Below are 72,089 nucleotides of genomic sequence, written 5' to 3'. Positions count from 1 at the left end.
TTTTGTTTTTTGCCTTGTGAGAACATCCAAGTATAGTAATGATTTTTAAAAATACAGTGCCAACACCTGTGATCGCAGCACTTCGGGAGGCTGAGGCAGTCAGATCACATGAGACCAGGAGTTCTAGACCAGTCTGGCCAACATGGTGAAACCCTGTCTCTAATGAAAATACAAAAATTAGTTTAGAGTGACGGTGCGTGCCTATAGTCCCAGTTACTCAAGAGGCTGAGGTGAGAAATCGCTTGAACTTGGGGGATGGAGGTTGCAGTGAGCCAAGATCGTGCCACTGCACTCCAGCCTAGGCAACAAAGCAAGACTCCTTCTCTAAATAAATAAATAAATATGAAAATAATAGAGCACAGTGGTTATTTTATATCAGAGATGGTAGATTTCAGAATAAAAAATGTTACTGGGAATAAAAAGGCTCATTTCAAAATGACAAAGGGATTGATTCTCTAAGAACCAATAACAATCTTAAACATTTATATACCTAATAACAAAGCTTTTCACCTTCAGTGCGAAATAATTTGATCCCAGTCCTCCTTATCTAATCTGATGACAGCTCTCATCTTCCAAGTAGTTAGGTCAAATTCTTTGACGTTATTTTGGATTGTTTATTTAACATCTCCTATTAATTCATCAACAATATATTGTTGTTTCTACCACCAAAATACATTTAGAGATCCAACACTTCTCATTGCCACCACTGCCTTTACCCTGATTTGTGTGCCATTTTCTCTTGCCAGGATTACTGTTGTAGTCTTCCAGTTTGCCAAATTGCTTCCATATTGGCCCCTCCTTTCCCAGTGTCTACTTTGATTTTGCTTATTGTTTGTCTATTCCTACTTGTATATGAATTTCAGGAAAGCTTGGATTTTTTTGTTTATTGGAATTTTGTTTTGTACCTAACTAATCCCTAGAAAATAACAAATATTCAATAAATTAATGTTTAATGTTTTTGTTTAAAAAAAAAAAATACAGTGCCAAGTGAAGCCAAGTGAAGGTTTGGGAAGTCAGTGCTCAACTTCTGCTGCGATAATCTTGAGGTCTAGGGCACTTTGAGGCCCTGGGTCAGGCGCAGTGGCTCACGCCTGTAATCCCAACACTTTGGGAAGCCAAGGCAGATGGATCGCTTGAGCCCAGGAGTTTAAGAGCAGCCTGTGATACGTCATTTCTACAAAAAAAAAAAAAAAAAAAAAAATTAGCCAAGGGTTGTGGTGTGTGCCTGTGGTCCCTGCTACTTGGGAGGCTGAGAGGGGAGGATCACTTGAGCTGGGGAAGTAGAGGCTGCAGTGAGCCATGATCACGCCACTGCACACCAGCCTGGGCAACAGAACGATATTCTGTCTTGAAAAAGAAGAAAAGCCTCTGTTAACTCGCCAATTTTCTGTCTTTCAAAAACAGTTGAAAGTTTGGGGGTTCAAAAACAACGTCATGAGTGAGATGTTCAATGACTCTGTCTTCAGGGAGTCCTACCATGCTGAAGATGCTGGAAGAGAGGCAATGTTTTGTTCGTTTCTACCAGGCATGGCCACATGAGTAATAGAGGGTGCAAGAAGATGCTGTGAATGTTCTGCTTTTTAAAAATTTATTATCACTTCTCGGCCTTTTGGCTAAGATCAAGTGTAGTATCTGTCTTATCACTTTAAAATTTTATTTAAAAAATTTTTTATTCCTTTTTTTTATTATTATACTTTAGGTTTTAGGGTACATGTGCACAGTGTGCAGGTTTGTTACATATGTATCCATGTGCCATTTTGTTTTGCTGCACCCAGTAACTCGTCATTTAGCATTAGGTATATCTCCTAATGCTGTCCCTCCCCCTCCCCCCACCCCACAACAGTCCCTGGAGTGTGATGTTCCCCTTCCTGTGTCCATGAGTTCTCATTGTTCGATTCCCACCTATGAGTGAGAACATGCGGTGTTTGGTTTTTTGTCCTTGTGATAGTTTACTAAGAATGATGTTTTCCAGTTTCATCCATGTCCCTACAAAGGACATGAACTCATCATTTTTTATGGCTGCATAGTATTCCATGGTGTATATGTGCCACATTTTCTTAATCCAGTCTATTGTTGTTGGACATTTGGGTTGGTTCCAATTCTTTGCTGTTGTGAATAGTGCCGCAGTAAACATACATGTGCATGTGTCTTTATAGCAGCATGATTTATAGTCCTTTGGGTATATACCCAGTAATGGGATGGCTGGGTCAAATGGTATTTCTAGTTCTAGATCCCTGAGGAATCGCCACACTGACTTCCACAATGGTTGAACTAGTTTACAGTCCCACCAACAGTGTAAAAGTGTTCCTATTTCTCCACATCCTCCCCAGCACCTGTTGCTTCCTGACTTTTGAATGATGGCCATTCTAACTGGTGTGAGATGGTATCTCACTGTGGTTTTGATTTGCATTTCTCTGATGGCCAGTGATGATGAGCATTTCTTCATGTGTTTTTTGGCTGCATAAATGTCTTCTTTTGAGAAGTGTCTGTTCATGTCCTTCGCCCACTTTTTGATGGGGTTGTTTTTTTCTTGTAAATTTGTTTGAGTTCATTGTAGATTCTGTATATTAGCCCTTTGTCAGATGAGTAGGTTGTGAAAATGTTCTCCCATTCTGTAGGTTGCCTGTTCACTCTGCTGGTAGTTTCTTTTGCTGTGCAGAAGCTCTTTAGTTTAATTAGATCCCATTTGTCAATTTTGGCTTTTGTTGCCATTGCTTTTGGTGTTTTAGACATGAAGTCCTTGCCCACGCCTATGTCCTGAATGGTATTGCCTAGGTTTTCTTGAAGGATTTTAATGGTTTTGGGTCTAACATTTAAGTCTTTAATCCATCTTGAATTAATTTTTGTATAAGGTATAAGGAAGGGATCCAGTTTCAGCTTTCTACATATGGCTAGCCAGTTTTCCCAGCACCATTTATTAAATAGGGAATCCTTTCCCCATTTCTTGTTTTTATCAGGTTTGTCAAAGATCAGATAGTTGTAAATATGCGGCATTATTTCTGAGGTCTCTGTTCTGTTCCATTGATCTATGTCTCTGTTGTGGTACCAGTACCATGCTGTTTTGGTTACTGTAGCCTTGTAGTATAGTTTGAAGTCAGGTAGCGTGATGCCTCCAGCTTTGTTCTTTTGGCTTAGGATTGACTTGGCGATGCGGGCTCTTTTTTGGTTCCATATGAACTTTAAAGTAGTTCTTTCCAATTCTGTGAAGAAAGTCATTGGTAGCTTGATGGGGATGGCATTGAATCTATAAATTACCTTGGGCAGTATGGCCATTTTCACGATATTGATTCTTCCAACCCATGAGCATGGAATGTTCTTCCATTTGTTTGTATCCTCTTTTATTTCATTGAGCAGTGGTTTGTAGTTCTCCTTGAAGAGGTCCTTCACATCCCTCATAAGTTGGATTCCTAGGTATTGTATTCTCTTTGAAGCAATTGTGAATGGGAGTTCACTCACGATTTGGCTCTCTGTTTGTCTGTGATTGGTGTACAAGAATGCTTGTGATTTTTGTACATTGATTTTGTATCCTGAGACTTTGCTGAAGTTGCTAATCAGCTTAAGGAGATTTTGGGCTGAGACAATGGGGTTTTCTAGATATACAATCATGTCATCTGCAAACAGGGACAATTTGACTTCCTCTTTTCCTAATTGAATACCCTTTATTTCCTTCTCCTGCCTGATTGCTTGATTGCTCTGGCCAGAACTTCCAGCACTATGTTGAATAGGAGTGGTGAGAGAGGGCATCCCTGTCTTGTGCCAGTTTTCAAAGGGAATGCTTCCAGTTTTTGCCCATTCAGTATGATATTGGCTGTGGGTTTGTCATAGATAGCTCTTATTATTTTGAGATACGTCCCATCAATACCTAATTTATTGAGAGTTTTTAGCATGAAGGGTTGTTGAATTTTGTCAAAGGTCTTTTCTGCATCTATTGAGATAATCATGTGGTTTTTGTCTTTGGTTCTGTTTATATGCTGGATTACATTTATTGATTTGCATATGTTGAACCAGACTTGCATCCCAGGGATGAAGCCCACTTGATCATGGTGGATAAGCTTTTTGATGTGCTGCTGGATTCGGTTTGCCAGTATTTTATTGAGGATTTTTGCATCAATGTTCATCAAGGATATTGGTCTGAAATTCTCTTTTTCGGTTATGTCTCTGCCAGGCTTTGGTATCAGGATGATGCTGGCTTCATAAAATGTGTTAGGGAGGATTCCCTCTTTTTCTATCGATGGAATAGTTTCAGAAGGAATGGTACCAGTTCCTCCTTGTACCTCTGGTAGAATTCGGCTATGAATCCATCAGGTCCTGGACTCTTTTTGGTTGGTAAGCTATTGATTATTGCCACAATTTCAGAACCTGTTATTGGTCTATTCAGAGATTCAACTTCTTCCTGGTTTAGTCTTGGGAGGGTGTATTTGTCGAGGAATGTATCCACTTCTTCTAGATTTTCTAGTTTATTTGCATGGAGGTGTTTGTAGTATTCTCTGATGGTAGATTGTATTTCTGTGGGATCAGTGGTGATATCCCCTTTTTCATTTTTTATTGCATCTATTTGATTCTTCTCTCTTTTCTTCTTTATTAGTCTTGCTAGCGGTCTATCAATTTTGTTGATCTTTTCAAAAAACCAGCTCCTGGATTCATTAATTTTTTGGAGGGTTTTTTGTCTCTAATTACTTCAGTTCTGCTCTGATTTTAGTTATTTCTAGCCTTCTGCTAGCTTTTGAATGTGTTTGCTCTTGCTTTTTTAGTTCTTTTAATTGTGATGTTAGAGTGTCAATTTTGGATCTTTCCTGCTTTCTCTTGTGGGCATTTAGTGCTATAAATTTCCCTCTACACACTGCTTTGAATGTGTCCCAGAGATTCTTGTATGTTGTATCTTTGTTCTCGTTGGTTTCAAAGAACATCTTTATTTCTGCCTTCATTTCATTATGTACCCAATAGTCATTCAGGAGCAGGTTGTTCAGTTTCCATGTAGTTGAGCGATTTTGAGTGAATTTCTTAATCCTGAGTTCTAGTTTGATTGCACTGTGGTCTGAGAGACAGTTTGTTATAATTTCTGTTCTTTTACATTTGCTGAGGAGAGCTTTACTTCCAACTATGTGGTCAATTTTGGAATAGGTGTGGTGTGGTGCTGAAAAAAATGTATATTCTGTTGATTTGGGGTGGAGAGTTCTGTAGATGTCTATTAGGTCCACTTTGTGCAGAGCTGAGTTCAAATCCTGGATATCCTTGTTAACTTTCTGTCTCGTTGATCTGTCTAATGCTGACAGTGGGGTGTTAAAATCTCCTATTATTATTGTGTGGGAGTTTAAGTCCCTTTGTAGGTCACTCAGGACTTGCTTTATGAATCTGGGTGCTCCTGTGTTGGGTGCATATATATTTAGTATAGTTAGCTCTTCTTGTTGAATTGATCCCTTTACCATTATGTAATGGCCTTCTTTGTCTCTTTTGATCTTTGTTGGTTTAAAGTCTATTTTATCAGAGACTAGGATTGCAACCCCTGCCTTTTTTTGTTTTCCATTTGCTTGATAGATCTTCCTCCATCCCTTTATTTTGAGTCTATGTGTGTCTCTGCACATGAGATGGGTTTCCTGAATACAGCACACTGATGGGTCCTGACTCCTTATCCAGTTTGCCACTCTGTGTCTTTTAATTGGAGCATTTAGCCCATTTACATTTAAAGTTAATATTGTTATGTGTGAATCTGATCCTGTCATTATGATGTTAGTTGGTTATTTTGCTCGTTGGTTGATGCAGTTTCTTCCTAGCTTCGATGGTCTTTACAATTTGGCATGTTTTTGCAGTGGCTGGTACCGGTTGTTCCTTTCCATGTTTAGTGCTTCCTTCAGGAGCTCTTTTAGGGCAGGCCTGGTGGTGACAAAATCACTCAGCATTTGCTTGTCTGTAAGGGATTTTATTTCTCCTTCACTTATGAAGCTTAGTTTGGCTGGATATGAAATTCTGGGTTGAAAATTCTTTTCTTTAAGAATGTTGAATATCGGCCCCCACTCTCTTCTGGCTTGTAGAGTTTCTGCCAAGAGATCAGCTGTTAGTCTGATGGGCTTCCCTTTGTGGGTAACCCGACCTTTTTCTCTGGCTGCCCTTAACATTTTTTCCTTCATTTCCACTTTGGTGAATCTGACAATTATGTGTCTTGGAGTTGCTCTTCTCGAGGAGTATCTTTGTGGCGTTCTCTGTATTTCCTGAATCTGAATGCTGGCCTGCCTTGCTAGATTGGGGAAGTTCTCTTGGATAATATCTTGCAGAGTGTTTTCCATCTTGGTTCCATTCTCCCCGTCATTTTCAGGTACACCAATCAGACGTAGGTTTGGTCTTTTCACATAGTCCCAAATTTCTTGGAGGCTTTGTTCATTTCTTTTTATTCTTTTTTCTCTAAACTTCCCTTCTCACTTCATTTCATTCATGTCATCTTCCATCAGCGATACCCTTTCTTCCAGTTGATCACATCTGCTACCAAGGCTTCTGCAATCTTCGCGTAGTTCTCGATACTTGGCTTTCAGCTCCATCAGCTCCTTTAAGCCCTTCTCTCCATTGGTTATTCTAGTTATCCATTCTTCTAATTTTTTTTCAAAGTTTTTAACTTCTTTGCTATTGTTTTGAATTTCCTCCCGTAGCTCGGAGTAGTTTGATCGTCTGAAGCCTTCTTCTCTCAACTTGTCAAAGTCATCCTCCATCCAGCTTTGTTCCGTTGCTGGTGAGGAACTGCGTTCCTTTGGAGGAGGAGAGGTGCTCTGCTTTTTAGAGTTTCCAGTTTTTCTGCTCTGTTTTTTCCCCATCTTTGTGGTTTTATCTACTTTTGGCCTTTAATGATGGTGATGTACAGATGGGTTTTTGGTGTGGATGTCCTTTCTGTTTGTTAGTTTTCCTTCTACCAGACAGGACCCTCAGCTGCAGGTCTGTTGGAGTTTACTAGAGGTCCACTCCAGACCCTGTTTGGCTGGATGTCAGCAGCGGTGGCTGCAGAACAGCGGATTTTCGTGAGACCACAAATTCAGCTGTCTGATAATTCCTCTGGAAGTTTTGTCTCAGAGGAGTACCCGGCCGAGTGAGGTGTCAGTCTGTCCCTACTGGGGGGTGCCTCCCAGTTAGGCTGCTCAGGGGTGAGGGACCCACTTTAGGAGGCAGTCTGTCCGTTCTCAGATCTCCAGCTGCGTGCTGGGAGAACCTCTACTCTCTTCAAAGCTGTCAGTCAGACAGGGACATTTAAGTCTGCAGAGATTCCTGCTGACTTTTTGTTTGTCTGTGCCCTGCCCCCAGAGGTGGAGCCTACAGAGGCAGGCAGGCCTCCTTGAGCTGTGGTGGGCTCCACCCAGTTCGAGCTTCCTGGCTGCTTTGTTTACCTAAGCAAGCCTGGGCAATGGTGGGCGCCCCTCCCCCAGCCTCGCTGCGGCCTTGCAGTTTGATCTCAGACTGCTGTGCTAGCAATCAGCCAGACTCCGTGGGCATAGGACCCTCTGAGCCAGGTGCGGGACACAATCTCCTAGTGTGCCGTTTTCCAGGCCCGTTGGAAAAGCGCAGTTTTAGGGTGGGACTGACCCGATTTTCCAGGTGCCGTCTGTTACCCCTTTCTATGACTAGGAAAGGGAACTCCCTGACCCCTTGCGCTTCCCGAGTAAGGCAATGCCTCGCCCTGCTTTGGCTCGTGCACAGTGCGCTTCACCGACTGTCCTGCACCCATTGTTTGGCACTCCCTACTGAGATGAAACCGGTACCTCAAACAGAAATGCAGAAATCACCCGTCTTCTGTGTCACTCAGGCTGGGAGCTGTAGACAGGAGCTGTTCCTATTTGGCCATCTTGGCTCCACCTATTTAAATTTTTTAAATTTAATTTTTAATTTTAAAGTTACTTATTTATTTTGATGCTAGGTTATGAGACTGGCTAATTTTTATATTTTTGGTAGAAATGGGGTTTTGCCATGTTGCCCAGACTGGTCTCAAACTCCTGGGCTCAAGCGATTGACCCGCCTTAGTCTCCCAAAGTGCTGGGATACAGGTTTGAAGCCACCACGGCTGGGCTGTTATTTGTTTTTTTAATAACAGCTTTATTTTTCACATGCTATATGATTTACCCATTTAAAGTATACCATTTGATGGCTTGCAGTCTGTTCACAAAGTTGTACAGCTATTACCACAATCAATTTTAGAACATTTTCATCACCCCTTAAGAAACCCTGTACTCTGTAGCCATCATGCCTAGTAGCGGGTTGAATTGTGGCCCCCTAAATCTTTGTCCACATGGAATCTTAGAATGTGACCTTATTTCAAATAAGGGTCTTTGTAGATGTAATTAAGGTAAGGAGCTTGAGATGAGATCATCCTGGATTAGGGTGGGCCCTAAATGCAATGCTGAGTGTCTTTATAAAAGACAGAAAAGAAAACACAGAGAATAGACAGAAGGCAACATGAAAACAGAAGCTGAGATGAGACTTATGAAACCCAAGGCATGCAGCATGAAGGGTTGTTAGCCATTTTACAGATATATAGCAGTCCCCGCTTATCTGCAGGAGGTATGTTCCAGTAACCTCACTGGATGCCTGGAACCATGAATAGTACTGAATCCTACATACACTATGTTTTTCTTATCCCTACATATCTGTGAAAAGGTTTACTTTATAAATTAGTCACAGAAAGGGATTGATGGCAATAAAAATAAAATACAACAATTGCCAGGCGCAGTGGCTCAAGCCTGTAATCCCAGCACTTTGGGAGGCTGAGGCGGGCGGATCACGAGGTCAGGAGATCGAGACCATCCTGGCTAACACGGTGAAACCCCGTCTCTACTAAAAATACAAAAAAATTAGCCGGGCGTGTTGGCGGGCGCCTGTAGTCCCAGCTACTCGGGAGGCAGAGGCAGGAGAATGGTGTGAACCTGGGAGCCGGAGCTTGCAGTGAGCCGAGATCACGCCACTGCACTCCAGCCTGGGCAACAGAGCGAGACTCCGTCTCAAAAAAAATAAAAAAAATAAAATAAAATAAAATAAAATAAAATACAACAATTACAACAATATACTGTAATAAACTTAGAGTGAGTGTGGTCTCTCGCCTCGCTCTCAGAATATGCTATTGTACTGTACTCACCTATTTTTGGACCGTGGTTGACCATACGTAACTGAAACTGCAGAAAGTGAAACTACAGATAAGGGGGTGCTACTCTGCCATGTTTTATTTGTCCTTTCATTGGTTGATGGACATTTGGGTTGCTTCCACTTTTTGGTTATTATAAATAACGCTGCTATGAACATTTATGGGTAAGTTTTTGTGTGGACATACATTTTCATTTCTTTTGGGTACACCTAGAAGTAGAATTGCAGTATCCTATGGTAACGCTATGCTTAACATTTTAAAAAACTTCTAGACTGTTTTCCAAAAGGGGTATACCATTTGACATTCCCATCAGCAGCATAAGAGCTGCCCGTTTCCCACATCCTTGCCAACACTTGTTATTATCTGTCTTTTTATTAGAACTGTGTCCAGGCCAGGTGTTGTGGCTCATGCCTGTAATATCAGCACTCCGGGAGGCTGAGGGTGGGAGGATGGCTCGAGCCTGGGAGGTCAAGGCTGCAGTGAGCCATGTTTGTGCCACTGCACTCCAGCCTGGGTGACAGAGTGAGGACCTGTTTCAAAAAAAAAAAAAAAAAAAAAACCAAAGAGCTGTGTCCATACCACAAGTTCCCTCATGGTTTTAACTTCCTCACTATATGTCCCTGTGGCAAACACAGCCTTTGGGTCTACACCACCAGTCCCTTGGGTTAACACAGCTCCCTGTGTCCACAGCACAAACACTCCGAGGTATACAGAATCTTCCACACCAACCCCACCAGGCACCTCAGGTACACAGGAGCTCTACCTCCCACTACAAGTTGTGTCCAATACACACAGCCTTCTCGTCTAACACAGATGGGGCCTCAGATGCATACAGCCTCCCTACCCAACCCACACACACCACAATTCCCCTGGACATGAAAAGTCCCCTCAGATGCACACAGTCTTTTCTTTTTTTTTTTTGTTTGGTCTGCACCACAAGTTTCCTCAGTGTCACAAAACTGCTATGTCCACACCACAAGCCTCTAAGGCATACACAGCCTTTTACCTACACAAGAAGTCTCCTCAGGTACACATAGCCTTTGTGCCACATCACACATGTCCTTGTGTATAACCTCCTCCTGTGTCTACACTACAAGTCTTGCTGGGAACAAACAGCTTTCCAATCCACTCCACAAGTTGTCTTGAGTCTACATACCTCGGTGTGCATGTCACAACCCCTCGTAGGTATATACCGCCTTCTTGGTCCACATCCAGGGTCCACACCAGAAGTCTCTTCAAGTTCACACAGCCTTGTTTTTTTAAACTCCCAAGTCCCTGGTACTCTTGAGTTATGCAGCCTTCTATGTCCTCTGTCCACATCACAAGTCCTCTCAGGAACACACGAGTTTTGGTGTCTGCACCACAAGTCACATCACATATGGATAGCTTTCTTTTTTTTTTTTTTTTTTTTTGATGGAGTCTCACTCTGTCGCCAAGCTGGAGTGCAGTGGCGCAATCTCGGCTCACTGCAACCTCTGCCTCCCGGGTTCAAGCGATTCTCCTGCCTTAGCCTCCCGAGTAGCTGGGATCACAGGTGGGTGCCACCACGCCTGGCTTATTTTTGTATTTTTAGTAGAGACGGGATTTCATGGTGTTGGCCAGGATGGTCTCGATCTCCTGACGTCGTGATCCGCCCACCTCGGCCTCCCGAAGTGCTGGGATTATAGGCATGAGCCACTGCGCCTGGCCGAGTCACATCACATATGGACAGCTTCCTACTTTCACAACCACAAGTCCTTTTAGGGACACACAGCCTCCTACCTCCACTCCAGAAGTTCCCTCAGGGATACAAGGGCACCTCTGCCTGCACCACAAGTCCTCTTGAAACACATGCTGTCTTCTGTGGCCACAGCACAAGTGTCCCCTCCGCACACTAACCATCAATGTCCACACCACCAGTCCCCTAGGTGTGCACAGCTTTCTATGTCCACACTGTCAGGTCTCTGGGTCACAGACAAACATCATGTCCACATCACAAGTCTCCTTGTGTCTAACAGCCTTCTGGAAACAAACCACATGTTCCCTCAGAAGCACACAGCCTTCCCTGTCCATACCGTTGGTCTCCAAGGTTCACACACCCATGCCACACGTCTTCTCAAGTACACAAAGCTTTTCATGTCCACGCAATAAGTCTTCTCAAGTACATACAGGCCTCCATGTCCACACCACAGGTTTCCTCTTGTACTCCCATCTTCTTGGTCTCAGGCTTCTGAAAGCACTGCCCTAGGCAATCGGGCATCTCATACTTACAAAAATCAGGATGATTCAAGTTCACTGTGTAAGTGCATCAGACAACATGGGCTGGTATTCTCATCAAGTATATTTTTATTTTTTTCTTTTATTTATTTTTTTGAGACAGAGTCTCACTCTGTCACCCAGGCTGGAGTAAGGAGTACTCTGGTGCAATCTTGGATCACTGTGGCTTACGCCCCCTGGGTTCAAGCAATTCTCGTGCCTCAGCCTCCACAGTAGCTGGGCCTACAGGTGCATGCTAATTTTTTGTATTTTTACTAGAGACAGGGTTTCACCATGTTGGCCAGGCTGGTCTCGAACTCCTGACCTCAAGTAACCCACCCGCCTTGGCCTCCTAAAGTGCTGGGATTATAGGTGTGAGCCACTGTGCCTGGCCTTTATTTTTTTCTTTCTGGACATTTTTTTTCTACATCCAAGCCACTGATTCTCATGGCTTTTTTTTAAAATATCTGGGGATAATTCAACTATTTGTGAAGTATAAGCTGGCTTATTCAAGCAAGCTTCATATGTGATTTCTAATCTTAGGTGGAATTATGAAATTCTTTCCCCAGCTTGCTTTCTTCTTTTTCTTTTCTTTTCCTTTTTCTTTTTTAGACAGGTTCTCACTCTGTCACCCAGGCTGGAGTGCAGTGCTGCGATCTAAGCTCACTGCAACCTCTGCCTATGCCTCCCTGGCTTAAGCAATCCTCCCACCTCAGCCTCCCAAGTAGCTGGGATCACAGGCACCTGCTACCATGCCAGGCTAATCTTTGTAATTTTTTATAGAGATGGGGTTTTGCCATGTTGGCCAGGCTGGTCTCAAACACCAGGGCTTGAATGATCCACCCACCTCGGCCTCCCAGAGTGCTGGGATTACAGGCATGAGCCACTACGCCCAGCCACCTCAGCTTTCTTGAGGTATAACTGACAAATTGTATATATTTATTTAAAGTGTACAACATGATGTTTTGATATTTGTATACATTGTGACCTGATTATCACGATGAACAGATCCGCCATGTTTGTGTTGGTATCACTTTTCCCCATCACCGCGAATCTGTCAGCGCTCTTCGTTAATAGACACTAAGTCCCACACACCCTCATGGAGAAGAGAAAAGAGAAGCTGGATTATGATAAACTGGTCTCCTAGACTGAATTTGGATCTGGGACTTTGTCAGTTAACAAAAAGTTACCAATTTTCTCTAGTCAAGCAATATTCTTCCAGCTTGGCAGTGAAAGGAGGAGAGATGGTCATGCTGTGTAGTCTTTGGGCAGAGTGAGGTCCGAGGGAGTCATGACAATGGTTAACAGTGAAGCCAGCAGGGCAGGACACATGAGGCTTCCACACCCATACGCTGGGGATTGGGCTGGCTCTAACCTCATCATTTGTGTTCAGGGTTGGACTTGAGAGACCACTGGTCTGGAAGCTTCTCCAGGGTTACAGGCCAGCCACAGAACAAACCCTCTCTCTAATCCTCAACTAAACCCAATCTAAACCTTAAAGCCAGCCTTAGAATAGACTGTTTTCTTAGAATACTCTAGAATAGTGATTCTGCCCAATACCCCTTTCCCATCCCCTCTCCTACTCCTTCTGAGATTGACTGGCTCCTTGAGGCACATTGCCTGGATGGGTCTCCTTAAAGTGTCTGACATTGGTAGGACAGAGCAAGGATAAGCAGGTTTCTTCACTGCAGGATTTTTCAGGACCTTTAATAGGCATTTTGACTCTCTAGGAGAAGAATAAAATTGCAGAGTTGCTCAAATTTACTTGGCCATTAAATTTACTTCTCATCAACATCTCAGAGGACTGGCGTTGGGCAGAACACTGTTATAGGTTGGGTTTTCTAGAAGCAAGAACTGAAATGGTGATTCTTGTGTACATGATTTTTGAGGGAGGGGTCTCTGGAGAAACTTATATAGGACAGGGAATGAGCCAAGCAAAGATGCAAGTTCAGGCTAAGTTTAGCCTTAGCCCGACCCCACAGGGAGCACTGGAGTATAATAAACTCTACTACAGAGGTTGCCCCTGTACCTCTGCTAAGATAAGGGGGCTGGGCTGTTACATATCCACCTCCATTAGCCATTGACCACAGGCTGCGCCCTGAAGATGGTGCATAGCCTTCAAGGCATCTCCAGGCAAGGCAGCTCTGTCCACCAAGAGCAAGAGAAAGAGGTAGGTGTGAGCAGAGGCAACACCCAGGAGCCAGAGGGCAAGGTGTACCAGCCCAGGAAAGAAAATATGGGCAGGGCACCAGATCAGCTACAGTCACACTTTGGGAAAGACAACATGGCACCTCAGTCCTGTCTATGGCTTCTCCCCAAGGCTGCATGAGAATCAGATTACTCTTTGGACAAATATTCATCTGGCTGTTCTCATGTCACATTTTCATTATCTCTAAGGTAGAGATAAATTATCTTGGAGATACCTTATCAAGATGAAGAGGATTCAGAGCAATTAGGCAAGAGAATGAAATAAAGGGCATCCAGATTGGAAAGGATGAAGTCAAACTGTCCCTGTTTGCAGACAACGTAATCTTACATATAGAAAAACTTAAAGACTCTACCAAAAGACACTTAGAACTGATAAATTCACTAAAGCTGCAGGATACAAAAATCAACACACAAAAACCAGTAGTGTTTCTATACACAAACAACAAACTACCTGAAAAATAAATCAGAAGACAATCCCATTTACAGTAGCTACAAAAATTAAAATATTTAGGAATAAATTTAACGAAGGGGATGAAAGACATCTACAACGGAAACTACAAAACACTGATGAAAGAAACTGAGGAGGATAAAAACAGGCAGAGAGACCTCTCATGCTCATAGATGGAAGAATCAATATTGTTAGAATGACCATACCACTCAAAGCAATCTACAGATTCAATGCCATTCTTATTAAAATACCAAAGACATTCTTCAATGAAATAGAAAAAAAAAAAAATCCTAAAATTTGTATGGAATCACAAAAGACCCCAAATAGCCAAAGCAATCCTGAGCAAAAGGAACAAAGCTGGAGGTATCACACTACCAGACTTCAAAACATACTACAAAGCTATAGTAACCAAAACAGCACAATAGACATAAACTAGCGGAACAGGGAATGCAGAAATTAATCCAACTTCTAAAGCATGGTTTTGAGCTGGAACCATGCTTACATCTTCCCTCTTCCTGCAGGTACCAAAAGCGGCAATGTTCCCCTTCATTTGGCTGTCCCCTCAAAGGTGGACTAAGTCCCACTACCTCCAACATCTCCCAGGCCCCCTGTGCCCCTGCAAAACAGCTCCCACTGCCCCACAACAGAACCCTGATCTCTCAGCCCCCCACCTTTTATGGAGACAGGGTATCACTTTATCACCCAGGCTGGAGTTGCAATGGCACAATCTCGGTTCACTGCAGCTTTGACCACCTGGGCTCAAGTGATCCTCCTGCCTCAGCCCCCCAAGTATCTGGAATCCCAGGTGCACACCACCATACCCAGCTATCTCAGCTCTTTCTACCACATCTTAACAATTCCTCTACAGAAACCACTTAGATGCTCAGGAGGAAACCAAACCTACTAGAGACACGTTTCTTAGACACATGGCTACAATAGGCCCTGGGTTGGCCCTGGCAGGTAAGCTGCTCCTACAGCCAGAGGACTGGGACTGTGTAAAGGGCATGACCCAGGGGACAAGACCCCTTACCCCTCCTCATCTGGACCCATGACTTGTCCAGTTAAGGTCTTTTTCACTGGCTTAATGCCCTTTAAACACCCATCACCACCACATACATACACCAACACACATTCCACGCAGCCACACCACATATCCAGTGGCGGCAACGGTTCTAGCACACTCTGGGCCGTGCTGTTCTTTGGCCAGGTATCAGTCCTAGCACTTACCTTTATGCCATAACCCCCACATTCTGCTAACAAAACCCTCAAAGTAAGGCCCAGTCACAGGAGCAAGACAAGGATTCCTAACACCAAAGGAACTGGGCCAAGACTCAACTGGAAAGAGTACAGAAAAATTAGGCAACATTTTCTCACAAAGTAGGCAGTGTGCTTCAGCTGTCACTCTTCAGGCTGGAAGTCTTCAACAGATGTGAAGTGAAATTTAGCTCAGAGGGTTCCTACTCCTAGAGAACGTTTTTATTGAAAACACACCCCCCGCCCCCACCTCACACACACATACACACACACCCAGCAGCCTTCATTATGGAATTAAGGAAACCATTCAAGTGTAAGACAGGTTTATTTTATTAGTTTTTCCTAAACTTGTCTCATGTTTACTGAATGATTTTCTTAGTGTTTAAGAACGTGACCTGGAGCTTTAACAAATCAGTTTGGATAACGCAACCTGGATAAATGCTTGTCTGTACACAAGCCATCAATTACCACTCTCTGTCCTGGCCTCCATGAAAATCCAATTGGTCTTAAAGCCTGTCTAAGCAGAGAGCAAACAGACCACAACATCTTGTTTCAACTTCAAATTCACCCCCATCCCAGCACCCACACCCTTCCCCACACACACACACACACACCAAAAAAAACAAAAAAACAAAAACCATTTTTTTTTTTAAAGAAGAAATGGCCATTAAGGACTGGGCCAGTTGTAAAGGGTTGGCTTAATCCTGCAGCCAGCACTTTTAAAATAGCTACTGGCTTCACAGCAGGCCAGCTGGAACTCTTGAAGCATGACAGAGAACAGAGGACGTGCTAAGAACGTGGCCTTGTTGTGGTGCCTCGAGGCCTCCATGCGTGCTTACACACCAACATAAGTATACTTTCCCCTTCCTCCTCCTAAGCAATTGTTCTCCATAGCACTTTAGAGCCTGTAACACTCTAAAACTTTTCAAAGTATCTAGAGATGGACAAACGCTTAATTCTAACTATGCAAGATAGCATCTTATTTCTAACAACATAGGCCAAAAGTAACAGAGAGGCACTCTGTTATACAGAATATCAATTTTTACAAAGATCCAAAACATTACCAACAAGCCTTGTAACAGTTTCTTAAAGCAGGTACCAACTCTGGCCTCAAACACAGGCTTCCCTTGGAGTTTCCAAAATGCCTCACTCCTGTCAACACTGCCCCAAAAAGCAGTCAGAGGAATGCTTTGGTATACCTGACACTGGCCACACAGTTAGTTAAGAATGAGGTGTTGTTATAACATCAGGCACCACACTTCTTTCACACTAATTTCAGGCTCATCCAGTACAATCCAGTGTATCTTAGTTTTTTTGCATCATCTGTCAGCTGCTTAACATGTACAAATTGGCAGGTTCATGACAGATATGAACACTTAACACACAAGTGATTGTGAATGAGCTAAAAACAACTTTTAACTCTTGTTCTAGGAGTTCAAGCTATACCTCAAAATTATACAGAACACCTCCCACCTGAATAAACAGGCCAGGATACAAATCTTTACACCAAAATTAACAAGGATTTAATTCCTCAGTTAAAATTACCATGGCTATATCCAACAGTGTATCTCCCAATTCTAATCTTCTGAAAATTATTTAGACCTTGATGCTTGGGGTATTCATGAACATACTTTCAGCAAGAGCCTCCAGGTTTAAAGCCCTCAGTTAACAACTTACTCTAGGCAAGGGGGTCTGTTTTCCCAAGAGAAGTACATGGCATTTATAATGGGAGCCCTTTTATTGGGAGAGAGGGACGAGAACACAGGTGAGGGTGAAGGTGAAACATGAAGAAGCTCAGAGCACACCTTTGTTCCTCTGCCGTGTTAATCCATGCTGTGCCATGTTCCAGCCCTCACAAAGAGGGGGACCCCACCCCCACACCAGGCAAGGGAGCCTTTAGAGCAATCTCCACAACAGATTTTTAAAGCATAATTAGAGCTCCTGCCATGTAGTCATAATGAAAAGTCTGCTGGATAGCTAGAGCTGTAGCTATAGCTCAACCTTCCAAAACAAACTTACTCTTGTAGACACATGGTTAAACATAAAGGAGTGAAGCATAAGCTCAGTAAGACTAACTGGGCTTCTAAATAGTACCATTATGAAAAAGATACAATGCACTTAATTTCTGTATCTAACTATTTAGAAGTCAAAATGCTCCATACATTACCTATTATTTCCCCTCCCCGAAAATCCCCTAAAAACTGACTAAGAAATCTTCAGTATTCACTTGCTCTAGTTGATATTTAGAACAAAGTTGACAACTTAAAGCTTTATAATAGTCTGTTTTAATAGAAACAAGTGTTGGAATCAATCAATGTCCATTTCAGGAAGCTTCTTGTCTGAATCCGAAGGCACAGCTGTGTCTGTACCCTGCTCAGCAGCCTGGGGGCCTGGGTTGTCTCCTTGTCCATCCACTGGTCCATTCTGCTCTGCATTTTTTTGTTCCTCTTTTGGAGGTTCCACTTTGGGTTTGGGCTTTGAAATTATAGGGCTACAAATACTTGTCAGCTCCTGGAATGAGTAAGAGAGAAAACTGTGGTTTCTTATAAAATTAACACATTTTACAAGCCATGCTAAACCCGAATCCACCCTCTCCCACCACCCAATCCTCAACCTAGAAGCTAAAACACTATAATAAAGTTCCCTCCTAAATGTCACTTGAGGACTATTAATAATAAGGCTGTCAAGAAAAGACTGTTTTAAAAAGTCTTAAATTACCTTAATTTTAGCTTCAATCTCTTTTGACTTGACAACTGGATCCATGGTCAAACTCTGCTTGTTCTGCAGATTTAGCTTGTTATTCATCCACTCCATTGCCTCATTTGTGCTTTTTTCTACCTTTGTCATGTCAGCAGCATCCAAATGATCATACTGGTCCTCCTGCAACCAGGAGACAGTCAGACAAGTGCTAAAAGGGTGACACCCTTCCTCCCCACAAATACTGTCTAGTTTCTGCCATTTTTCAAAAACTTATAATCTTTCAAAAAATAAAGCATATTTAACCGCACAATCTGAACAGAATTATTCAAAAAAAAAACTAACCACAATTTTTTAATACATTCAGGATAGATTTAAATTTTAAAGGCCAAGAAAATTCATAAGGTATCAATTAAAAGGCTTCAACAAGATAAACAGCAGCACCTGATTTATACAAAATCTTAGGAAGATCATTTCACAATGCAAAAAAATTACATTAGATATGAGAGCCGAAGTTTCAGCATGGTAGTTCAGAACCAAAACTATAATTTATACTATTTTTAAAAGAACGCCTTTCATGTGAACCCAGGAGGCGGTGCTTGCAGTGAGCCGAGATCACACCACTCCAGCCTGGGCAACAGAGCGAGACTACGTCTCAAAAAAAAGAAGAAGAAAAAGGAGGAGGCCTTTCAGGCTAGCCGTGGTGGCTCACACTTGTAATCTTAGCACTTTGGGAGGCTGAGGCAGGAGGATCGCTTAAGCCCATGACTTCAAGACCTGGACAACACAATAAGCCCATCTCTACAAAAAATACAAAAATTAGCCAGGCATGAGGGCCATGTGCCTATAGTCCCAGCTACTCAGGAGGCTGAGGCAGGATGGTCACGTGAGCCCAGGAGGTTGAGGATGCAGTGAACTACGATCACACCACTGCACTAGAGCATGGGCAACAGACTGAGACCCTGTCTCACAAAAAAAGAAGGAAAAAAAAAGGCGGGGCCTGATGGCTAACGCCTGTAATCCCAGCACTTTGGAAGGTCGAGGTGGGTGGATCATTTGAGCGCAGGAGTTCAAAACCAGCCTGGGTAACATGGTGAAATGCCATCTCAAAAAAAAAAAAAAAAAGACAACCCTAGTTGGGTGTGGTGGTGCGTGCCTGTAAGTCCCAGCTACTTAGAAAGTAGCTGAGGCAGGAGAACTGCTTCAGTCAGAGAGATTGAGGCTGCAGTGAGCCAAGATTTCACCACTGCACCCCATCCTGGGTGACAAAGTGAGAACTTGTCAAAAAACAAAAACAAACAAACAAAACCCCACAAAAGCTCAATTTATCATTCAAAGTTTCTTACACTAACAATATGTCAAGAACCTGGAGTATAATGGAGGAACTTTATACTCCAAAGTCTGAACTTTGGAGTCAGACTTCTGGCTAAATGACAGTTCTCCCAATTTAGTGACCCTGAATGTTGCTTAAGGAAAGTGAGGCTTAAATAAGTTGGAATTTATCTATAAATGTTGATACCACCCTCTACCTTATAAAGGTACTGTGTGGATAATTACTGGCCTCAGGTGTTCTTAGAAAGACCAGGATAGAGCATGTTAAGTCAAACATTAACGAAAAGGAAACTGAACACTGTTCAATTCCAGATTCCATCTATTAAAAAGATAAGATATAGCAAATCCTACGGTTCTTATTAAGACGCTATAAAACATTACACATTACATTAATATCCAAAATAAAAAGTGCTATTAAACAAGTTAATGAGAACAAGAGAAAAAAATGCTATGTAAATGCCTCAGAAGTTAACTTTATAGCCAGGAGCAATGGCTCACGCCTGTAAATACCAACCAGCACTTTGGGAGGCCAAGGCAGGTAGATCACTTGAGGTCAGGAGTTCGAGACCAGCCTGGCCAACATGACAAAACCCCATCTCTACTAAAAATACAAAAATAAGCTGGGCGTGGTGGTACACGCCTGTAATCCCAGCTACTCGGGAAGCTGAGGCAGGAGAATTGCTTAAACCCAGGAGGTGGAGGCTGCAGTGAGCCGAGATTTTGCCACTGTACTCCAGCCTGGGCAACAGAGCCAGACTCTGTCTCAAGAAAAAAAAAAAAAAAAAAAAAGTTAACTTTACTAAAATAAGAGTAAGAAAAAGAAAAAAGTTACCTTGTTTTTGAAAGAGCTGATTATTTTCATATACTGTTGGATCTGTTTCCCTAGTTCTTCAAATAATTTTGGTCGTTCTTCAGATTCCTGGAAACGTATCTTAATAGGTTGACCTAGATTCTTAACAGAAGAATACACAAAGTCTTCATGTGGCAGTTCGACGATCCAGAGTACTGATTCCATTAAGACTGGTGATAAAGTACATTTAATCTCCATGTGCTATATGTAAGAATTTAAATATATTTCTCCAGGCCTTTGGAAATATGAAGCTACTTCAGGAGGCGAATGAGACTATACCTCAACACTGTTCCATGTGGAATCGCTTCAATTTGTCACCTGAGCCCTAGTTCTCAAAACACAGCAGGGAGACCACCAAAAATTAGGTGCCTCCTAATAGAGATACACACTACTAAATATAAAGTATACTTGCCAAAAATAAAAAATGTTTTAATTTAAAATCTTAAACACCTGAATCTGATGGAGCCTCTAAATGTAACCATTAATTTAACAAATAATGTTAAATACCACCATGGAGGTGAAAATCAGCAAAATCCAACTAGAGGAAAATCCTACAGGACCAATGATCCCATTTCCTCATAAACTAAATAAGTAAAGGTTGGGGCGACACAGGAAATAACGGAAGAAGAACTACAGACACAGTTATAAGCGACCTCAATAAAATCTATGAGCCCTATATGGATACTGATTCAAACAAAAAAATCATTTATGAAATAACTGGAATTTGAAAACTTAATACAACAGTGATATTAAGAAATGCTTGGTCAGGTTTGGTGGCTCATGCCTGCAATCCCAACACTTTGGGAGACCAAGGCAGGAGAAGTGCTTGAGTCCATGCCAGTCTGGGCAACACAGGGAGACCCTCTCCCTACAAAAAAAATTAAAACAGCCAGATGTGATGGCGCACAGCTGCAGTCCTAGCTACTTGGGAGACTGAGGCAGAAGGACCGCTTGAGCATGGGAGGTCGAGGCTGCAGTGAGCCATGATAACACCACTGAACTCCAGCCCGACTGACAGTGAGACTCAAAATGGCCCAGTTCCACAAGAAACCAAGTAATCCAAAGCTAAATTTAAAGAGAAATGTAAAAAGTTCATTCTTGTGCATCTGCAACCTTTTCTGAACAAAAGGCCTCAATTTTATGTAATTCTTTGCATTTTTAATCCCAATGTTAAAAGATCAGATGCTTTAAATACAAAACCAGATGCTTTGACTAGGCATGGTGGCTCACACCTATAATTCCAGCACTTTGGGAGGCCAAGGCATGCAGATCACTTGGAAGTCAGGAGTTCGAGACCAGCCTGGCCAACATGGTGAAACCCTGGCTCTACTAAAAATACAAAAATTAGCTGGGCATGGTGGCACGCACCTGTAATCCCAGCTACTCTGGAGGCTGAAGCATGAGAATCCCCTGAACCCAGGAGGCAGAGGTTGCAGTGAGCCGAGACTGCGCCACTGCACTCCAGGCTGGGCAACAGAGCAAAATTGTGTCTTTATAAATAAATTAATTAATTAATTCATTAATTTTTTAAAAAAACCAGATGCTTTGCTTTTATCGCGAATCCAAACTACATAAACAGAAACAGCCCTGCCCCAACTGCATTCCTTGTGCCTTTAGGACAGGTACTAAGTCTTGCTAGTAATTTATCTCTTGACACCAAGAATGCACTAAACATCCAATTCAGTGAAGCATTACAAACCTCAACTCAATTTTCAGAAAAATCATTTTGTTATTACAAGGTTCTAAAAGTGAGAATGATAATGAGCCTAAGTCATAAAGGGTTTAGTTCATCAAACATCATTTTCAGTCTATCTTTACTTGAGAATTCCTCCCAAATTTGAGCTCCTCAGAGGAAGCTTCAACAAGGGTTCTGGATACCTCTGCTCTCAAGAGTCACTTACTTTTAATTCAGCCAACTTATCAACATAAACTTGCTTTGGCTGGTCTTCTCCATCCTCATACAACCAATTTTCAGTATCTTCTAGTTTCAGGGTAAAACTGTTACGATCCTAATGATAAAGAAAATATTATAATTAGGTCAATCAAAAATTACATCCCCAATACAGTCAGAGGCATAGAATATAATGATGTATCTGGGATTTGCTTTAAAATACAGAGGGCAGCCAGGCACGGTGGCTCACACTTGTAATCCCAGCACTTTGGGAGGCTGAGGCAGGTGGATCACCTGAGGTCAGGAGTTCAAGAACAGCCTGGCCAACATGGTGAAACTCTGTCTCCACTAAAAATACAAAAAAAATTACCCGGGTGTGATGGCAGACACCTGTAATCCCAGCTACTACAAAGGCTGAAGCAGGGGAACTGCTTGAACTCAGGAGGTGGAGGTTGCAGTGACCCAAGATGGGGCCACTGCACTCCAGCCTGGGCAACAGAGCAAGACTCCATTTCAAAAAAAAAATAAGATGAGATACAGGGGGAGTAAGGAGACGGGAGATACAGAAAATAAGGATGGCAAATGTTGGTCTACTTGATAGGTATGGGGAGTTTTATTATATTATTCTCCCTGCCGTGGAGGGCTTTGGATAAGTTAAAAAATTTCAGAATTAAAAACTGCATGTAAAAGCAAGTGCTGCCGGGAACGATGGCTCACGCCTGTAATCCCAGCACTTTGGGAGGCTGAGACGGGTGGATCACCTGAGGTAAGGACAGACTAGCCTGGCCAACATGGTGAAACCCCTTCTCTACTAAAAATACAAAAATTAGCCAGGCATGGTGGAGCATGCCTGTAGTCCCAGCTACTAGGTAGGCTGAGGCAGGAGAATTGCTTGAACCAGGGAGGCAGAGGTTGCAGTGAGCCAAGATCGTACCACTGTACTCCGGCCTGGGCAACAAGACCGAAACTCCATCTCAAAAAAATAAAAAAATAAAAACAACTAAGTACCCATCAACCAACGAGTAAATAAAGAAAATGTGGTAGGCTGGGCACGGTGGCTCACGCCTGTAATCCCAGCACTTTGGGAGGCCGAGGCAGGTGGATCACGAGGTCAGGAGATCGAGACCATCCTAGCTAACACGGTGAAACCCCATCTCTACTAAAAAAAAATACAAAAAAAAAAAAAAAATTAGCCAGGCGTGGTAGCAGGTGCCTGTAGTCCTGGCTACTCAGGAGGCTGAGGCAAGAGAATGGCGTGAACCTGAGAGGCAGAGCTTGCAGTGAGCCAAGATCGCATCACTGCACTCCAGCCTGGGCAACAGAGCGAGACTCCATCTCAAAAAATAAAAAATAAAAATAAAATAAAGAAAATGTGGTATGTACACACCATGGAATACTACTGAGTCATAAAAAGTAGCAAAATAATGTCTTTTGTAGCAACTGGATGGAGCTGGAGGCCATTATTGTAAGTGAAGTAACTTGGGAATGGAAAACCACATACTGCTATGTTTTCACTTATAAGTAGGAGCTAAGCTATGGAGCATACACAGTAATATAATGGACTTTGGAGACACAAAAGTGGGAGGACAGAAGTGGTGTGTGGGATAAAAAAACTACCATCTTGGGTACGATGTACAGGACGTGGATGACAGGTCCACTAAAATCTCAGAATTCACCACTACATAATTCATCCATGTAACCAAAAACCACCTGTACCCAAGAGCTATTCAAATTAAAAAAAAAAAAAAAAAAAAACTAAAAATTGTGAGTTTATACAATAAACAGGAAAAAGTGAGCTTTAATAATTTAAAGAAAAATACAGGCCGGGCGCAGTGGCTCACGCCTGTAATCCCAGCACTTTGGGAGGCCAAGGCGGGCAGATCACCTGAGGTCAGGAGTTCGAGACCAGCCTGACCAACATGGAGAAATCCCATCTCTACTGAAAATACAAAAACTAGCCAGGCGTGGTGGCGCATGCCTGTAATCCCAGCTATTCGGGAGGCTGGGGGAGGAGAATTGCTTGAACCTGGGAGGTGGAGGCTGTGGTGAGCCGAGATCACACCATTGCACTCCAGCCTGGGCAACAAGAACAAAACTCTGTCTCAAAACAAAAAAAAGAAGAAAAGAAAAGAAAAATACAAGATAAATAACAATACTCAAATGTCTCAAAAGTGATTTGTGACCGTGATGCACAAAGACCAAACCTTGCAAAACACTGTACTAATAGGGTATATAAAAAAATATAAAATTTTGCCCCCCACCAAAAAAACTCCATTTTTAATAATTCTACTGTACACATATAGCTGCACACTTCCCTTCTAACCCATTTAAAGATGTTCACAGAAGACACACAGTAGTTAGGCATATTGCGGCAGACTTACATCTTCACTCACAAACTTCTCATATTCACCACTAAGCTTGTCTCTCATTTCATACACATATTCCTCCACTGCGTTCTTAGCATCATTCCGCTCCTTCTCCAGTTTATCCTGCATGATCATCTTACCCTGAGAATAAATATTATGTATAAATTAGACATTAGGACAACTGAAATAATTTCCTCTTAAATACCAATATTATTATAAAAGTAGAGACTCTTTCTTCCCCAAATCCTTTTAGTTCTGCAAGTCACATAACAAAGGCAAGTAGGAAGACTAATCCTTGACAGACTTAGAATATCAAAAAGTTTTGTGGGTGGGATTAAAAAAAAGAACAATAGAAATATCAAGGTGTAGACACTCAAAAGCAAAATTAAAGAATTTAAGAGAAATTTTAAAAACTATTGGTTCAATGTCACTGATATCCTCTGCTGTATTATTATAAGAAAAATCAAATTCATTCACGCAGTATAAATGCTGAAGTTTCTATAAGGCAAAACTATTCTAAGATCCAGTGGAAACCTGGTAAGAAACCTCATAGACAAAAATTAATTCAATAAATGTGCTCACAAATCCCAAACCTTGCATCTCAGTAAGAGTTATTATATTTACATACTGACTGGCAACGGAAAGGAATAAGCAAAATACTGCCACCATTAATGCCATATGATTTCTCCTACTGAGTAACTTCCATGACCACCAACCTCAAATATCCCAATCTCTAGTGAACAAATATACCCACGTATTCAAAAATGAACAATACCTCCCCTACACCAAAGACATTATATGTCAAAATTTTCATAACAGAGCTTCTAGCAATACAGACATCTTAGTACCACCATAAAAGAACAGACAAAACATGGGATCTATTGCTTCAACTTGCCCTTACAATACCACACAAAAGTCTAAATTATTTTCTCTAAGTCCAAACAATCAAAAATGCATAAAGTCACTAGACACAGAGTCTGAATACTATGGTAACATTAATTTGTTAGCTCATTGTTCCAATAGACTTTAAATAACAACCTCATTTTCAATGTACAAGTTGAGCATCTCTCTGTCTATCTGCCATAATAGCTGATTCTCGATTGGCAGGTCCACAGTACTGGTCTTCACTTTTGCCTTCTTGGCTTGGGGTGGTTGGTCCATCTTTTTATCCTTGGATCCAGCTTGAGAGGTCTAAAACAATAGAAATCATTAAGAACAAACACATATACAGACTACCTTAAACTTCAAAATGAGTCATGTTTGAAAAACTGTTTTTGCTTTTTTTACTTCGTTCTCTTTTGATGATGATCTAAGTAACTTAGGACTACCATAACATCTAGAAAATAAAAAATAAGTAAATATGATGAGGTATCTAGAGCAGTCAAATTCATAAAAATGGAAGCAGAATAGTGGCTGTCAGGGGATGGGGGAGGGGAATAATGGAAAGTTATTTAATGGGTATAGAGTTTCAGTTTTTCAAGATGAAGTTCTGAATATTGGTTACACCACAATGTCTATATACTTAACACTACTGAACGGTACACTTAAAAGCAGTTAAGATGGTAAATTTTATAAAATACGTATCTCCTACAATCCCATATCAATATATAATCACTATTAAAATTTTTTCTATATTTAAACATATAGACATTCAAATGAAGTTAGTGAGGAGGAGGGTATGAAATTTTTATAGATCAGTAACATATTGGTAATTTGATTTCTATAATGTAACTATTTACATTCTCACAAGGAAAAAACTCATTCCACTGCACCCTGTCCACAAATGAGAACTCATTTAACATCATCTCACTGTTATTCAGTATGAGTTTCTTTTAACCTTTTTCAGACACTTACAAGCCATACTTAACATTTCCTCAAACTGCCTAGTAATATTTTATCCACTGTTCTCTTAGGATTGCAGTGTTTTTTTCCCCCACAAACAAGTGACTCTTCTAGTTTTTTTGTTTGTTTTTTTGAGATGGAGTCTCGCTCTGTAGCCCAGGCTGGAGTGCAATGGCACGATCTGAGCTCACTGCAACCTCTGCCTCTAGGGTTCAAGAGATTCTCCTGCCTCAGCCTCCTGAGTAGCTGGGATTACAGGCGTCCGCCACTACGCCCAGCTAATTTTTGTATTTTTAGTAGAGATGGGATTTCGCCATATTGGCTAGGCTGGTCTCGAACTCCTGACCTTACGTGATCTGCTGCCTCAGCCTCCCAAAGTGCTGGATTACAGGTGTGAGCCACAGCGACTCTTCTAGTTTTTTCTAACGGTATTATTTGTCTATATATAAGTTTTGACTGTCCCTTTGAGATTACTTATGTTGCTTTCATACTCTGAAAGCCCTTCCTCATCTACAGATTAGAAAAATATTCCCTTCAAGCTTTTTCAACTCTCAACTTCAGAATTCATCTAGAATTCAATTTGTTCTATGATAAAGCAAAATCTTAATGTCATTTCCCACCTCCTATCAAACTAACTTAAGTCGGCTGCTGGAATTTATCTATCATTTTTATTTCACTTGCCTTTAGAAGCAATATGATGCAAAAGGCACTTTAGTTTCTGAGCCATCCCAAGGAAGCCTAGAAAACTAATACCTCTAGAGCCCCCCACAGCTCAAAGGCATTGGGGAAGCAGCTGTCACTTCCCCCTTCTCTTCACCCACCTTCCACAAACATATAGGAGAACAAGTCCTTGTCTCTGCCACTGCTGCCCCCATCCCACCCAACAACATAAAGGGTCTTCCATCTTGAAAAAGGCCTGACCCAACTAAAGAATCTGTAAGCACCATTTCCTGTCCGTTTTCTTTTTTAATATTACTTGCACAGCTAAAGGAAAGCAATTAAATTTTGTTAATTGACATGAAAATATATAACAGACTTAAGCCACTTTAAGGTTCTGTCCAACTTTTTTAAATGCCACTTCTAAATTAGAAATTTTTAAAAATTAGAAACTTTTTAAAATTGGAAATTCCTAAGATGGTGAGATTATACATTGTAATTTTACAAATAAAATATATTTTCAATGATAAAAAAATTTAAACATGACAACTCAAAATTAAAGAATAGGTTGTAAAGGATTCAAAAATGTTACTACTCTTTTTGAAATAAATACATTATTTACATTATTCACAAAATATATTTAAATCCATTATTCCATTATTTAAAATAACTTTTTAAGATGGAGTCTTGCTCTGTCGCCCAGATTGGAGTGCAGTGGCACAATCTCAGCTCACATAACCTCCACCTCCCAGGTTCAAGCAATTCTCGTGCCTCAGCCTCCTGGGTGGCTGGGTCTACCGGCATGTACCACCCCACTCGGATAAATTTTGTATTTTTAGTAGAGATGGGGTTTCACCATGTTGGCCAGGCTGGTCTCACTCCTGACCCCAAGTGATCCACCCGCCTCGGACTCTCAAAGTGCTGGGATTACAAGCATGAGCCACCAAACCGGGCCCCATGCCTTTTTATTAAGTTGTTATTTTGGCCGGGCACGGTGGCTCATGCCTGTAATCCCAGGGTGCTGAAGTGGGAGGATCACTTGAGGTCAGGAGTTCGAGACCAGCCTGGCCAACATGGAGAAACCCTGTCTCTACTAAAAATACAAAAATTACACGGGCATGATGGTGCACGCCTGTAGTCCCAGCTACCCAGGAGGCTGAAGCATAAGAATCGCTTGAACCTGGAAGGCGGGGGCTGCAGTGAGCCAAGATCATGTCACTGTACTCCAGCCTGGGTGACAGAGCTAGAGTCCATCTCAAAAAAATAAAAAAATTAAAAGGCATGGATCATCGATGATTTTGAAAATTTTTTCAGTTTCATTATTGGTTTATCAGTAATGAATTAAATTATGGGTAGAATGACTTAGTATAAGCCATTCAGAAACTAGCATAAATAAATCACTAGCCTAGTAAAATTAGGATTCCTGAGCGTTTTCTTCCCATGTATCAACCAGAAGAGAGTTTAAAGGCCATCTTGCAAATAGCACATTACAAATCACTACAAAATCTTGCTAAAAAAATTGTTCAAATAAATTAAGAGTTTCTAGTACAACTATCATTCAAGACACTGCCCCTCAACCAAAACCATGTACTTTAAAAAGACTGCAGTGCATACTCTAAAACACAACTCAGCTGGGCGTGGTGGCTCACGCCTGTAATACCAGCACTTTGGGAGGACAAGGCAGGTGGATCACCTGAGGTCAGAAGTTCGAGACCTGCCTAGCCAACATAGTGAAACCCTATCTCTACTAAAAAATACAAAAAAAAAAAAAAAAAAAAAAATAGCTGCCATGGTGGTGGGTGTCTGTAATCCCAGCTACTCAGCAGGCTGAGGTAGGAGAATCACTTGAACCCAGGAGGTGGAGGATGCAGCAAGCCGAGATCATGTCATTGCACTCCAGCCTGGGCAACAGAGTGAAACTCTGTCTCAAAAAAAAACAAAAAAAAAACAAACCACACAACTCATACCTCCATTTCTTCAGACTCTGACTTATTTTCTGCTGGTGTCTGCTGCTGTTGCTCTTCAACATGTGGTTCCTCCTGGTCCACTTGCATCTTCTGAAAAACAGATCAAATTAAATGCTGCAATTAGGAAGACTAAACAACCTTCATTACATATTGACAAAGTCACATGGTTATGTAATTCCTGCTGAATTACCAGCAATCAGAAGGCCTATGCTAAAATTCCAGGTAGGCCACATTACCTAGAACACAGAAGTTTTCCACTGTGGATGTTAGTTAATACATTCGTACAACGAGGATAACATTTGCCCTGCCCTACCCTTACATACACAAGAATGACCGTGGAACTGCTTTGTACACCATTAAGTACTCACAGTTCACAATGTGGCATCATTTAATACAATCTACAAAATACAACCTGAAGAGAGCATAAGCTTCTCCAGGCTTCCTCAAAGGTATTTTCTCTCAAAAGTTCCAACTTTTTCAAATAGTTCCTAACTCAGCCTCTCTTCATCCTCAAATGTATGACCACTGCATGTGCTCAGGGAGGTGAACACGTTAAAATTACAAAGTCTAAAAATAACGATGAAAGAAGGTTTGTGGAGAGCCTGAACCAGTGGCTTCTCAATGCCTGCAACATATTAGAATGACCTGAGAGGCTTTTAAAACTACTGCTACCTGGGTCTCAGCCCAGACCAACTCCAATAAAATCTGTGGGGATGAAACCCCAGCATTTGTAGTTTTGTTTTCCTTGAGGCAGGGTCACACTCTGACACATAGGCTGGAGTGCAGTGGCGCAAACAGGACTCACTGCAGCCTTGACCTCCTAGGCTCATGCAATCCTCCTGCCTCAACCTCCCATGTAGGTGGGACCACAGGTGTGTGCCACCACACCTGGCTAGTTTTTTTCGTTTTTTGTTTTTTGTTTTACTTTTTGTAGAGATGAGGGTCTCACTTTGTTGCCCAGTCTGGCCTCAAACTTCCGGGCTCAGACAATCTTCATGCCTCAGCCTCCCAAAGTGCTGGAATAATAGGTAATTTGCAGTTTTATAAAGCTTTGATTCTGATGCACAGTGAAGACAAGACCCAGTGCATAATTCCAACAAATGACTGTACAATCTTTTCTACTTTTGAAAATAATTAACTGAGACTCAGAGCACTCTTCAATAACCAGAATCAAGAATAACTCAAGTTGAGAAGTGTATGATCTGAAAGGAGAAATCAACTTGTGTTCCACTTCCATACAAATTCTGCATAAAAATCTACTACTGGTTCACTTATATTGGGGGAAGGGCAAACATACAAACCAACTCTCACTCAGCAGCTCTGTCACAATGCTCCTGCCTTGCCACCAAGTCTACTTGCTATAATTTCTAGACAAGTCACCTCTGGGCCATCACAAATGGTATACAATGTCTAGATTACCTCTTCCTCCTTTGCATTCTGATCTGTTTCCATTGGCTCCTCATTTTCCTCAGACTTGTGAACCTCCACTAAAGACGCACTGGACACACTGAAAATGCCATGGACATTTACTCGAACTTTGACTTTCACTTTTGAACTGGAGCCATCAGACTGAGGAGTGACTTTCTGAACTGAAAACTGAGCTAGGGACATACGAGAGACAAAAGAACACATAACCTAAGAGGATGAATTCAAGCATGAATATATGCCTACATTGCTAGATTATGTCTACTTTCAATGATAGCTCAGTAACATGATGCTTAAAATATGCAAAATCGGTCCTTTTAGAATCTTACTAAATCATCAGATTTCTCTTTCTTCTTTCACAGTCTCTTATCCTGCCCCAATTAAGAACTCAATTATCTCCCGATTCTTTCCTTTCTTCCAATTTCTTATTTCTATTTATCTTTATATGCTACTTTCAGATTAATTCCTAAAACAGATTTGTCACATTCTCTACTGAAAAAACAAAACAGAAAAAAAAAATGATTCCACTCTGCTTGTCATTTATCAGTAAATTGCCATTTCTAGATCCAGTTACTGTACAAGGTTTTTATTTACATTTTCTTCATTCCCAGAACTCTGCAAAGTATGAATCATCAATGTTATTCCTGGTTTTACAGATTTACAGATGGGGAAAAAAGAATAGGTTAACTTTCCACAGCTTCTAAATGCCATTCAGGATACTCCTAATTCTTTACCCATATATTCCAGGTCCTTATAGTATAACTAGTTTCTATCTCTTCTCAACTAGTATTATTTCCAGATAAGACTTTCCCAGAGTCTATAACTACTCCAGATAACATGGTTCTGAAACCTAGGATGTTTTGATACTGTACCACCATCTCGTAATGATTTTCTGTACACATCTTTTTTTTTTTTTGAGACGGAGTCTCGCTCTGTCACCCAGGCTGGAGTGCAGTGGCGTGATCTCGGCTCACTGCAAGCTCTGCCTACCGGGTTCACGCCAGTCTCCTGCCTCAGCCTCCCAAGTAGCTGGGACTACAGGCGCCTGCCACCACGCCTGGCTAATTTTTTTTGGTATTTTTGAAGTAAAGACGGGGTTTCACCGTGTTAGCCAGGATGCTCTCAATCTCCTGACCTCGTGATCTGCCCACCTCGGCCTCCAAAAGTGCTGGGATTACAGGCATGAGCCACCGCACCTGGCGATTTTCTGCAAACATCTTTTAACTGTATGTTAGGGTCCAAACTGAATTTCGTTAACTCCTTATAGTATACAGCACCATCTTATACATAAGTTGTAATTACAATGTGCGCTAACCAAGAAAAACTGCCGATACAACGGGAGATCCAATTAAATAGTAGCCATTTGGCTGGTTCTAAACCTGCTAACGAGACTGGAAGAGGTTTTCTTTTGCAATCTAAAGCCCCTAAATTTCAGAATACCGTACTTGTTCTTTCTACTATGCCAACTCTCCAAGTAGATAAGTTTTTTTTTGTTTTGTTTTGTTTTTAAATGGAGACAGGGTACCACCATGTTGCCCAGGCTGATCTCAAACTCCTCGGCTCAAGTGATTCTCCCACCTTAGCCTTCCAAAGTGTTGGGATTACAGTTGTGAGCCACAGTGCTTTTTTTTTTTTTTTTTTTTTTTTTAAATTCCCAACTCTTTACTTACCTATAGCAGGATCTGGATAGGGCAAATCCTGAGGAGAGCTGTAGTAGGCCTCAAGAGTGAAAGGTTCCTTTCTATAAAATGTAAGGACTTTAGAGAAAGGAGCAGCATGATTTTTGGAAAAGACTTCACAGTCACTGAATGGAGGAAAAAGAGAAAAACACAAATTCAGGATATTCCTAACACTTTTACCCATGTGTTCTAGGTTTGTAATTATTGTATAGTTAGTTTCTTTCTCTTTTCAATTGGTATTATTTCGAGATTATAAGAGTTCCCAAGAATTTTTACATATAAAGTCAGTAAAAAAGGAATATGTCAATCTGCACATAAAAGGCACCAATGATTTCGGCAGAATCAAGTGTGAGAAACTAATTAAGGACACAAATTTATTCTGACTAAAATAAATGACCACTTTCCTTCATGCACTATGATAAAATGTTACAGATTTATGTAACTGAAATGAAGAGTAACATATTATTCAGACCTAATAGTCAACTAACTTTAGGTATATAAATGATTAATAAACATCATACCTTGACCCTTCTTCAGCTGGAGAATTCCATCTCAGAGATATTGGATATGGTACTACATCAGTGATAGAAAATTCTCTGACTTTGAAAGCAGGCGATAAGATGGCGCACTAGAATAATAATTTTCAAAAGTTCCATTCAACAAGTATAGACATTATAAACTGATAATATCACTAAACCTACAAATTACTTCAGAAAATCAATGGTCTTTTAAAAATATTTATATTAGTAATTTAATGGTGTCTGAACAGTTTTACAAACTTCTATCATGTCAATTACCTATATAATCTAGCTATTCCTTATTTTTCTATTAACCCCAGCCCTTATTTAATTGATGTACACTATTTCATATAGACATAGGTAACAGGCCAGACTTCTAGTCAAACTTTAGGCTCCGAGTTACCTATGTTTCTAGTCAATTAATTCATCTTATGTGCTATAGAGTACAGTTACTTTTAGGAACATCACCTCTATTTTAAAACAAAGGTTTTGGAATCTCAACACCTTGAAATCACCCTGAGCTAACCCCAGGTTGTTAGATACATAAACCACTGCCATCTTGTTACAATGATTTATAAATGGTTACCTACAAAGGAAAGAATATTCACCTGCAATGCACAGCCTCGAGTGACAGCTTCATCAGCATTTAATGTTGTACTAAGTTCTTTACCAAAAAATTTGCTGATCTTCTCTTTTACCGCTGGAATTCGTGTAGCACCACCAACTATCTCCACTGCATAAATATCTTCTTTCTTTAACTCTATTTTTAAAGCATTAGACATATTTTTTTTAATGAAAGAACAGTAACATCTTACCATGATGAAATAACTCAGATGTATAACGAAACTCCTCCACTCCCTCACTCACCTCCACAAACACATATACACATGCCCACACTCACAGAGGCATGTGGCATCTGGAAACAAGTAGGTGTTTTAATTCTCAAAATAATGGGGGAAGGGTAGCTAGCGGGATTTAGGAGGTGAGGGCCAGGAATACTCAAATGTACTGCAGTGTACAGGTCCTGAATTTCTTACACAATCTCACACAAACAAGTGTTAAAACATCAACAGACCAAACATTCAAATACACTAGCCATCAGGAAAATATAAGGGCCTCAAAGCATTGAGTTACTCTGACCTGACATTAAAGGAAAAAAAAGAAGAATCACATCCAGCTACTCCAGTGTTCTAATCCAAGGCATAAACATAGTCCATATTAAAACACGGGTAGAGGCTAGGCATGGTGGCTCATGCTTGTAATCCCAGTACTTTAGGAGGCCGAAGTGGGCGGATCACCTGAGGTCAGGAGTTCAAAACCAGCCTGACCAACATGGTAAAACCCCGTCTCCACTAAAAATACAAAAATTAGCCAGAAGCAGTGACGCATGCCTGTAATCCCAGCTACTCAGGAGGCTAAGGCAGGAGAATTGCTTTAACCCAGGAGGCGGAGGTTGCAGTGAGCTGAGATTGAACCACTGCACTACAGCCTGGGTGACAGAGCAAGACTCCCATCTCAAAAAGTAAAAATAAAATAAAAAATAAAATACAGGTACAGTTTCTTCGTATCAGAAAGAAGGTGTGTATCAAGAATCTGCTGTTGCTCATAAAATACTTCTTAATATCACCTGATTTCCTGGTCACATTTTATCTAACAACCATTGATAACTTCTTGGGAAGGGCTATTTAAAGAAATGGGCTTTCCCAGTGTGGAAATAAGCCCATTTGCCATCATCACTAATTAAAGAGGAAAGCCTGTGCCAAGCTGACAGTATATCTCAACACTCTGAAATAGCAATCAACACAACAGTGAAGTCCAGGTAAATGGTCTGTCAAAGAAAGATTTTAGGAAAATTAGTATATATTCCTAAATCAAACAGTCACCTTTTAGCCTGAGACAAAATTAAAGCATCTTGTTAAATAAGTATGTGGTTATCCTACCTTCCCCCTTTGCTGTAGCTCTCATCCAGCTAGGGAAGAATTCACTGACAGAAAAGCTTGTAAGACTACCATATCAGCATCGCAAAAGACAATATTTACCACCATTAAATAATTGTGAGGCTTATATCCAACTTTCAGTCTGAATCCGGTTTCTTGGAGAAACTTTTATTAGATTTCCCTAGACATTTCAAAAGATTACTTTGAGCAGGGGGAAGATACAGATTGAAAAAAAGTTTAATATATACTACTGAACTAGTTCATACAATAAAAATTTCTATCACTGCTTGCAAAAGTAAGATAATAAATAACAATTTCCAAAGAGTCTGAGATACGCAAACAAATTCAATCACAAAAATACTTACTGGTTTGTTCCAAAACACTACGAAGTGGTGGCTCCACTCTAGCTAAGAGATCATTGCACATCTCCAGAAATTTGCCTCTATAAAAAACAAACAAACAAAAAAACACAGTACATTAAATCACATGCCACTTTTATGTGGAATGGATGGCTATAATAAAAAACAGGTAACAACGAGTGCTGGCAAAATGTGGGAGACAGTGGATCCTTCATACATTCCCAGGTAATAGAAAATGAAAATGGTGCAGCCACTTGGGAAAAGTGTTTGGCAGTTCCTCAAGACGTTAGAGAGTTAGCATATGATTCAGCAATTCCATTCTAGGTATATAGCCAAAAGAACAGAAAACACATGTTCACACACAAAACTGGTATATCAACGTTCACAAGCAGCCGAAACAACCCAGATGCCTATCAACTGTATAAAGCAATACAAATAAATGAATACAATAAGAAGAACTAATACATATTACAACACATGAAAACATTATGCTGGGTTAAAGAACTCAAACAAGAACAAAAATTTATGTGAAATATTCAGAATAGGTATATCCAGAGAAAGGAGACGAGTGGCTACCAATGACTAAAGGGAAGAAGAGATGGGAAGGACACCTAATGAGTACAGAGTTTGTTTTTTGTTTGTTTGTTTTTGAGACAGGGTCTCACTCTATTGCCCACAATGGAGTGCAGTGGCACGATCTTGGCTCACTCTCACTGCAACCTCAGCAGTGAGCTCCCAGGCTCAGGTGATTTTCCCACCTTAGCCTCTCAAGTAGCTGGGACTACAGGCATGCACAACCATGTCTCTTTCTTTTATATTAATACACATTTTTAGATGTTTTAGGTCTACAGAGAAATGAACATAAAGAATCTCCATACATCCCCTCCTCACTCCCAGCCCAGTTCCTCTGTTAACATCTTGCATTAGTATGGTATATTTGTTACAATTAATGAGTCAATGCTGACAAATGATAGTTCCTATTAGTGTTTTATGAGTTTTAACAATGTATTCACCACTTCAGTAACATACAGAATAATTTCACTGTACTCCAACTATTCATCCCTATTCATCCCTGTGCTCCAACTATTCATCCCTCCCTGCTCCAAACTCCAGGTAACTGACTGTTTTATTGTCTGCACAGTTTGTTTTTTTTTTGGGGGGGCGCGGGGGACGGTTTTCAGACGGAGTTTCAATCTTGTTGCCCAGGCTAGAGTGCAGTGGCGCAATCCCAGCTCACTGCAACCTCCACCTTCCGGGTTCAAGCAATTCTCCTGCCTCAGCCTCCTGAGTAGCTGGGATTACAGGTGGGCACCACCCCGCTCGGCTAATTTTGTTATTATTTTTTTTTTTTTTAGTAGAAATGGGATTTCACACCATGTTGGTCAGGCTGGTCTTGAACTCCTGACCTCAAGTGATTCACCCGCCTCGGCCTCCCAAAGTGCTGAGATTAAAGGCATGAGCCATCGCACCCGGTCATCTGCATGGTTTTGCCTTTTCCAAAATGTCATATAGTTGGAATCCTACGGTATGCAGATTTTTCAAATTGGCTTCTTTCACTTGGCAATACGCATTTAAGGTTGCTCAATGTCTTTTCACAGCCTGATTACTCACTCATTTAGGGTTTAAGAAGTAATGAAAACATTCTAAAATTTAGTTGTAATGATGGCTGCTGAGCTCTACGAAAATACTAAAAAAAAAAAAAAAAATTTTTTTTTTTTTTTTAATCACTGAGTATACACGTTAAAAGGGTGGCTTCTAGTTGGATGCAGTGGCTCACGCCTGTAGTCCCAACACATCATGAAGCTACGGCTTGAGCCCAGGAGTTCAAGACCAGCCTGGACAACACAGCAAAACCTCATCTCTACAAAACATACAAGAAATCAGCCAGGCATGGTGGCGCACACCTGTAGTCTTAGCTACCCAGGAAGCTGAGGCAGGAGGATCACCTGGGCCTGGGAGGTCGAGGCTACAGTGAGCCATGATCAACCCATTGCACTCCAGCCTAGGCAATAGGTATCCTTTCTCCAAAAAAAAAGGGAAAAGGAGGTAACTTTATTAAATTACATCTCAATAAAAAAGAATAGTAGGCTGGGTGCAGTGGCTCACGCCTGTAAACTCAGCACTTTGGGAGGCCAAGGCAGGTGGATCACCTCAAGTCGGGAGTTTGAGACCAGCCTGACCAACATGGAGAAACCCCGTCTCTACCAAAAATACAAAATTAGCCAGACGTGGTGGTGCATGCCTGTAATCCCAGCTATTTGGGAGGCTGAGGCAGAAGAATCGCTTGAACCTGGAAGGCAGAAGTTGCAGTGAGCTGAGATCAGGACATTGCACTCCAGCCTGGACAAAAAGAGTGAAACTCTGTCTCAAAAGAAAAAAAAAAAAAAAAAAAAGAATAGTAAAGTATAGAATGCACCCACCAGAGCATGCAAAACTTAAGGACTGCTAACATCAATACTGGTGAGATGTGTAGCAACCAGAGATCTTACATGTTAGAAGTTTAAAATGTTTTACTTCTAATAGAAAAAAAAGCTGAAGAGTCACTGTCCGTCAATAACAAACCTACAATGGCACAGTAGTTAGCAATACAGAAGAACAACAAATGGCACATGAAACAAACAAATGATCTCAATTTTATGCTGACTAAAAAATGCCTCATGATTCCACTTACAAGAAGTTACAGAATTGGCAAATTTAATCTAGGGACTGAAAAATACAAAAAGCACATCAGTGGTTATGGAAGCCTGAGGAAACATTCCAACATAATGGTCTATTTCATAATAAAGGCATTAGTTACAAAGATATATGTGTATGCTGAAGCTCAGCAAATGAGCACTTAAAACCTGAGTGTGTCATATAAAAACATATCCAAAAAACAATGAATTCTGGTTAATATGCAAACCTTAGTATTTGGGGAGAAGTCTACATTTATAGATGTCCGCAATTTAAGTTTCTGTAAGAAGTATACAGATGCAATTTACTTTGAGATATGCTAAAAACAAAATTGAGGCCAGGCCACGCAGTGGCTCACACCTGTAATCCCAGCACTTTGGGAGGCTGAGGCAGGCGGATCACCTGAGGCTGGGAGTTGGAGACTAGCCTGACCAACACGGAGAAATGCCATCTCTACAAAAAATACAAAATTAGCTGGGTATGGTGGTGCATGCCTGTAACCCCAGCTACTTGGGAAGCTGAGGCAGGAGAATTGCTTGAACCTGGGAGGCGGAGGTTACAGTGAGCCAAAATCACGCCATTGCACTCCAGCCTGGGCAACAAGAGCAAAACTCCACCTCAAAAAAAAATAATAATAATAAATTAAAAATTGATGGCTTTATAGGATATATGAACAAATATGTAATAAAACAAGTACAGTAAATGTTATCAGTAGAACCTAAGTGGTGGGATAAGGACATTCACTGTAAAATTCTTCCAACTTTGTTCATGTCTGAAACTATCTGAAATCAAAATTGTGAAAAGCAAAGGAAAAGATTGTTAAGAAGATAGATACAGCGGTAGAGTTTTTTTTGTTTGTTTGTTTTATTTGTTTTTTTGAGATGGAGTCTCATTCTGTCACCCAGGCTGGAGTGCAGTGGCACGATCTCAGCTCACTGCTACCTCTGCCTCCCAGGTTCAAGCAATTCTCCCACCTCAGCCTCCTGAGTAGCTGGGACTACAGGTGCACGCCAAGCCTGGGTTAATTTTTTTTGTTTTTTTTTTTGTATTTTTTTTTTGAGACAGAGTCTTGCTCTGTCATCCAGGCTGGAGTGCAGTGGCACTATCTCGGCTCACTACAGCCTCCGCCTCCTGGGTCCAAGCAATTCTCCTGCCTCAGCCTCCCAAGTAGTTGGGATTACAGGCACCCACCACCACACCCGGCAAATTTTTGTATTTTTAGTAGAGATGGGGTTTCCCCATATTGGCCAGGCTGGTCTCAAACTCCTGACCTCAGGTGATCCACCCACCTCAGCCTCCCAAAATGCTGGGGTTACAGGCGTGAGCCACCACGCCTGGACAGTAGAGGTTTTTTGATAGTTTCTTTTTAAAAAGTTTTATTGCAATATAATTTACATGCCACAGAATTCACCCATTGAAAGTATATAATTCCCGTCCGGGTGAGGTGGCTCACACCTGTAATCCTAGCACTTTGGGAGGCTGAGGAGGGTGGCCGAGCTCAGGAATCTGAGACCAGCCTGAGCAATATGGCAAAATCCTGTCTCCACAAAAAATACAAAAATTAGCCAGGCGACAGTGTCGGTGAACACCTATACTCCCATCTACTTGGGGGTCTGAGGTGGGAGGATCTCTAGAACCTGAGTGAGGCTGCAGTGAGCTGAGATCGTACCACTGCACTCCAGACTGCATGACAAAGTGAGAACTTGTTTCAAAAAGAAATTTAAAAAATTAAAAAAATAAAAATAAAGTATGTAATTATTGACTTTTCGGCATGAGGTTTTGGTACAAAAATATTTTTAAAGTATACAATTCAGTGACTTTATACAGAGTTGTGCAAGCATCGCAACAATCAATTTTAAAACATTTTCAGTCTAAAAAAGAACATTTTCATCACCCTTAACCGTTACTTTCCTCAATTCCCACAGCCCTAGGCAACCACTAAATCTACTTTCTGTCTCTACAGATTTGCCAATTCTGGGCATTTCATATAAATAGAATCATACAAAATGTGGCCTTTTGTGACTTCTTTCAGCAGCATGAACTTTCGAAGGTTCACCCATGTTTTAGTATGTATCTGTATTACATTTTTTTCAAGTACCAAAAATATCCCATTGTATGGACATAGCATGTTTTATTTATCCACTTCATCAGCTGATGAACATTTGGGTTGTTTCCACTTTTTGTCTATTATGAGTAGTGCAATGAACATTCACATATGTGTTTTTCTGTGGACATGTGTTTCCATTTCTCTTGAATATGTATCTAGAAATATAACTGCTGAATAATGTGATAATTTGATGCGGATTTTTTTTGGTTTTGTTTTTGAGAGGCTTTCCCTCTGTCGCCCAGGCTGGAGTGCAGTGGCACTATCGTGGTTCACAGCAGCCTGCATCTCCTGGGCTTAAACAATCCTACAACAAAACTAGGTAATGAAATATGCCCACAAACCTCAAAATACATATAGGCAGAGACAAACTATCCACAACTACAATTCCTGCTTAGTATCAGCTCTGTGTAAAATAAACAGAAGTAAACAAAAGGGCATATAATTGACCTGAAAACTCCAGAATAATCTAACTCAGAGGGCCAAATTGAAAACAGCAGCTGAAATCAGCAGGGGTTGGCATGCTCCAAAACAAGTATAAAAGGCCCTAAAATAATGTATTCAGGGACCACAGCAAACTGGGCCCAACCTAAAGTTATCTTCAAAGAAAAAAGAACTCACTGAAGAAAAACTACTGATTAAAAAATCCAAACTAACCAGGACAACACAGTAAACATAAAAGAAGAGGGAGGGAAAACATCTCAGAAAGTTAAGCCACATTTTTAAAATATTTCACAAAAACAAAAGAGGGACTCACACTTATAATCCCTGCTCTTTGAGAGGCAGAGGCGGGTGGATGACTCAAGGTCAGGAGTTCAAGACCAGCCTGGCCAACATGGCGAAACCCCATCTCTACTAAAAATACAAAAATTAGCTGGGCGTGGTGGCCCACACCTGTAATTCCAGCTACTCAGGAGGCTGAGGCATGAGAATTATTTAAACTCGGGAGGTGGAGGTTGAAGCAAGCCAAGATCATACCACTACACTCTGGCCTGGGTGACCTACTGAGACTGTCTCAAAAAAAAGAACAGGCAAATCTACAGAGACAGAAAACATATTGGTAATTGCCTAGGGTATGAAGAGTAAATGCTAATGGGTATAAGGTTTCTTTTTGGGGTGACAAAAACATTCTAGAATTAAATAGTGGTCACAGTTGCACAACCTTGGAATTGTGCACTTTAAAATAGTAAGGTTTTATGGTACGTGAATTATATCTCAATAAAAATGATACAGGAAATGAAAGAACAAATCAGAATTAGAAAGACCTAGAACAGAATTAGAAGTATGAGAATAAATGTCAGAAATGAAAACTAAACAGTACACAAGAGCAATGCCATGAAGGACTGGACCAAAACAGGCAAACTAAAAAAAAAAAATATGTAAGATAAGCAAGGAAGATCCAACATAATTATGTAGGAATTCCCAAAAGAGAAAACCACAGCACTATAACAGAATACCAGAAAATATAATTCAAGAAAACTTAAGAAATTTTAATTAATTTGTAACGTCAGACTACATACTGAAAAGGCACACTGTGTACTGGAAAAAAACTGATGCAAAGTAACCAACATCAAAACATACTGTAGTAAAATTATTGAGGTTTTTTTTTTTTTTTTGAGACAGGGTCTCACTCTCATCACCCTGGCTGGAGTGCAATGTGGCGTGATCATGGTTCACTGCAGCCTCAACTTACTAAGCTCAGGTGATCCTCCCACCTCCGCCTCCCGAGTAGCCAGGACAAGCGAATGCCACCACATCAGGCTATTTTTTTGTATTTTTGGTAGAGACGAGGTTTTGCCATGTTGCCCAGGCTGGTCTCAAACCCCTGAGCTCAAGCCATCTGCCTGCCTCAACATCCCAAAGTGCTAGGTTTACAGGTGTGAGCCACCACACCCAAATGGACTTTCAAAAAAAAAAAAAAAAACTCAAAAACATTTGGGCATCTAAGCAAAAAGAACAAGTGACAAATATCTAAAAACTATGCTGTCACACTTTGACAGCAATGTCATACACCAAAAGAAAATAGATTGTTACTGCATTTAAGATCCTCAACAAGGAAAGAAAGGCTAAGAATGTTCTATCCAGCTAAAGTGACTTTTAAGTATAAACATGGCAAACTGTCACCAACATGCAAGAACTTAAGGAACACTATTCACATGTGCTATCCCTTAGGAATCTGCAGGAGAATGCACTTCCAACCATCAAAAAGATGAATTAACACAAAGCTGCTAGTAATCTACTAAAATAATCCAAAAAATTGAAAATAAGTGCTGACAAAGACGTGGAGAAACTGAAACCCAGTACAGCGCTGGTGGGGTAATCACTGAGAAATACAGTTTGGAGATTCCTCAAAAAGTTAAACATAGAATTGCTGTATAAGCCAGCAATTCCACTCCTAGGTATATAAGCAAAAGACCTGAAAACAAGCACTTGTTCACAAATGTCCACAGCACTATTCACAATAGCTAAAAAGTAGAAACCCAAATGTCCATCAGCAAACGAATGGATGAATAAAATATGGTATATCCATACAAGAAAATAATATCCGCCCAAAAAAACAAATTAAGTACTGATACAGAATGTGGATGAACCTCAAAAACATTACACTGAGAAGTTAGAACAAAAGAAGCCAGACACATATTACATGATTCCACTTATATGAAATATCCAGAATAAATAAATCCACAGAAACAGAAAACAGGCTGTTGATCACCAGGGACCAGAGGTAAGGGAAAACAGGAAATAATCACCTATTGGGTATGAAGTTTTATTCTGGGGTGATGAAAACGTTTTTCCATTACATAGAGGTGGCCATTGCACAACCCTGTGAATGTACTAAATTCCAGTGAATTGTTTACTTTAAAATGCTTAATTTTATAATACGTGAATTTCACCTCAAGTTTTTTTTAAGTGAAGAAACCATTAATTAAAAGAAATATAATGTCAAATAATCTGGTTTAATCGATTTAAACAAAGGTGAATGTTAAAGACTAAATGAAGGGGGCCAGGCACGGTATCTCACACCTGTAACCCCAGCACTTTGGGGGGCTGAGGCAGGCAGATCACGTGAGTCCAGGAGTTCAAGACCAGCCTGGGCAACATGGTGAAACCCAGTCTCTACAAAAATACCAAAATTAGCCAGGCATGGTGGCATGTGCCTGTAGTCCCAGCTACTCAGGAGACTGAGGCAGGAGGATCACTTGAGCCTAGGACACAGAGAGTGCAGTGAGCCAAGATCACACCACTATACTCCAGCCTAGGTGACAGAGTAAGATCCTGTCTCAAAAGAATAACAACAATAATCACCCTAAATGAAGGCTATAATATAGAACATATAAGAACTATGTATTCTGATGATGTAAATACAGTACAACTTTTTTTTTTTTTTTTTGGAGACAGCGTCTCACTTTGTTGCCCAAGCTAGAGTACAGTGGCACAATCTCAGCTCACTGCAACCTCCGTCTCCCAAGTTCAAGCGATTCTCCTGCCTCAGCCTCCCGAGTACCTGGGATTACAGGCGCCTGCCATCACACCCAGCTAGTTTTTGTATTTTTAGTAGAGACAGAGTTTCACCACGTTGGCTAGGCTGGTCTCAAACTCCTAACCTCAAGTGATCCGCCTGCCTCCCAAAGTGCTGGGATTACAGGAGTGAGCCACCACGCCCCATCACAGTACAACTTTTTTTTTGAGACAGAGTCTCACTGTCGCCCAGGCTGGAGTGCAGTGGTGCGATCTCGGCTCACTGCAAGCTACACCTCCCAGGTTCACACCATTCTCCTGCCTCAGCCTCCCCAGCAGCTGGGACTACAGGCGCCCGCCACCACGCCTGGCTAATTTTTTGTATTTTTGGTAGAGAAGGGGTTTCACCACGTTAGCCAGGATGGTCTCCATCTCCTGACCTCGTGATCCGCCGCCTCTGCCTCCCAAAGTGCTGGGATTACAGGCATGAGCCACCGTACCTGGCCACAACTATTTTTAAAAAACAGCACACAGGCAAATTCAGTTTTTAAAAAATTTAAACTACTTAATAAGTATCTACTTAGCTCTTACAAACACGTAACATTTCACTAACAATTTCTGAAACATATTGGCTTACCTCCAGACTTCATGGAACACACATACACACACACAAGACTGCTGCTTAACAAAAATGAAAGCCATCTCTTGCAAGTAGTGGGTGAGGTGACTAAAAATTTGGATACAAGGCAAAATAAACACCATTTCAATTTTTTTACGGATAGCTCAGGCACATGTCTCCAAATACACCATTAGTCTTGCCTGAATTCTACCAGTAGAGTTCACAGCCAAAAGAATATCTTACTCCCATCATCCAAGCAACCGAACCAGGCAACAATAACACTCTGGGTGTTTCTGAGGATAACCCCGAAATGTCAATTATCCAGAATTCTCGCAGCACTACACAAAAAGAGCTGTCACCCTCAAGTGAATCCGAATCTTTCAAAAAGAAAAATTTAAGGCTGGGCATGGTGGCTCACACCTGTAATCCTCACACTTTGGGAGGCTGAGGTGAGTGGATCACCTGAGGTCAGGTGTTCGAGACCAGCCTGGCCAACATGGCGAAACCCTGTCCCTACTAAAAATACAAAAATTAGCTGGGCGTGGTGGCAGGCACCTACAACCCCAGCTACTCAGGAGGTTGAGGCAGGAGAATCGCTTGAACCTGGGGGCAGAGGTTGCAGTGAGCCAAGATTGTGCCACTTCACTCCAGCCTGGGCAAAAGAGCAAAAACCTCCATCTCAAAAAAAAAAAATTACAATTTCTTAATCACTGGGTAAATTAAATTCAATTCTGCATTACAGCCCTTTGCCCTGATTTTTTGGAAACTGAAATCTCGTGTATAACAAATGCATATGTAAAGAACTACCAACACATTGGAATATTCAATTAATCAGAACAAAAACATTAGTGTACATTATTAGAATAACCAGACCCAACTTTATATAAAAAGCAGGGTCCTGAATGTCTTCGAATTTTTTAAATAGAACCAAAATTATCATATAACCCCCATGATGATTTTAACAATTAGCCAATTAAAGGTTAATGTATGTGGAGAAGACTCACTCTTCACTTTAACATCGAAATATTAATATACTTACCTATTCATAGTTCCAGATACATCAACATCATTCATAAAACATTCAATGCTCAAAGGGAGATCTGAAGCATTTGCACTCATCAATTTCTTGAGTTTCTCACACTCCTGAGAGAGTCGTAATAACGCACGGATTTTGGACTTAATGTCTAGCTTGTATTTCTTCCCAAATTCTTCACAGAAGTGATTTACTAACACTTCATCAAATTTTCTACCTCCCAATGTCGTGTCAAATGCAGTGGCCAGAACCTTAAGGAAAAAATGAGAATTAATCTAACAACCAATCGATTTTGAAACAGATGATATATATTTGCCTGGTAAGTTGTTTATTTAGAAAAAAAGAGGGAGGGTTACATTAAGGTTAAAATAAAGCAATGTATACATCATTTAATCCTTATTACCCCACACTGTAAAAATAGGCACTATAATCCCCAATTTACAGATAATGCTACAGACCTGGACAGATGAGATAAACTGCAGTTCACAAAGCTAGTAAGTGGTAGAAGTGGAATTCAAAGCCAAATCTCGTTAATTCCGAAGTCCATGCCCTCCCCACTGTACCAGTCTGACTCCCATTAGCAGTTACATGTCCAAGGTAAAATATACTAACATGTCACGTACATACTTCTAGTCTACTCACTGTCACAAAACTGAGTAATACCAAAGGCTCAACTCTCTGCAGTTTACTACCAAAGGATTCCTTAAAGCCTTAGCTCACAGCAATGTGTTTCTATTTAACCTGGAAGTCTAATTAGCCTGGGTTACCCATTTCCAAATCTCTAACAGATTAGAAGCAAACTAGATCTAATTAGATTCAGTAATAGAAGTTAGGCTAAGTAAGTGATGACATCCTTATGAAGGAATAAAACCAGTAAAAACATCTCTTCAAAGAATGCTAAACGTCATGGGGGAAATTTTCTTAGTATGTTAACTGAAAAAAAAAAAAAAAAAAAAAGGACAGGACACAGAGCTAAATATAGTGACTCCAATTCTGTTTTCTTAGAAAACTAGAATGAAACACACCAAGCTATTAAGAATGGTAAGATTGTAAATAACTTTTCTTTTTTTTTTTTGATACAGGGTCTCACTCTGTTGCCCAGGCTGGAGTGCAGTGGCACAATCTCAGCTCACTGTAGCCTCGACCATCCAGGCTCAAGCAATCCTCCCACCCCAGCATCCCAAGCAGCTAGGACTACAGGCACACATCACCACATCCAGCTAATTTTCGTATTTTCTTTGCAGAGATGAGGTTTCGCCATGTTGCCCAGGCTGTTCTCAAACTCCAGGCCCAAGCGATTCCCCCACCTCAGCCTGAAGAGTAGCTGGGACTACAGGCACACCACCACACCCAGCTAATTTTTGTAGAGACAGGGTTTTACGATGTTGCCCAGACTTCTCTTTACACATAAATGTTTTCCAATTTGGGGAGATTTTTGTAATGAATATTTTTATAATTTAAAAGTAATCAAAAGGATTGGAAAACTGACAGGTGACAGGTAACACTGAAGGACAATTTAGAAAAACAGAAGCAGATGGCTACTAATACACATCATTCTGATCCAAAGCCAGGCTAAATTATAACCAGAGTCTTCTGTTTAAAAAGATGAAAGCATAGCATAGATCTTAGAAATTCTATTAGTAATTAAAGTTTAAACACTGAGAATTACATTTGGTCCACCATTTACAGCTGTCAAAAAGCAAAATCACAAATCTCTCATTTCCCAATTATCTAAAAGATTCGCTTTCTTTTATTTAAAAACAAAACCACCTAGAAATAATATAAACCAGAAAATAAAGTGGAAACGTCTATTTTTCAAAGAAACAAGACCATAACAAATAAAGTCTCAAAATTCCTCCAAAATTACCAAATATTTAGTTTTGGGTAATCCCTCTCCACCAATCTCCAATAGGTACAAGGCGGTCAATTTAGACCTTGGCACCAAGAATTTTAATATACAATTCAAATAATTAAAGCAAACACTTGAGAAATCCTTGGTTCTTCACCAAATTCTAGATAAAATCATCTAGACAGAGAATTTTATACCCTACGGTGGAACTAGCATAAACCAGCAAACTCAACTATGACAGAGATCACCCTCTGGCCCCTCCCTGCCTTCTATACTTCTGTGTGTACAAAACTGCTTAAACTTTTGGCTTTCCAGAAATCTATAATTCCTAGTCCAGTTTGTTTTGGAATCCAAAAGAAACCCCTTTTCCAGAACACTCAAAACCTCAAAAGCAAGAGAACAGAGCACCTGTACCACCCTCTCAATCCCCAGTGTAAAATTCACCAAGGAACTACATGTTAAAAAAATCCTCCTGCTGGGCGTGGTGGCTCACGCCTGTAATCCCAGCACTTTGGGAGGCCGAGGCAGGCAAATCACCTCAGGTCAGGAGTTTGAGGCCAGCCTGACCAACATGGATAAACCCCGTCTCTACTAAAAATACAAAATTATCCGGGCATGGTGACACATGCCAGTAATCCCAGCTACTAGGGAGGCTGAGGCAGGAGAATCACTTGAACCTGGGAAGTGGAGGTTGCAGTGAGCCAAGATCGCGCCATTGCAGTCCACCCTGGGCAACAAGAGCAAAACTCTGTCTCAAAAAAAAGAGAGAAAAAAAAGAAAGAAAAGAAAAAAAATCCTCTGAATAACCCTGTAAGGTATGTATTGTTTCTCCGATATTGTAGATGAGAAAGAATTGTTGTCCCTCAAAATTTTATAATTACCATACTACTAACACAGTCTTCTGGAAAAAAAACATATACTTACTTTCAGTTTTCCTCTATTAAATGCACATACAGAAACTTGATAAGCAGAGTGGCCCATGTCTACAAAAACTACATTTCTTGGTTTCTCTTCTAAGGCAGGAAGATCCTGCTTATAGATTCCATATGCAAGAGCAACTACAGAAGAAAAAACACAAAAATTAAACATAACAACATCTAAGTAAATAAAATTCATCTAAGCAGGAAAAAAGAGGTTTTATATATAATGAATGCGACTACATGTGTTATGTTTTAGAAATCAAATTCTTTATAAGCACTGTATAATTTATTCAAGAAAAAGATTATCTTCCAAGAGTTAAATACTGACATTCACTTAGACTTCCTTACAGTCGCCAATGGACTTTGGCACAATTTTCCCCAAGCCATTTCCCCCATTTTCCAAATATATTTTCCTGGATCTCTTCTACCCCTATGATATGTTAACACCCCACATGCTCTGTCCATGAGATGCTCCTTTATGTCCCATTCCTCTGACTCTACCAGTCCACAAGTCTAAGAGAAGACCAGTCTTTAACCCAAAGCACTGCTCCACACGCTAAGTGTGCTCCTTCCCCAACAAGCATGTGATTAAATACCAAAATGCATGCTATAAAGGTACACAAAAAGCACTGGTCAGATTAATTCTTCACAAGTGACACAGTATCCAAAAACACCATGACACAGGTGGTAAGCAAGAGCAGCAGTGCTGAAAGCAAAATAAAGGGCAAGAAACCCTAGGGTTTTAAAATTTCACAACCTTCAAGATTAACCAAGTCAAAAAAATAATCAACGGTCCTCCTTACCTGCAGTGGTTTCATTCATTAATCGCAAGCAATTAAGACCAGCGATCTGTGTTGCATCCATCACTGATCGTCTTTCTGCATCAGTATAGAAACAAGGAACCTACAAAAAAAAAAAAAAAAAATGAATGTTTACTGTATTATAGATTCTAATTTTAGTTAGTAAAATCCAGGAACGCCATCAAATACCTACAGCAATTTATTCTGTATATGATCAAGAAAATATTTCAAACTAGTAGGGAAAAGTTAGAACATTTAGTAAACAGTGTTAGGATAAACAAATAGCCATACCATTACCTTACATATACTCATTACATGGCAGACCAAAATACCAACAGCTAAAGTAGTGACCACAGAGAAGAGTTAATATAAAGGCCAGAAACTGCTATCCTTAGAAAACGCCTGCTTGCATGTTGGTCCTTGCCTAGCATCTAGGATCTTGATTCACAAACAGTTCACTAAATCAATAGAAAAAGTTTCCCTAAATGATTAAGAGTGGTTCACTGTACCTAAGCTGTTTATATAAACATGTAGCTTGTGCTGACTACCGGCTTTCCTTCTGGGAGTTGGAATTTTGGTTCATGCTAGGTATAGGGTACCAATGTGACCGACCCCTGATAAAAACCGTGGACTAGCCAGGCGTGGTGGCTCACGCTTGTAATCCCAGCACTTTGGGAGGCCGGGGCAGATGGATCACCTGATGTCAGGAGTTTGAGACCAGCCTGGCCAACACGGTGAAACCCCATCTTTATAAAAAATACAAAAAAAAAAAAAAAAAACCACTAGCTGAGTGTGGTGGCACATGCCTGTAATCCCAGCTACTCCAAAGGCTGAGGCTTGAACCTGGAAGATGGAAGCTGCAGTGAGCCAAGATCATGCCACTGCACTCCAAGCTGGGAAACAAGAGTGAAACTCAGTCTCCAAAACAAACAAACAAACAAACAAACAAAATCCCTGGACCGGGCTCAGGCAGAACTCCTGTAGTAGAGGACATTTCACCCGTATTGTTACAACCTGTTGCTGGAGTTAAGCACATGCTGACTCTGGGAAGCTTGTGCCTGGTTTCCTCCAGAATCTGCCTCATGTGCCTTTTCCCGTTGTTGATTTTGCTTTGTATTCCTTCACTACAATAAATCTTAGCAAGAGAATAGCTATATGCTAGGGGCTGTGAACCCTCCTAAGCAAATTACCAAAACTCAAGTGTGATCTTGAGGCCCCGCCCAAACATGACTCAACACCTTTTAACTTGATACCCAAAACTGGAAAAGACACTTAGGCATTCCAGTATTTTACATAAATTTTACTCCCACACAGAGTGTTATGCAGGATCAAAGCTAGGGACACTAGATGGAGGAAGGGAAACAAATCTGGGAGACCAATGGAGAGCTGAGGAAAGGTAGGAAACATCTAAGAAATACAGGATCTGGTGTATCAGCCACTGGGGAATCAAGGTCACTGAATCTGAGCTTTTTAAAGGAACACAGAATTTTCATTCTTCTATAAAGAATAAAGCCCATCCCCAGAATGGTGTACACAACTATAATCCAATTCTTTCTGACAAATGTCAATTCTACTTTACAATAATCAAGGACCAAGGAATCCGCCAGGCAACAGACTCTAGGGTGAAAAAGCCACCTAACAGTCCTTGCTTTGCCAATCAATGCACCAACATTAAGACAAAAGAGGCCACAAAACTAAAGTATCAGGTAACAATTGCAGAATGAGGAGATTCGGTGGCAAAGCCAATGTAACCACACATATTTCAACAGTCCCTAAGGATTCCACCATACTAAAGCACAAAGCTACAGTAGCCAGGCTTCCATCTTAACAGATATATGCAAAAGATAAAGTCAACTGCTGCCATGTCTTTGTGTTTTGGATAATTTTTTTGAGACAGGGTCTCAGTCTGTTGTCCAGGCTAGAATGCAGTGGTGTGATCACAGCTGACTGCAGCCTCAAACTCCTGGGCTCGAATCAGCCTCCCAAGTAGCTGGGACTACAGGTGTGCACTACCATGCCCAGCTAATTTTTTTTTTTTTTTTTTTTGGTGAAGACAGGGATCTCATTGTGTTGCCCAGGCTAGTCTCAAATGATCTTCCTGCCCTGGCCTCCCACAATGCTGGGATTAAACCACCATGCCCAATCCTTACCTTTGTCTTTAACGCTAGATACCAACAGCAAATACAAATAGAGAACAAGTGCCATTTACAATTAGGGGTATTCAACTAATTCAACAAATGAGTGGCTAACCCGTGCTATGCTAGGCTATGAAAAAAATCCAGGAAGAAGTGGGCAGGCTGAGATGAATGCACCTTGAAGAACAGAAGAGATTTAAATAGGCAGAATAACAAAGGAGGCCTAAGCAAAAGCCAAGCAGCAGAAGAGAGTAAGAAAATGAAGACTAGTTTCATAAAATTTTTTCTTTGAGACAGAGTTTTGCTCTTGTCGCCCTGGCCGAAGTGCAATGGCACGATCTCAGCTCACCACAACCTCAGCCTCCCGGGTTGAAGTGATTCTCCCACCTCAGCCTCCCGAGTAGCTGGGATTACAGGTGCCCACCACCACGCCCAGCTAATTTTTGTATTTTTAGTAGAGACGGGGTTTCACCATGTTGGCCAGGCTGGGCTCGAACTCCTGACCTCAGGTGATCCACCCACCTTGGCCTCCCAAAGTGCTGGGATTACAGGCGTGAGCCACCACGCCCAGCCTGACAAATTTTTTAAATAACCATTACAACCTGAGACAAAAAACAACTTTACTTGAAATTAGCAGCTTTCTTCTCTCTGCTTCTTCATGCAAATTCCCAATAATGTATATGGATCAAACTCACCGAAACAACACAGTCAACTACAGGCTTCTTAAGAACACTTTCAGCTGTCTCCTTCAGTTTGGACAAAAGCATGGCAGTAACTTGCTCAGTGGTAAAATTTCGCTCTTCCTCCATATATGTCACCTGCAAGAAAACAACACAGGGGCCTAGACTTATTATATTTCTTTCTTCATGTCCTAGATGAACAATGCTTCCCATTATCAAAGCAACATTATCTCAAGAGGGGATTGAAAAAAAAAAAAAAAAAAAAAAAAAAAAAAAAAAAAAAAAAAGCTAGTTTTTGAAGTAATACCTTGAAGGTCACTTTTAGCTTTTTTTTTTTTTTTTTTTGGAGGTAGGGTCTGTCTCTCTGTCATTCTCTCTCTCTGGAGCGCAGTGGCATGATCACAGCTCACTGGAGACTTAACTTCCTGGGTTTAAGCAATCCTCCTGCCTCAGCCTCCCAAGTAAGTGGGGAGCAAAAGCACATGTCACCATACCTAGCTAATTTCTTTTTTTCTTGTAGAGACAGGGTTCTTGCTTTGTTGCCGATGCTGGTCTCAAAACTCCTGGCTTCATGCAGTACTCTTGCCTCAGCCTCCCAAAGTGCTGGGATTACAGGCACGAGCCACCATGCCTAGCCTATTTTAGCTTTCAACCAAACACGATACTTGGAGATGAATGAGCACAGTGTAAAACAACAAATCTTAAGAAAAGTTCCTTTGCAAAGACAAATCAGTGTAGCTCACCATGACCCACACTGCCCCTCCATAAAGAGGCTGCTGGTAGAAACTATTTTAATGTCTGACATACTATGTGTATTTTAATGTGTGTACTGTTTATTATCCATCTCCACAACTAGGATTCAATCTAATACGAGGACATGCATTTGTCTGCTTGTTCACTGCCATAGCTCCAGCACCTAGAACAGGACCTGGCACAATAAATACTGGTTGAATTAAATAATAAAAGATGGGCTAGGTGCAGTGGCTCACACCTGCAGTCCCAGCATTTTGGAAGGCTGAGGTGGGCAAATCACTTGCAAGACCAGCCTGGCCAACATGGTGAAACCCCATCTCTACTAAAAACACAAAAAATTGGCTGGGCATGTGATGGTCCATGCCTGCAATCCCAGCTACTAGGGAGACTGAAGCATGAGAAATGCTTGAACCCAGGAGGCGGAGGTTGCAGTAAACCTAGATCATGCCACTGCACTCCAGCCTAGGCGACACAGTAAGATTGTCTCAAAAAAAAAAAAAAAAAAAATTAAAGTAAGTAACAATAATGAATGAACAAAGCTTCAAGATAAAGCCCTATTCCAGATAAAAGTCTGCAACTTTGATAACAGTTACGAATTTTAAATGTTGAAAGACTGCCTAAAACAATACCAACCCATCCCACATGCCCATATTCCCCAATTACAATCCAGAATAGAACATGTTGCTCTCTTCTTTTAGCTGCTGCCCTAACTCAGCTTGCGTGACACCTTCTCACCCCCCAACCCAACCACAATTTATTACGGTTTAGAATTGAACAGTTCTTACTTTATTGCATGATAAAGATGGGGAAATATCCCTCCTGGTGCCCTTTCTAAATTATCTCTTTCTTCCCTGCTATTTGCCTAATTCTGAGGTCAATTCCACCACTTTCAGACTTGCATCTACTTGTTTCCCAAATCTTCTTCCTAGTCTTTTTCTCCTTTGGTTCTTGCAATGCTTATGACTAAATCTGCCAATACCTATCCTATTTATTTATTTATTATTTCTAGTAAGTATTGCACATTTCTTCACCTCCCTTTTTAACCCCTTTCTCTCTCCTGTGCTTCAGCTTCACCTTTTACTATCCCATTCAAACTGTCCTTAATTACCACAGATATTTTAAGTCATCATTCTTTAGTTTTCAGAATTTTTCACTCCTAAATACAACTAAATTATCAGCTACACTGCAACAGCAGATTACCTTTTTCTCATGGTTCTCAACATCTCTTGGCTTTCCAGCCTGTTCTCCTGATTCTTGGCCTCCAAAACCAAATCTCTCCATAAACTCACCTGCCTGGAAAGCCAATCACGCCCCCACCCCGCCTAGTGAATTCCTCTTACTACCTCTGAGTGCAAGAAAGGCAAATGTGTCCACCCTATCCATCTCCCAGCCTCTTAGCTCTTTTCTGTGATCAGTTCACTGCATACTTCACAGAGACTCTACTAGATGTACCAGAGATAAAGATCAAACTCACTTTTCCCCAAAAGAACATCTCTTTCTAAATTAAGTCCTATCTCCAAGAAGTATGCCCATCTATCTGCTAGTGACTTAAAACTGTGATTCCTGCCAGGCGCGGTGGCTCACGCCTGTAATCCCAGCACTTTGGGAGGCCGAGGCGGGCAAATCACAAGGTCAGGAGTTCGAGACCAGCCTGGCCAACACAGTGAAACCCTGTCTCTACTAAAGATGCAAAAAACTACCCAGGCGTGGTGGCATGCGCCTATAATCCCAGCTACTTGGTAGGCTGAGGCAGGAGAATCGCTTGAACCCAGGAGGCAGAGGTGGCAGTGAGCCAAAATCACGCCATTGCCCGCAACCCTGGGTGACAGGGCAAGAGTCCATCTCAAAAAAAAAAAAAAACCAAAAAAAAACTGTGATTCCTTTGCCTGCTCTTCCAGAAGTCATTCCCTAAAATCATGCTAAAAAGCCCACTGCATCAGTGAGCAAAACAAGCAGCAATGGCAGTATTAATTTCAAACCATCACTACCCAGGCCTCCAACCCATATTAAGAGCACCACACACGGCTCCCAACCAAAATCCAGATCATTCAAAAAATGTCAAATAGTCTTTACTAGAAAAAAGCTTTCCCTAAGCATCTGTAAGCATTTTCATTACAATCTGACATCAGAAAGGTACAGACAGATATTGAACTGATAAAATATAATAATGCATTTTAATTATAAGGCATTAACTTGACAACCTTACCTTTATACCTGTTAATCCTGTAGGCAACTGCACAATATCATATGCAAGGTTAGATTTTTCTGCCTCCACAAATGGATCAGAGAATGCTCGGCCATGGAATCTTTTAAATCCTTGGACTGTGTTCTTTGCATTAGAAATTACCTAAGAGAAAGAACATCAAAGAGTGGAAAGACTACTACTAATTTTTTTTTTATTTCAACAGCCTCAGATTAAATTAGCAACATTTTAACTAGATAAATGGTGCCCACTAGCATGCGAAGTGAGGGATGAGGGATCTGCACCGGTCTCATCTGCACCGGTCTCAGAGTGGCAGGGCTAAACATAGAGCCCTGCTCTTCCTATATCCCATGAAGTCAGGTCATTACACTTGCATAAGTATTTTCTGTTCTTAAACTTCTAATAAACATTTACATAAAATAATTTTTAGCCTTTAAAAATTGCCCATAGTTTATGGTTGAAAGTTTCCAGGAACCAACTCAGCAATACATAAATTGATTTAGAAATTCTAGTTAAGGCCGGGTGTCATGGCTCACGCCTGTAATCCCAGCACTTTGAAAGAGGCCAGGGCCTCATTTGAGGTCAGGAGTTCGAGACCAGCCTGACCAACATAGTGAAACGCTGTCTCTACTAAAAATACAAAAAATGAGCCGAGCATGGTGGTGCGCACCTGTAAGCCCAGCTACTCAGGAGGCTGAGGCATGAGAATCATTTGAACCTGGGAGGTGGAGGTTGCGCTGAGATAGGGCCACTGCACTCTCAAAAAGAAAAAAAAAAAAAAAAAAAAAAACAAGAAAAAAGAAAAGAAAAAAAATTCCAGTGAAACAAATTTCTCATAAAGGGGAAAAAAAAATCATACTAAGTAAACAAAAATGAACACAAAAGGATATTGGGAGAGTATTATTTGTAATAGTAGATGCCTAGAAACAGCCTAAATGGTTAATAACAGAGAAATGCTTAAATAAATTATGGGATATTCATACAATGAAATATCAACAGGTAAAAGTTTTCAGAAAGTGGTAAGACAAATGTCTATATGATTTTTGGATAATGGTTGAACAAGTGACTTTCAAATTCCTTACACTTTTTTATCTATGTTTTCTAATTCCTCTAGAATAAACTATCACAATTTATGAGGGGAAAATGCTGACAAAAACATTCAAAAAATTCCAGAATGACCTTCCGCTTAAGATTTACAGGCTCCTCCTCCCAATGCAGGAGATGTAGTAAGCTCCTGTATCAACTAGATGAAAGGGAACAGAAGTCCTTTCATGAAACAGATGAGGCCTCCCAAATCATGCCTTCCTCAAGTAAGGTGCCAAACAGAAACTCTGTAACACAATAACTGTATCAACCTAGAACTGGGCAGCCAGTTTAGTATAGTAACTGTTTCTCAATCATGAAAAGCAGGTTTAAAAAACAGGAGCGATTTGCTCAAATTTTAGAAGGAAGAGATTTCAAAATGGCCCAATATTTTCTACCTGCTGTCTCCTAAAAGATCTTGAACACTGTGAAAATGAACTATAGGCTGGACGCGGTGGCACACGCTTGTAATCCCAGCACTTTGGGAGGCCGAGGCGGGCGGATCACGAGGTCAGGAGATCGAGACCACGGTGAAACCCCGTCTCTACTAAAAAATACAAAAAATTAGCCGGGCGTGGTGGCGGGTGCCTGTAGTCCCAGCTACTTGGAGAGGCTGAGGCAGGAGAATGGCGTGAACCCGGGAGACGGAGCTTGCAGCGAGCCGAGATCGCGCCACTGCACTCCAGCCTAGGGGACAGAGCGAGACTCCGTCTCAAAAAAAAAAAGAAAATGAACTATAAAACATCCAATTTAAAAACCAATTGGCCAAGCACCACTTTTTTAGGCTAATAAATTTTAGGCCCTGCCCCATTCAAAAACAGATTCACTCTATAGGGTTGCTCCAGGCTGAACCATAAGAAGGTCAAACATGCAACTCCTTAATTTTACAGACATCTCAGACACTTAGAATAACAGAACACTTGGGGTTCTCCTGCTCTGGTTATTCAGAAACCAGCAACTATGTCAGGTTCCTGGTTTACAGAGTAAACTAACAGCAAGTCCTTTAATGTATTTCTAGAGGTATGCTTTCCTTCCTTGAGAAACTTGTTTAACAAGATCAACACTTACCTTATATATGAGTAAGATGAAAGGCCCAACAAGACATACTTAAGGAACATGTAAAATATCAAGGAACAAGCAAGCCTTGCTTAACAAGATCTGGACAAAACACACCCTGGCAGTTTGCATTAAACAGATTATACTGCTAATGCTATTTTAAGGCTATGTGCTTCTCACTGAAGCAGTGGTTCCTGGGTATCTGCAGGGGACTGATTCCAGGGCACCCCTTGAATTAGACCAAAATCCACAGATGTTCAAGTCCCTTATACAAAATGACATAGTATTGGCCTATAACCTATGCACATCCTCCTGCATACTTGAAGTTGTCTCTAGATTACTTATAATACCTAATACAACGTAAATGCTATATAAGTAGTTGTTACACTGGATTGTTTTTATTTGTATTTTTTATTGTCACAGTGTTGTATTTTTTCCCAAAAATATTTTTGATCCAAAGTTGTTTGAATCTACAGATGCAGAACTCATGGAATTCTGAGGGCTGACTGTACATGAGAACAGAGAAGAGGTCTGTATCTGTCAGTTGTATACCCAGGGCCTACCAGTGATAGGCATATAATGGGCATTCGACTACTTGTTGAACACATGGATGAAGAGGAGAAATAAGTCATTTTAGGAAAAAAAATGAAACTTTACCTGGCTTTTAGCTGCTGCTCCAATTGAACGATTCTTAGGACCAAAAGAAATGCAAGCCCTAGAAGACAAAAAAAACACTTAAGAATTAAATCTTACTGCAATAATAAATCCAAAAGCATAGCAGGCAAGACCTGAGTGTCAGCTAAAATGCCATATATTTTAATGGTACAAATCTATGATTTTGACCTTTCTATTGAGTAAATCTGTCCACGGAATGGGTTGCCTCTTACAACTGAGTCCTGTCATTTACATGCTGGAGCACAGATCTGATGTGATAACTACCTGTCTAGAATACTAAAGAGGTGGACTAGACAGTCTCTACCATCCTCTAATTATTTTTCAAGTCTCCTGTTCAAAATCCCAGTGTAAAATAATGTACCCTCGCATCAATGTATCAATTAACATTTTTAAGACAGCTCACAACTTCACCAAGAATATAGTCTACAAACCCTGAAAACAACTCTCGCCCTATTAAATAAGTAAAAAAGTAATGTTTCTACAACTAGTTTCCAGGCACTCAATTTTTTTTTTTTTTTTTTCAAGAATCTCACTCTGTCGCCTAGGCAGTACTGTAGTGGCCCTATCTCAGCTCACTGCAACCTCCACCTCCCAGGTTCAAGTCATTTTCATGCCTCAGCCTCCCAAGTAGCTGGGATTACAGGCATGCAACATCACGCCCAGATAATTTTTGTATTTTTAGTAGAGATGGAGTTTCACCATGTTGGTCAGGCTGGTCTCCAACTCCTGACCTCAGATGATTCACCCACCTTGGACTCCCAAAATGCTGACATTATAGGCATGAGCCACCACACCTGGCCAGGACTCAGAATTTCTGACAAGAATCTTTAACCCCACTTCTGAACATTCTTCTAAATCACCAATTCATACACTATCTCCTGATTTAATCCATTTGCTACTTCTTTTAGAAAGGCGAAACTGAAACCTGCTTGAAGGTTAAATAAAAACTCTGTGCTTATGCTTAAAAAGCGCAGTGGCTCACACTTGTAATCCCAGCACTTTGGCGGGCTGAGGCAGGTGGATCACCTGAGGTCAGGAGTTCGAGACCAGCTAGGCCAACGTGGTGAAACCCTGTCTCTACTAAAAATACAAAAAGTAGCTGGGCATGGTGGCATGTGCCTGTAATCCCACCTACTCAGGAGGCTGAGGCAGGAGAACTGCTTGAACCAAGGAGTCGGAGGTTGCAGTGAGCCGAGATCGTGCCACTGCACTCCAGCCTGGCAACAGAGCAAGACCCTGTCTCAAAATCAAAATAAACAAACAAAAAAAGGCATTAATAAGTCTAAGTAAATTTTGGCTGGGCGTGGTGGCTCACGCCTGTAATTCCAGCACTTTGGGGGGCCGAGGCAGGCAGATCACCTGAGGTCTGGAGTTCGAGACCAGCCAGGCCAACATGATGAAACCCCATCGCTACTAAAAATACAAAAAAATTAGCTGGGTGTGGTGGCGGGCGCCTATAATCCCAGCTACTCGGGAGGCTGAGGCAGGAGAATCACTTGAACCTGGAAGACGGAGGTTGCAGTGAGCCAAGATCACGCCACTGCACTCCAGCCTGGGCAACAACAGCGAAACTCCGTCTCAAAAACAAAACAAAACGAAGAGTAAATTTGGCTGGGCGCAGTGGCTCAAGCCTGTAATCCCAACATTTTGGGAGGCCAAGGCAAGTGGATCACTTGAGTCCAGGAATTCAAGACCAGCCTGGGCAGCATGGCGAAACCCTGTCTCTATAAAAAAAAAAAAAAAAATACAAAAAAATTAGCTGGGCATGGTGGTGAGCACCTTTAATCCCAGCTATGGGGGAGTCATGGGGTGGGGGTGGCTGAGGCAGGAGGATCACCTGAACCCAGGAGACTGAGGCTGCAGTAAGCTGTGATCATGCTATTGCACTCCAGCCTGGGCAACAGAGCGAGCGAGACCCTGTCCCAAAAAAAAAAGATAGTAAATAAATTTATCCAGCATCATGCAATCTGTAAGCAACGAAGTCAGGACTCTAGGTGATGTCTGAAGCTTTGACTCTTATCCTCCCTGAACTCCTAATTCTTCCAAGTCAACAGAGTAAATAAGAGCTCTGGAACCATACTGCCTTGGTCCAAATCTGACTAAACTAGATGAACTATTGATTTGGTAGAAACATAAATTTAAGAGCCCTGTGGAAACTGGCAGAATGCTGGGCCTCCCTGGGCTTCAGTGGTCCTTTACAACCAATGGCTAAGAACCCCTGTGAGCCGATCTCCCACGGCAGCTACAGGAAGCCATGACTTCTATTAAATGACAGGAAGAACAAACATGGTATACCCTAGCACCTCATCAGAATTCCTCCAAATCCTAAGCTTTTGGGCCTAGAAAGTGCTGGGAGTAGCCCCTCAAAAGCAAAGGTTGTCAAGCTCAGCCTTTCTGCAACTACGCCACCAATCACTAAAACAAAATCTCTGTTTTAGATACTAGATGCAAAAAAAAAAAAAAATCCTCAGTACCATGTAAATGTCTCTCCTCTCAAAGCCGGTATTACCCTTTAGGAAATTGCCCAAGGCAATCTTACCCACTTCCTCCACCTCAAAAAGGCTGCCTAGCATAAGCCTAATAATTGGCATACCTCCATCTTTCTAAATACCACCACATCTAAATTTCTAAGGTATATCCTACCATGACCCCAATCACAACATAACTAAAAGGCAATGTTACTCATCTTCCATTGTTTCCTGCAGCCCTTTTTCAAACCTTTATCTCCTCAAAACAATTACAATTCCCAACTTTCCTGCAAATCCTTCTGAAGGGTTAATTTCGTATTCTATATCAGTAACTCTGAAACTGTCTTGCTTCTAATTACCTTCCAAACAAAACCAACTACCAACAAATAAAACCTATATTCCTTAATATGGAACCTAAGGCCTCTCCCAACCCAATCCCATTTTCCAGCTGTATTTCATCCACATAATCAACGTAAGTTGAATAAAATATCTCAATCTTCCTGCTCTGCTTATGTCACTTTTGACATCTGAAATACCCAGTACCTTCACGTATTCTCTAGAAATTCCACCTATTTTGTCTGTAAAGCCTTCTCAACCCACCCCAACTCCCAAATAAGAAGTAATTGTTTACCCGGCACGGTGGCTCACGCCTCTAATCCCAGCACTTAGGGAGGCCGAGGCAGGCAGATCACCTGAGGTCAGGAGTTCAAGATCAGCCTGGCCAACATGGCGAAACTGTCTCTACTAAAGATACAAAACAAAAAAATTAGCCAGGCGTGATGACATGCGCCTGTAGTTCCAGCTACTCGGGAGGCTGAGGCACCAGAATCGCTTGAACCCAGGATGTGGAGGTTGTAGTGAGCCAAGATCGCGCCACTGCACTCCAGCCTGGGCAAGAGAGCAAGACTCAATTGGGTGGGGGGTAGGGGTGGTAATCCTTTTTACCTCTTAAAACTGATTGGACTTGGTTTAATTTCTACTTAACACCAACCACAAACCGAATTACATTATCAGTGCTAACACATTTATTTCCCTTGCTAAAACAACGTTTTATAAGCCGTAAGTCACAACCCATGTGTGGGTCTAAAATCAATCAGGGGTTGGAAAAAGTCATGAACAGCAACTTAAATAGAAAACACGGCCGGGCGCAGTGGCTCACGCCTGTAATCCCAGCACTTTGGGAGGCTGAGGCATGTGGATTACGCGGTCAGGAAATCGAGACCATCCTGGCTAACACAGTGAAACCCCGTCTCTACTAAAAATACAAAAAATTAGCCAGGCATGGTGGCGGGCGCCTGTAGTCCCAGCTACTTGGGAGGCTGAGGCAGGAGAATGGTGTGAACCCGGGAGGTGCGGCTTGCAGTGAGCAGAGATCACGTCACTGCACTCCAGCCTGGGTGACAGGGCAAGACTCCGTCTCAAAAAAATAAAAAACACATGCATGCATTGCATGTGAAAGTATTGTTGTTTAATGAAGCTTTTCAGTTGTGTGTGTGCACGTATCAAGTCTTAATGAAAAATGTAAAATCTGAGGTCTTCGGTTACAGATAGATGCTGTCTAATGAAGTAGCCACTAGCCACATGTGGCTATTTAAATTATTTTAAATTAAATAAAATTTAAAACTCAGTTCTTGCAGTCAAGGTTGCAATGAGCTATAATCATGCCACTGCACTCCAGCCTGAGTGACAGACTGAGATCCTGTCTCAAAAAAAAAAAAAAAAAAAATGTCCTGTTTCACCTACTGGAACTGAAATCCAGTCAGCTACCTTTAAAATTATCTATTGATGTGAGATTAAAAAGAAAAGTCCTACTTCAATTAAAAAACGACAACTGAAAACAGAATATGATCAATTTGCTGAATTGGGTCAGTATGTAAAACAGCGCCAGGCGCGCTGGCTCGGGGCCTATAATCCCAACCCTTTGAGAGGCCAAGGCAGGCAGATCATCTGAGGTCAGGAGTTTGAGACCAGCCTGGACAACATGGTGAAACCCGTCTCTACTAAAAATACAAAAATTAGCCAGGCATGGTGGCGTGCGCCTGTAATCCCAGCTACTCAGGGGGCTGAGGCAGAAGAATCACTTGAACCCGAGAGGCAGAGATTGCAGTGAGCCGAGATTGCACCACTGCATTCCAGCCTGGGTGACAGAGCGAACTCCGTCGCAAAAAAAAAAAAAAAAAGAGTAAAACAGCGCAAATTGAAGGATTTTGAAAACTAAAAGCTTACGGAAAGAAACCTAATATTTAAATGAGATGAATACTCAAAAAGATTAACTTGAATATTAGCGCTAGCACTAGAACCTAGGTTAATGCTTTTTGGTACAAGTTTACTGTAGAAAATTAGAAAACAGACAAGTATTAAGAAAAAAATAAAAATTATATATACTTCCACACTCCTCCCCCCACCATAGAGGGCCACTATTTAGGTAAATACTCCTATGTAATCCTAATAAATCTAGTAAGTCCTAAAAAAAAAAAAAAAAAAAGTAAAACTGATATACCACAATCAGTTTGCTTCTCCTCAACAAATGCTCTGAAAAGCCTTCAATGGCTGAATTATTGAGGATTTTGACATGGAATAAGCACGACAAGAATATTTAAAGGAAATATATCTACCACTTTCCAGTCAACAAGAACTTTCAAATTTTTCACAGTCTACATCCCTGATCCCTATAAGCAGGTCAAGCTCCCTTGTTTCATAGTTATCATTACAGAGCCTTCTGGTGCCAGGTGGTGTGCTAAGCATCCTACACGTAATAATCTTAAATTCTCTGAGAAATGGGATTAGTATAGAGGAAGAGCTGATTCAAGTCAAGTCAATGTGCCCAGAAACGTATTAGAGTCTATGATTCAAAATTAGGACCATCAGACTCCAAACCCCATGTATACACACATTTTGGATTTTTTTTCTGGTTTTGAGACAGGGTCTCTCACTCTGTCACCCAGGCTGGAATGCAGTGACTTGATATCTGCTCACTGCAACCTCCACCTCCCAGGCTCAAGCAATCCTACCTCAGCCTCCCAAGAAGCTGGGACTACAGGTGTGTACCACCATGCCTAGCTAATTTTTTTTTTTTTTTTTTTTTTTTGAGACGAAGTCTCACTCTTGTCACCCAGGCTGGATGCAATGGCATAATCTTGGCTCACTGCAACCTCTGCCTCCCGGGTTCAAGTGATTCTCCTGCCTCAGCCTCCCAAGTAGCTGGGATTACAGGGACCTGCCACCACATCCAGCTAATTTTTTAATTTTTAGTAGAGACAGGGTTTCCCCATGTTGGCCAGGCTGGTCTCAAACTCCTGACCTCAGGCAATCCGCTCACCTCAGCCTCCCAAAGTGCTGGGATTACAGGCACGAGCCACCCACACCCAGCCTCTTTTATTATTATATTATTATTATTACTATTTTTGAGATGCAGTCTCACTCTGTCACCCAGGCTGGAGTACAGTGGCACCATCTCAGCTCACTGCAACCTCCGCCTCCTGGATTCAAGTGATTCTCCTGCCTCAGCCTCCTGAGGAGCTGGGATTACAGGTGTGTGCCACCACACCCAGCTGATTTTTCTATCTTTAGTAGAGGCAGGGTTTCACCATACTGTCCAGGCTGGTCTCAAACTCCTGACCTCAGGGTATCCACCCACCTCGGCCTCCGAAAGTGCTGGGATTACAGGCGTGAGCCACCACACCCGGCCAATTTTTGTACTTTTTGTAGAGATGGGGTTTCGCCATGTTGTCCAGGCTGGTCCCGAACTCCTGAGCTCAAGTGATCCCCCGACCCCGGCCTCCCAAAGTGCTGGGATTACAAGGGTAAGCCACCTCACCCGGCCAATTTTTGTACTTTTTGTAGAGATGGGGTTTCACCATGTTGTCCAGGCTGGTCCCTAACTCCGGAGTTCAAGTTATCCCCCCACCTCGGCCTCCCAAAGTGCTGAAATTACAGATGTAAGCCACCACACCCGGCCCTATTTTGTTTTGGTTTTGTTTTTGGGGTTTTGAGATGGAGTTTCACTCCTGCTGGCCAGGCTGGAGTGCAAGGGCATGACCTCAGCTCACTGCAACCTCCACCTCCCGAATTCAAGCAATTCTCATGCCTCAGCCTCTTGAGTGGCTGGGATTACAGGCATGCACCACCACACCCAGCTAATTTTGTATTTTTTAGTAGAGACAAGGTTTCACCAGGTTGGCCAGGCTGGTCTCAAACTCCTGACTTCAGGTGACCCGCCCACCTCAGCCTCTTAAAGTGCTGAGATTACACGTGTGAGCCACCGTGCCCAGCCCCGTTATGTTTTTTAAGAGACAGTTCTCACTCTGTCGCCCAGGCTTGGAGTGTAGTACTGGATCACGGCTCACTGCAGCCTTGATCACTGACCTCAAGTGATCCTCCCACCTCAGTTTCCCAAGTAGCTGGCATACCACCACAGCCTGCTAATGTTTTAAATTTTCTGTAGAGATAAGGTCTCGCTATGTTGCCCAGGCTGGTCTCAAACTCCTAACTTCAAGCAATCCTCCTGCCTCGGCCTCCCAAAGTGCTGGGATAACAGGCATGAGCCACCACAGTCAGCCTTAATTCATTCCTACTTCTATCCTTCACTCAAACTATCTGAATCCTTTATTCCATGTATTATCTAATCCTATTTGTTCAAGTCTCACTCCAGCCTTTCCTCATCAGTTTAGCCTCCACTGCTTACTTACATCTCCTTTGAACATGATATTTTAGGTCTGTATCACACAGCCTTGTCCATAATTGGACTCATTCTATTTACTGCTGATGTTATTTATATTTTAACTATATTGATTACAACTAGACAGCAGGAATCTCTATCTTACACTTCCTCTATACTACACACAATGCAAAGTCAATGCTGCTTAATCCATAAGAAGTACTCACACATTTGCTGCTTGACTGACGTTGCTTTTCCTCCATTCCAAATTGCAGGGACTCAATTCAAATCAAGTTTAAGATCTCTCTGTTCTAATCTTTAAGTCCTAGAAATTACATCCTTTTTCAGCCAGACAATATCACTGTTTTCCCTTTCTTAAAAGAGACTACTGACCAAATATTTCTGCACGCTCTGAGAGGATATTATGAACAGCTGCAATTGGCATAGGTCCTTTAAAAGGTATAGTTTCATTTCTATAAGTGTATGCATAGCTAGGCTCGGTGGCATGCACCTGTAGTCCCAGCTATTCAGGAGGCTGAGGCAACAGAACTGCTTGAGCCTGAGAGGCGGAGGTTGCAGTGAGCCAAGACTGCACCACTGCATTCCAGCCTGAGCAACACGGTGGGACCCTGTCTCAAAAAAAAAAAAAAAAAGGTACGCAGAACTACTCTCAGGATATTACAACAGCCGTTGCTCTAATTCACTTTCTTCAACAATAGGAGAAAATGAACTTTTCAGAGAAACCGCAATAATTAGACTATCAGATACAACTGACAGGCAAAACTGGAATGGAAATAGAGACATTAATCAGAGTACTCTCTGGTTACTGCATTAGCCATGGACTAGAAAGTACCAAAAAGAGCTGATACCCAACAGACCAAACAACTCATACTTCTGAGATTTGCAGTTCCTCAAACAGCAAATTCCTCAGTAATTAACCTTTGCACTTTAAAAGTACACACTTGTAGAACCCAAAAGGTAAACTTCCATAGATTTCATCTTACTGTCCTAATCTCATAAAAAATTAATAAAAAATACAAAAAGTAATAGTATTATTAGCAAATACTCTGGCAGTATTTACTGAATCCCGAGCACTATGGCAAAAAAAAAAAAAGGTACGAGTTATAGTTTTAACTCATAATTCTCATAATCTCCAATGAAGTAGAGAAATCACATCTGTTCCTACTGCAAATTAATCCCTTATATTTGTGTAAAGAATTCTGGCAATATTACTGAAACTTTACGTATATACAGTATATCCCTTACCCTAGCAACTTCACCTCTGGAAATCTATACAACAAAAATAAAAGCATTAACATTATAACATAAATATGTAAGGCTACTTATTGAAGAACTATTTATAACAGCAAAAAGTTAGAAATAACCTGTTTGAAGAAAACGTGTTAGAGCCATAATAAAGAATTTTACAGGCCGGGCACAGTGGCTCACGCCTGTACTCCTAGCACTTTGGGAGGTCAAGGTGGGTGGATCACTTGAGGCCAGGAGTTCGAGACCATCCTGGCCAACATGACGAAACCACGTCTATCTAAAAATACAAAAATTAGCCGCGTGTACGCACATGACCGCAACAACGCACTCCAGCCTGGGTGACAGAGCCAAACTCCGTCTCAAAAAATAATCTTCCCACTGCACCTAGGTAAAAATCCTTATTATTATTTACAAGGCTCTGCCTAATTCCTCAGATTCATCTCACAGCATTCTCTCAAGCAGCTGTCATGGCTGCTCTTCAATCTATCAAGGATGCAGCTCTTCTTGCTCAGGTCTTTCCCACTTGCTGTTCCTTCTGCCTGGAACAACTCTTCCTCAAACCTACTGTGACCTCCAAGGTAAAATCCTACTCATCCTCAGGTCTCAGATGGTATTTCTCTCAAAGGACCTTCTATCCAACTTATTTCTGAGACAGAGTCTCGCTCTATCACCCAGGTTGGAGTGCAGTGCATGATCTCGGCTCACTGCAACCTCCGCCTACCAGGTTCAAGCGATTCTCCTGCCTCAGCCTCCAGAGTAGCTGGGACCACAGGCGCCCACCACCACACCCAGCTAATTTTTGTATTTTTAGTAGAGACAGGGTTCCACCATTTTGGCCAGGCTGGTTGCAAACTCCTGACCTCAAGTGATCCTCCTACCTCGGCCTCCCAGAGTGCTGGGATTACAGGCATGAGCTATCGTGCCAGGTCCTTCCATCCAATTTAAATTAGACCCGCTTATTCTATACTCTCACTGTATTCTGTACTTTTCCACCTTGCCCTTTACCACAGTTAGTAATTACTATATATTTTTGTTTAGTATTTGGTTTAATCCACCAGCCATGTCCATAATGGCATGACCTTATTTGTTCACCACAGTACCTCCAGTGCTTAGAAAAATGGCTACCACATCAGAGGCACTCAACATCTGATAAAATGAAGGAAGCCTAAATTGGGTAGAAAATCAAGGGTCTCTTCTGGATGAGACTCCACTGGCTCCTCAAAAATCTAATCCAGATTGTTACACCCACAATCTGAAACAAGGCACTTCCACCATCATAAACCCTCTAAGAAGACTTGCATCTCGTTTCCACTCTCACATTAAAACAAACCCACAACACGCAGTCTTTTTGTATGTATGAGCTCCAAATCCATTCCTCCATAACCGCTACCAAAAAAAAAAAAAAAAAAAAAAAAAAAAAAAATCAACCTTCCTGCTACCATTTTCTATTTAGCCCAAGACTCCAAAACGGAGTAATCAAAGTGAATCAGAATCATACGGTTCAGAAATTACTTGAAATGTATGGCATGCCTGTAAGTTAATGAAAACTATGAAGGAAAATATAAAGAAAACATGTAAGGAAAATTATTTAAATGGAATTTTCTTATCACAATTCCATGGTGTATGGGGTCATATATCACAGTGTCTTTGAGGCAAATTTTTTATCTGAAGCAACTCAGTTTCAAATAGAATTCATGGTATAATTGTTGTAGCTACTGTCTTTCTAAAAGAAAAACAGGAGCATGTGATAATAATCTAAAAGAAAGGATAGGAACACTGTTCTTCCCAATACTTGGGATTCTCTTCCTGTGCGCCCTTTGGAGCTAAAGTGTGTTCAATCACAGGGCAGGAAAGGACCAAAACACTACATATATTAACTCAGCGCTTTAGCCTTTTCAATTCCTTAGGGGAGACATTTTACAGACCAAGAAAACACGGATCCAAAGATATTCTCAAATAAATACTAAAATGCTTAAAAACCAACTTCAATGCTTAGAAAAAACTTCAGGGCACAATACACTCCCCTGGAGATGCCAAGTTAGACTACCCATTGTTAAAAAGTACAAACAGGGAAAATACACTGCTAAAAGGCACAGGACTTTGGGGGAGTGATGAAAATGTTCTAAAATTGATTGCAGTAATGGTTGCACTGTTTTGTGACTACACTAAAAACGATCACTTCAACTGGTTAAATTGTATACTATATGAATTAAACCTTAATAAAGCTGTGCCGGGTGCGATGGCTCACTCCTGTAATCCCAGCACTTTGGAAGGCCAAGGCAGGCAGATCACTTGAGGTCAAGAGTTCGAGCCCACCCTGGCCAACATGGTGAAACCCTGTCCCTACTAAAGACAAAAATTAGCCAGGCGTGGTGGCGCACACCTGTAATCCCAGCTACTTGGGAGGCTGAGGCAGGAGAATCGCTTGAACCCAGGAGGCGGAGGCTGCAGTAAGCCGAGATTACGCCACTGCACTCCAGCGTAGGGAACAGAGTGAGACTCCTTTTCCAAAAAAAAAAAAAAAACTTAATAGGGCTGTTAACAACACTAAACTCAGCAAAGGGACAGCAAACTACGTTTTGGCTTCTGGGATGAGTTTTCAGGGGAAGCACCTGGGTTAGGAGGTGGTGGGTGCAGAAATTTGACAAGTGGAAGGGAAATGTGAGACTTCTGAACAATCTAGTTTGGCTGAAACTGCTGAAGAAATGTGACAAAAATTGAGGGTGAAAATAATGGACCTTAGAATTGAGCCCCTGGGGCCGGGCACCGTGACTCACGCCTGTAATCCTAGCACTTTGGGAGGCCGAGGCAGGAGGATCACTTGAGGTCAGGAGTTCAAGACCAGCCTGGGCAACTCGACGAAACCCCGTCTCCACTAAAAATACAAAATTTAGCTGGACATGGTAGCACGCGCCCGTAATCCCAGCTCCTCAGGAGGCTGAGACAGGAGAATCGCATGAACCCCAGAGGCCAAGGTTGCAATGAGCCGAGATCATGCCACTGACCTTCAGCCTGGGGCGACAGAGCGAGACTCCATCTCAATCAATCAATAACAAGTGGGCCCCTGGCAGGGCACGGTGGTTCATGCCTGTAATCCCAGCACTCCGGAAGGCCGAGGCTGGAGGACTGCTTGAGTCCAGGAGTTCGAGACCAGCCTGAGTGACATAGCGATTTCTACTAAAAATAAATAAAATTAGCCACGCCTGTAACGCCAGGTACTCAGGAGGCTGAGGTGGGAGAATCACCTGAGCCAGGAGCCAGGGAGGTCGAGGCTGCAGTGAACCAAGATCGCACCACTGCACTCCAGCCTGGGCAGCCAGAGTGAGACCCTGTCTCAAAAAAGAAAAAAAAAAAAAAAAAAAGAATTGAGACCCTGAATGGCAAATAATACAGAACTTCTTACAAGATTTTGCCTAAGAACATGACAATGGATTAAAACGTATCTACATGTATTCAAAAGGCAGACTCTTTTACTGTAACCAGTGAAAGACCTGAGTGACTCACCATTTTTTAGAGCTGTGTCTATGCTGGTCCCAAAACTTACTATGGGTTCTAGAAGTCAAGGCGGGCCCTTGAGCCACTAACAATTGTGGCCAACACGCTGGTTAGAATGCATTATCGTTAAAGTGCAACCCTATTGAGGGGTTAACGCGCACAAAACAGAGAATGACCCAATATAGTACAATATCCCGAAATAATGTGGAAAACAAAAGCGATTGCAAAGTTATCATAAGAGCACCGATTTTATTAAATTCCTATCCGTGCCACCCCAATCTCAAGATCCCGAGTCCATCCGGAACCCGAGCCTGAGGCTGCTCCAGCTCGCTCTCTTCCGGGCGCTGCCCCGCCCCCACTCACGTGGGACGCTCACCGCTCCACGGTCTCGCGGCTGGCAAGCCCCAGAACCCGTTCAATTCAACTATTATTAAGGGCCTGCTGTGTGCAAAGTTCTGAGTTTTCTGTTGGGTTCAAAAGACTCAGTACGACCTGGGCCTGGTCTCCGCCCTCCAGAAAAGGACCGCGATCCGTTTACATCCTAGGCCTGCAGTCCTTCCAGTTCCTACCCGTGCCCTCCGCTGGTCCGAGTACCGGCCAGAAGCCCTTCCTTCGGCCGACGGGCCACCGGGGAAAAGGCCTCGCACTTAGCACACACCCACGCTGATGGTGGGTCGCGGCCCCTAGTGTGCTAGTACCTACTGGGGGTCCCTGACCCACCGGGACCTCGGCTCGGAACGGAGGTGACTCCTCGGCCGGCGTTCCCCAAGCAGCGAGGGTCCCAGACTGGAACAAGCATTAGCTCCTCACCCCAGTGCACGCGGCCGGCCTGGCCCACACTTACGGCGTGCAGCGGTCGCTATACTCATTAGCGATAGTCTCGATGCCGCCGGCGCGGGCCACAGCGACGTAGCAGCTCTGGAAGCCCAGGTCTATGCCCACCACCGACATGGCGCCTGCTACTCCTCGGGCTCGGGCCCGGGTCCGGCCACCGAGACAGGACACGGACCCCCGGCGGGGCTAGCGCGTGGAAAGCAGGCCTTTTGGGCCGAGGCTACTAAAGGGCGTGCGGTGTCCAGGCGAGCGCCTAAGTCCTTCCAGTGGGGACCGCAACCGACAGCGCTACTCAGGCCGGCTCCGGCTCACTGGCCGCAGAGGAGGCGCCGGTAGCGGGGGCGGAGAAGATCTCGAAAGATCTCGTTGCGACGAGAGCTGAGCCGCAGCACGAGAGCTACGAAAGAACAGAATGTTCTCGCGATATCCCGGCTCAGACGCTTTTCCCCTTCAGGCCCCGCCCCCAGTACGTATGAATACGTCACGTCCTGACTCGAGAACTTGGGAAAGGACTGGGTGGCTGAAAGATGGCTGGGAAGCGCATCTGGCCAACCGAGCTTGCGCATGGAACCTGCGGCGCTGCACAACTGCATAGAGATGTGGAGCACCTCCCTTTACCGTAGAAAGTAGGCGAGCCAGCTCGAGGCACTATACTGAGGAAGTGCTGCCGCCTACTTCCGCCGTTTTTCTTAATATCACAGAAACTTCTGGTAGTAGGGTGTCTTGCATTCCACCGTGTCGGTCCCCCAGAATGAGACGCAAGCTGATCTGCAGATCCCACAGGGTGCTTTCTGCTCTTCTCGGGGCAGGTTGGCCGGTAGGGGAGAAGGCCGCCATTGGAACGCGGCCCTTATGTCGGGTTCTGTCAAGAGTCTAAGATCGCACCCTCACCAGCGGAGGGAAGGAGCCCACTCCCAGCCACACCGCCTTGTTTTCTTTCGCTTAGCCTTGTCGCGCCGCTCTCTAAGCCACTCATGTTCTTAGATCAGATTGAGGGGCCCCCAGGAGTTAAGCCTTTAATCCACAGCACATTCCAAGCACCTACCCGGTGGTAGGCCCTAACAAGAACACAGGCAAGTGACACGCTGCCTGGCCTCAAAGGTCCGCTCAGACCTTTACATGAAGTTAATAAATATTAAGCTTCAGGGCCCCTCGCTTGTGGCCTCCTGGGAGAACAGGTAATTGCTGAGTTGAGGAGAGGGGAAGCCAGCTTGAGATTAGGAAGCAAATCTATGTAAGCATTTCTAATAAATTACCCAGAGAGATCTAAGGAGAATCTGAGTCTCCAAGTCTCTAGTAATGTGTTGTGATTTGTTGTTTTAATTATTTGTTTTGTGTATTTTTAGGGCCCCCCAACGGTATATAAGTTTCACTTCTATAAAACCTGGATCATCCCCATCATGAGGGTGGCTAAACAAGTAAAGGTGACCCCGGTACAGAATGGCAAGTGCTATATGCACAGAATGGTGGAGACTAGGACAACTTCCCAGAAAAGGAAAAGGCTGTGTTCAAGTTTGGAAAACTAGCAATAGAGACTATAGTTTAAGGACTAAAAAGAAATTCTGTGTTGCTAGAGGGTACATCATGAGTTGGTCTCGAGGCTAGAGTACTTGCCCTTCAGCCATTTTAAAAGTGAATGAGCAAAGAAGAAATTACATTGCCCTGGTATGCCCTTCCCTTTAAATACCTGCATTTCCTGCCACCTCAGAAGGTACTTCACTCTATAGGAGCAACCCCAAACCCGGGTTGATTACCGTTAAAACTTGCAAATGGCCACACAGTTTTCACATTTTGCCTAATTAAAACTTGTTTGTGGCCGGGCACGGTGGCTCACGCCTGTAATCCCAGCACTTTGGGAGGCCGAGGCGGGTGGATCACGAGGCCAGGAGATCGGGACCATCCTGGCTAACACGGTGAAACCCCCGTCTCTAGTAAAAAATAGAAAAAATTAGCCGGGCGTGGTGGCGGGCTCCTGTAGTCCCAGCTACTCCGAAGGCTGAGGCAGGAGAATAGCGTGAACCCGGGAGGCGGAGCTTGCAGTGAGCTGAGATCGCGCCACAGCACTCCAGCCTGGGCCACAGAGCGAGACTCCGTCTCAAAAAACAAAACAAAACAAAACAAAACAAAAAAAAACCTGTTTGTTCTTCAACGACAAGTACCAGGTGCTACCTGTAAAAGGGTACTGGGAGTAAAAAGAGTGGAGGCAGCAAGGAACAGCCTTTGGAAAAACGAGAGCAGGGACATACTTGTACATTGTGTACCCATGTTCATAGTAGCTTATTCACATGTCCATTGACAGATGAATGAGTTTTCTAAATTTAGTGTATACGCACAACAGTACATTATACAGCTTTGAAAAGACAAAGGAATGAAAGTCTGGTAAATGCTACAGCATGAATGAACCTTGAAAATATGCTAAGTGAAAAGCCAAACAAATCAAAATTAATATTTTTTTAATTTTTAATTTTATATTCAAAATTTAATATGATTCCACTTGTATCAGGCACCTACAATAAACTACATAAAGACAGAAAAGCGGTTTCACAAGTA

The 72,089-nt window shown here is 41.9% G+C and overlaps 1 protein-coding gene and 1 non-coding gene across 5 annotated transcripts; one reads left to right on the top strand and one right to left on the bottom strand.

Moving 5' to 3' along the window:
• The first annotated feature begins 1,593 nt into the window (after positions 1-1,593).
• Positions 1,594-1,793, top strand: LOC129457958 (U2 spliceosomal RNA). The gene has a single exon (XR_008649486.1). It is a non-coding gene; the product is annotated as a U2 spliceosomal RNA (small nuclear RNA).
• Positions 1,794-17,523: 15,730 nt separating this feature from the next.
• Positions 17,524-71,630, bottom strand: HSPA4 (heat shock protein family A (Hsp70) member 4). Of its 4 annotated transcripts, none has more exons than XM_055299486.2 (19): positions 69,550-71,630; positions 56,799-56,856; positions 54,006-54,146; positions 51,062-51,184; positions 48,235-48,334; positions 47,436-47,569; positions 44,669-44,913; positions 34,781-34,857; positions 33,087-33,238; positions 32,482-32,588; positions 31,952-32,085; positions 30,276-30,457; positions 28,857-28,946; positions 25,429-25,581; positions 24,406-24,531; positions 22,035-22,142; positions 20,116-20,235; positions 17,973-18,134; positions 17,524-17,765 (listed from the first exon to the last, which is right to left on the bottom strand). In XM_055299486.2, the coding sequence occupies exons 1-19, from the start codon at positions 69,654-69,656 to the stop codon at positions 17,562-17,564; spliced, it is 2,523 nt and encodes an 840-aa protein (XP_055155461.1). In that variant the 5' UTR covers positions 69,657-71,630; the 3' UTR covers positions 17,524-17,561. The 4 variants fall into 4 exon arrangements, with proteins under 4 accessions (XP_055155461.1, XP_063468499.1, XP_055155462.1 ...); XM_063612429.1 differs by having other exon boundaries at positions 69,516-69,952; XM_055299487.2 differs by lacking the exon at positions 28,857-28,946 and having other exon boundaries at positions 69,550-69,952.
• Between the last annotated feature and the right edge of the window lie 459 nt (positions 71,631-72,089).

Source organism: Symphalangus syndactylus, chromosome 11 (genome assembly GCF_028878055.3).
Source record: "Symphalangus syndactylus isolate Jambi chromosome 11, NHGRI_mSymSyn1-v2.1_pri, whole genome shotgun sequence".
NCBI classification, from domain to species: Eukaryota; Metazoa; Chordata; class Mammalia; order Primates; family Hylobatidae; genus Symphalangus; species Symphalangus syndactylus.
The sequence above is the reverse complement of the archived record's forward strand: the minus strand, read 5'-3'. Positions and strand labels throughout refer to the sequence as shown.

What these genes read in the sequence shown, in the direction of transcription:
- HSPA4 (XM_055299486.2), bottom strand. Translation starts at nt 69,656, where the DNA reads ATGTCGGTGGTGGGCATAGACCTGGGCTTCCAGAGCTGCTACGTCGCT. An exon ending in AATGAATGAAACCACTGCAG is followed by an intron (nt 47,570 to 48,234) that starts GTAAGGAGGACC and finishes TTTCTTCTGTAG; the next exon opens with TTGCTCTTGCATATGGAATC. An exon ending in CAGAGTCTGAAGAAATGGAG is followed by an intron (nt 25,582 to 28,856) that starts GTATGAGTTGTG and finishes CTATTGTTTTAG; the next exon opens with ACCTCTCAAGCTGGATCCAA.